This window comes from Dipodomys merriami, unplaced genomic scaffold (assembly GCF_024711535.1).
Source record: "Dipodomys merriami isolate MVZ:Mamm:240054 unplaced genomic scaffold, mDipMer1.0.p SCAF_3, whole genome shotgun sequence".
In the NCBI taxonomy this organism is placed as follows: domain Eukaryota; kingdom Metazoa; phylum Chordata; class Mammalia; order Rodentia; family Heteromyidae; genus Dipodomys; species Dipodomys merriami.
In genome coordinates this window covers 36,957,795-37,029,517 of record NW_027204492.1, presented here as the reverse complement: position 1 = coordinate 37,029,517, position 71,723 = coordinate 36,957,795, and the positions used below count along the sequence as shown (strand labels likewise).

Below are 71,723 nucleotides of genomic sequence, written 5' to 3'. Positions count from 1 at the left end.
GCCTCCATTCCCTCCCTTCCTCCATCCCCCCCTCACTCACTCTATCTCTCTCTCATCGAGAGCATTCTTTCCTTCTCCTATGGAACAAAGAGCTGAGAGAGAAGTTCACTTCCCTCTTACCTCCTTTGGGTCCTATTTTTCTCTATTTGGTTCACTGTGCACATTTCCATTGCAGAGCAAGCCCCAGAGGACTCAGGTCCCTCCCTTTCCACTCACTACTTTCTACTGTTTCCCTCCCCTTCCCCACCATCACAGAGCACACAGAAAGGCTTATGAGACCATTTCGATGTATGTTATTTCATCATCTTTTGTCCCCATAGCAATAATATGTGCTGGGACAAGACAAACCACATGCCAGTAGCCAGGGCAGTGGAGACCTTGGAGATGGCCCACAGGATTGCCCTGGCCTGGCTCTCACATTAGTGGCTGCCTAAATGGAGTCTAAGTGGATGGATCATTCTTGACCTTCTTGTCCCTTGACGTCTTGCATTTACACGGATGCTTATTAAGAAGGGGACCACTGGTTGGTACTGGTTCTGGCTCCCTCCTGGACTTGGGTAGATCCGGTCGGTTGGTGACCATTATTCTCCACCTCGCACCCCGGCGGCGGCGCCTGAGACGACCCACCACAGCAGGTGTTATCGGGGCCTGGAAGGACCACAGGCAGTCCTCAGCAAGGCATTGATGGAGAGGAGAGCGTGGAGGAGACATAGGAACAGGGCATTCACAGGAAACGGTGAGGGCTGAGAACATTCTGTGCCAGGGAAGGCCAGAGAGGAGCCTCTTTTGCGAAAGGGGTCAAGGGGAACAAGGGTCAGACCTTGTGTGGATCACCTCACCTTTCCTTTCAATCCACGCGGACACGCTCTCTTCTTCTTGTTCTTCCTGAGTTTGTTGGGTGGCGCTCGCTGGAGTGAGGTTCCCTGTTGGACAGCGGCGGCAGCAGCCATGCCCCGTGGCATCATGGTCCTGGCCATCTTCCCTCCTTCCCTGCCTGCAGTCTTCTCATCTCCAGGCACCAGAACACTCCTATATATGCCCCCCACCCCAGGCGACCACACCCCTCATCATTATTAGGTCAGCCAGCTATTCCTAGCCAGCCAATCACTGACCAGGGTGGGGTTTCCACATCACAAAGCACCATCTTGAATCCTGTGGTGATGATGTGAGGGGCTCTAGTGGGGAAAGAGGGGGAAGGATCTGGAATAAGAGGCCAAGAATTTCTAGGTGGAGAAACGGACATTTGCTTAAACACAATTATCACCTTTCTACTAGCGATTCTTACTTCTTCTCGGGAGAAGTCTCTCTCTGTAAGTCTTTAGCCCATTTATTGTGTTGTTTATATTATTTATAGCGTCTAGCCCATTTATAGTGCTGTTTCTTGGAAGATTTCCTTTAGCGGCGGGGTGGGAGGGTGGGGGTGGGATTCATTTGTTTGAGCTCTAAGTATATTTTAGATCTGAGGCCTTGTCTGATGCACAGCCAGCCAATATCTTCTCCCATTCTGTGGGCTTTTTATATTCTTGCTCTCTCTGTTCTTTGGCATGGAGGAATTCTTCAATTGGATACTATTTCAATTATCCCGTCTTTCTGTCATTTGTTGTCATTGTGGGTTTCGATTAAGGAAGTTTCAAGTCTTGCCAAGGAGCCCTGGTGTCTTCTCTATCCTTTCTTGTAATATTTTTAGGGTATCTTGTCTTAGATTAAGGTCTTTGATCCATTTGTAATTGATTCTGGAGCAAGGTGACAGGTAAGGATGTAGATTCAGTTTTCTGCATGTGGATAGCCAATTCTGCCAGCACCATTTGGTGGAGGGGCTGTCTTTCTTCCATCCTGTGTTTTCAACTATTATCAAATATTAGGCAGGTTTAGGTCTGTGGGTTCCTTTCTGGGTCTTCTATTCTGTTGGTCCTCGGGCCTCTTCTTATGCCAGTACCAAGCTGTTTCTCTTTCTATAGCTTTGTAATAGCGTTTGAAGCTTAGTGTTGACATTCCTCCAGTGTTGTTCTTCCTGCTATGGAGTTTTTGCTATTCAGAGTCTTCTGTGGTTGCATGTGAGTTTTTAGATTGCTTCTTCTATGTTATTGCCGAATGTTGCTGAGACTATCATTGCTATTGCATGGAATTTGGAGATCGCTTTGGGTAGCATGGCCATTTTCACTATGTGAATCTTTCCAATCCAAGAGCATGGAAGGTTTTTCCATTTCCTTACATCTTCCTTACATTCCTTTTTCATATTTCCAAAGTTTTCATCTTACAGATCCTACACATCTAAGGATAAGTTAATTCCTAGGTATTTTTTTTGGTGTTTCTAATGGAGATGCTTTTCTTGTTTCAGGGTTGTTCTCCCCTTGTTGGCATGAAGAGAAGCTAGTGAATTTTGTGGATTCATTTTATACCCTGCTACATGCCAAAGCTTTGGATCAGCTCAAGTAACTTAGGATCATGTTACAGGATCCTGTTATGTGCAAACAGGAATACTTTTATTCCTTCCTTCCCTATTTGGATCCCGTTTGGTTTTCCTGTTACCTGATTGCTCTTGCGAGGAGTTTCACCACTCTCCTGAGAAGGAGTGGAAAGAGTAGACATCCTTTTCTTTGTCCTCAATTTAGAGGAAATGGTTTTAACTTTTCACCAAATTAACTATCATGCTAGTTGTAGGTTTGTCATGAACATCCTTTCTTTTGTTGAGGAATCTTCCATGGATTTGAGATTCTCCAGAGCTTTTATCATAAAGGGATGCTGGATCTTGTCAAATGCTTCTCTTGTATCTTTTGAGATGATCATATGGTTCTTGTCCTTGCTCCTGTCGGGGTGTGTGGAATTACATTCATTGACTTGGGTATATTGAACCCTGGAATGAATCCCATTTGATAATGGCGTATGATTCTTTGGGATTATTTGTGGAATTCAGTTGGCCAGAATTTTATAGAGAAGTGTTGCCTCAATATTCACCAAAGAGCTGGATGCATAGTTCCCTTATTTAATGAGTCCCTGTATGGTTTGGGGTAAAGGGTTCTATTGTCTTCATAGAATAACTTTGTTAGTGATCTTTCCCTTTGAATTTCATGGAAGACATTGAGAAATTATGAGAGATTTATTGGAGTGAGTTCTCCTTTGAAGTCCTTATACAATTTGACTGTGAATCCATCTGGCCCTTGGTTTTTCTTGGATGGCAGATCTTATATTGCCATTTCAATTTCATTCCTTGTTATGCATCTATTTAGTTGGGTTAAATCTTGGTTTAGTTTGGATATATCGATATTCACTAGGAATTCTTCCATTTCTCAGTCTCCAATTTGTTATCATACAGGTATGCAAAATATTCCCTTGTAATGTTCTCAATCTTGATTGTTTCTGTCATGACGTTCCTGGTTCCATCTCTAATTGTATCTATTTGGGCCGATTGGCTTCTGTCTCTCTGTCTCTGTCTCTCTCACTGTCTCTCACTCTGTCTCTCTGTCTGTCTGACTCTCTCTCTCTCTGTCTCTCTCTCACACAGTCACATTTGCTTAGTATCTGTCAATTTGGTAAATTTTTTCAAAGAACCAACTGGTTGCGTCTTTCTATGGTTTTCTTAGTCTCTATTTCATTTATTTCTGATAGAATCTTGATTGTTTCCATCTCCTAGTTTGGAGGTTGGATTGTTTCTCTTTTTCATGGAGCTTAAGGTGCATCAGTAAAGTGCTGATTTGAGATTTCTCCAGTTCATTGATGTAGGCACTCAGAGCTATAAATTTTCCTCTGAGTACTGCCTTTGCTATGTCCCAGAGGAGCTGGTATTTTGTGTTTGTTTTGGTTAAATTCCATAAACATTTGAATTTCAGTTCTGAGCTCTTCACGAGATGCTCAGCATCTCTAGCCAGAAAAGAAATGCAAATCAAAACCACATTGAGATTCCAGCTCACCACAATTAGAATGGCCATCCTCAAGAGCAGTAACAATAACAGATGCTTGCAAAGGATGTCACCGAAAGGGAATGATACCGACTTATTGCTGGGAGTGGAAGCTTCTGCAACCAGTCTGGAAGCTGTATGGAGGTTCTTCAAACTACTAAACAGAGAGGTTCCCCATGACCCAGCAATCCTACTCCTAGGCATTTTTCCAACTGCCCCCAAAACAAGCCAGACAAAAGCCACCAGCACAGTCATGTCCATTGCAGGTGGTTTACCATCGCTAACATAGGCAATCGACTCAGCTGCCACTCAGAGGACAAATGGATCAAGATTATATGGTAACACTATGTTGAAAACAGTCTTTAGAGCTCTTGGGGGGGAGGCAGCAGGTGAGGAGGTGGGGAGTGAAACCATGACGGGGGGAAAAACAAAGGAGGAGGTAGGAAATGTATTCATTACCTTCCTCATCTGTCGGCTTTCTGTACAGTATTTTTACAATAAAACTATATTTTAAAAAAGAAACTATGCTATATTTACACAATGGATGTTTTACTCATCAGTTAGAAAGAATGACACTGTCCCACCAAGACCTGGGGAAAATTATATTAAGCAAAGTAAGCCAGACGAAAGAAACAGGTTGCATGGTTTCTCTGATTTGTAATCATCAGAATTTGCCTATAAATCTACAAGTAAACTCAATGGACACTAAAAGATCAAAATTACACATGGACATGTCAAATTTAAGAGGACTCTGAATGTTCACACAATTAAGACCAAAGGATGACATTCTTAGGAGAGGATCACAAGGGCACAATAGCTAGGTGCATATAATAATAGAAAATTATGCTTACCATAATAAACTTCAGGAAGTGGAAACAAGAGGTTTTTCTTTTGAAAATTGTTGTTTTCAGTCCTTTTTTGCTTTCTGTGTTCTGGTTTTCATTTTGTCGCTGTTTTCCATTTGTGTAACCTTTGTCTTCTACATAGGTTTATTTGATTTGAGGAGGGAAGGGGGAGCACAGAAATGGTGGGACAAAGGGTCAACTAATTCAGCAGTGTATTGTTACTAGGAACTATATTGGAAATTAGCGGTATTCCTTGGAGAAGGTGTCATGAAAGGAAAAAAACTGGGGAAAAATGAGGTAGGGGCAACACTGTTCAGAAAGAAATGTACAGTACTCATTACATTCTGTACATGACCTTTTCAATAAAAAACTTAAAAATATATCAAACAACATATCCTAAAATAGTGGCCAAGAAGTGCTTTCAATTCAATGTCAATTTGAGGTTGAAATGTGTTATGGTCAATGTCATCCCTTCCATCATTCTCTCACGTATTTCCCAACCTCGTTCATACTCTCAAGATGCATGGCTGAACATCATAAGTGTATTTACCCACCCTTCCTCTCTATACATCAATCCTCCTTCTCTTTAACATGACTTACCCTGGAACAAGACAATCCCAAGCCTTGCGAGAGCCTTATTTGCTCCTCACTGAGGCAGAGGTGAGAAATAATGCTATGAGGATGGTATCCTAGGGGCAATTATTTTGTGTAGTTTTGTGGAGAGCTACTACTACATGCCCCCTCACCTACTCACCACCCACATACCACCACCACCACACAAAACCTTCCCTCCTCATTGGGACATGTTCATATATGCAGACAATGTACCTCTATCTGCATTATCACTTCTCCAACAACATTCTTCTCCCTAACCAAACCAATTTCACCAGGTTTCATTGTTCCATTCTCACACACAGACATAAAGTATTCAGATGGTTGGTCACCCTTCTTTTCCATTTGTGCTCTTCCTCACACATCCCACTAAGGCCCACATCTCAGAGGAGCCTGTTTCATCTTTCTAGGTTTCCCCATTGTATTTCACACCCATATATAGAAGTTTAATCAGATTTTCCCCATTTGGGAAAGAACACTATTACCAACACCTCTAACAGCTCTGCTCACCTGGATCTCACTCCGTACACACTGTTTCTCTTTCTCTTTTTCTCTCTCTCACCTTCTCTCTCTCTGCCTCCATTCCCTCCCTTCCTCCGTCCCCCCCTCACTCACTCTATCTCTCTCTCATAGAGAGCATTCTTTCCTTCTCCTATGGAACAAAGAGCTGAGAGAGAAGTTCACTTCCCTCTTACCTCCTTTGGGTCCTACTTTTCTCTATTTGGTTCACTGTGCACATTTCCATTGCAGAGCAAGCCCCAAGGACTCAGGTCCCTCCCTTTCCACTCACTGCATTCTACTGTTTCCCTCCCATTCCCCACCATCACAGAGCACACAGAAAGGCTTATGAGACCATTTCGATGTATGTTATTTCATCATCTTTTGTCCCCATAGCAATAATATGTGCTGGGACAAGACAAACCACATGCCAGTAGCCAGGGCAGTGGAGACCTTGGAGATGGCCCACAGGATTGCCCTGGCCTGGCTCTCACATTAGTGGCTGCCTAAATGGAGTCTAAGTGGATGGATCATTCTTGACCTTCTTGTCCCTTGACGTCTTGCATTTACACGGATGCTTATTAAGAAGGGGACCACTGGTTGGTACTGGTTCTGGCTCCCTCCTGGACTTGGGTAGATCCGGTCGGTTGGTGACCATTATTCTCCACCTCGCACCCCGGCGGCGGCGCCTGAGACGACCCACCACAGCAGGTGTTATCGGGGCCTGGAAGGACCACAGGCAGTCCTCAGCAAGGCATTGATGGAGAGGAGAGCGTGGAGGAGACATAGGAACAGGGCATTCACAGGAAACGGTGAGGGCTGAGAACATTCTGTGCCAGGGAAGGCCAGAGAGGAGCCTCTTTTGCGAAAGGGGTCAAGGGGAACAAGGGTCAGACCTTGTGTGGATCACCTCACCTTTCCTTTCAATCCACGCGGACACGCTCTCTTCTTCTTGTTCTTCCTGAGTTTGTTGGGTGGCGCTCGCTGGAGTGAGGTTCCCTGTTGGACAGAGGCGGCAGCAGCCATGCCCCGTGGCATCATGGTCCTGGCCATCTTCCCTCCTTCCCTGCCTGCAGTCTTCTGATCTGCAGGCGCCAGAACACTCCTATATATGCCCCCCACCCCAGGCGACCACACCCCTCATCATTATTAGGTCAGCCAGCTATTCCTAGCCAGCCAATCACTGACCAGGGTGGGGTTTCCACATCACAAAGCACCATCTTGAATCCTGTGGTGATGATGTGAGGGGCTCTAGTGGGGAAAGAGGGGGAAGGAACTGGAATAAGAGGCCAAGAATTTCTAGGTGGAGAAACGGACATTTGCTTAAACACAATTATCACCTTTCTACTAGCGATTCTTACTTCTTCTCGGGAGAAGTCTCTCTCTGTAAGTCTTTAGCCCATTTATTGTGTTGTTTATATTATTTATAGCGTCTAGCCCATTTATTGTGCTGTTTCTTGGAAGATTTCCTTTAGCGACTGGGTGGGAGGGTGGGGGTGGGATTCATTTGTTTGAGCTCTAAGTATATTTTAGATCTGAGGCCTTGTCTGATGCACAGCCAGCCAATATCTTCTCCCATTCTGTGGGCTTTTTATATTTTGCTCTCTCTGTTCTTTGGCATGGAGGAATTCTTCAATTTGATACTATTTCAATTATCCCGTCTTTCTGTCATTTGTTGTCATTGTGGGTTTCGATTAAGGAAGTTTCAAGTCTTGCCAAGGAGCCCTGGTGTCTTCTCTATCCTTTCTTGTAATATTTTTAGGGTATCTTGTCTTAGATTAAGGTCTTTGATCCATTTGTAATTGATTCTGGAGCAAGGTGACAGGTAAGGATCTAGATTCAGTTTTCTGCATGTGGATGGATAGCCAATTCTGCCAGCACCATTTGGTGGAGGGGCTGTCTTTCTTCCATCCTGTGTTTTCAACTATTATCAAATATTAGGCAGGTTTAGGTCTGTGGGTTCATTTCTGGGTCTTCTATTCTGTTGGTCCTCGGGCCTCTTCTTATGCCAGTACCAAGCCGTATCTCTTTCTATGGCTTTGTAAGAGCGTTTGAAGCTTAGTGTTGACATTCCTCCAGTGTTGTTCTTCCTGCTATGGAGTTTTTGCTATTCAGAGTCTTCTGTGGTTGCATGTGAGTTTTTAGATTGCTTCTTCTATGTTATTGCCGAATGTTGCTGAGACTATCATTGCTATTGCATGGAATTTGGAGATCGCTTTGGGTAGCATCGCCATTTTCACTCTGTGAATCTTTCCAATCCAAGAGCATGGAAGGTTTTTCCATTTCCTTACATCTTCCTTACATTCCTTTTTCATATTTCCAAAGTTTTCATCTTACAGATCCTACACATCTAAGGATAAGTTAATTCCTAGGTATTTTTTTTTTTTGCTGTTTCTAATGGAGATGCTTTTCTTGTTTCAGGGTTGTTCTCCCCTTGTTGGCATGAAGAGAAGCTAGTGAATTTTGTGGATTCATTTTATACCCTGCTACATGCCAAAGCTTTGGATCAGCTCAAGTAACTTAGGATCATGTTACAGGATCCTGTTATGTGCAAACAGGAATACTTTTATTCCTTCCTTCCCTATTTGGATCCCGTTTGGTTTTCCTGTTACCTGATTGCTCTTGCTAGGAGTTTCACCACTCTCCTGAGAAGGAGTGGAAAGAGTAGACATCCTTTTCTTTGTCCTCAATTTAGAGGAAATGGTTTTAACTTTTCACCAAATTAAGTATCATGCTAGCTGTAGGTTTGTCATGTACATCCTTTCTTTTGTTGAGGAATCTTCCATGGATTTGAGATTCTCCAGATCTTTTATCATAAAGGGATGCTGGATCTTGTCAAATGCTTCTCTTGTATCTTTTGAGACGATCATATGGTTCTTGTCCTTGCTCCTGTCGGGGTTTGTGGAATGACATTCATTGACTTGGGTATATTGAACCCTGGAATGAATCCCATTTGATAATGGTGTATGATTCTTTGGGATTATTTGTGGAATTCAGTTGGCCAGAATTTTATAGAGAAGTGTTGCCTCAATATTCACCAAAGAGCTGGATGCATAGTTCCCTTATTTAATGAGTCCCTGTATGGTTTGGGGTAAAGGGTTCTATTGTCTTCATAGAATAACTTTGTTAGTGATCTTTCCCTTTGAATTTCATGGAAGACATTGAGAAATTATGAGAGATTTATTGGAGTGAGTTCTCCTTTGAAGTCCTTATACAATTTCACTGTGAATCCATCTGGCCCTTGGTTTTTCTTGGATGGCAGATCTTATATTGCCATTTCAATTTCATTCCTTGTTATGCATCTATTTAGTTGGGTTAAATCTTGGTTTAGTTTGGATATATCGATATTCACTAGGAATTCTTCCATTTCTCAGTCTCCAATTTGTTATCATACAGGTATGCAAAATATTCCCTTGTAATGTTCTCAATCTTGATTGTTTCTGTCATGACGTTCCTGGTTCCATCTCTAATTGTATCTATTTGGGCCAATTGGCTTCTCTCTCTCTGTCTCTGTCTCTCTCACTGTCTCTCACTCTGTCTCTCTGTCTGTCTGACTCTCTCTCTCTCTGTCTCTCTCGCTCTGTCTCTCTCTCACACAGTCAGATTTGCTTAGTATCTGTCAATTTGGTAAATTTTTTCAAAGAACCAACTGGTTGCGTCTTTCTATGTTTTTCTTAGTCTCTATTTCATTTATTTCTGATAGAATCTTGATTGTTTCCATCTCCTAGTTTGGAGGTTGGATTGTTTCTCTTTTTCATGGAGCTTAAGGTGCATCAGTAAAGTGCTGATTTGAGATTTCTCCAGTTCATTGATGTAGGCACTCAGAGCTATAAATTTTCCTCTGAGTACTGCCTTTGCTATGTCCCAGAGGAGCTGGTATTTTGTGTTTGTTTTGGTTAAATTCCATAAACATTTGAATTTCAGTTCTGAGCTCTTCACGAGATGCTCAGCATCTCTAGCCAGAAAAGAAATGCAAATCAAAACCACATTGAGATTCCAGCTCACCACAATTAGAATGGCCATCCTCAAGAGCAGTAACAATAACAGATGCTTGCAAAGGATGTCACCGAAAGGGAATGATACCAACTTATTGCTGGGAGTGGAAGCTTCTGCAACCAGTCTGGAAGCTGTATGGAGGTTCTTCAAACTACTAAACAGAGAGGTTCCCCATGACCCAGCAATCCTACTCCTAGGCATTTTTCCAACTGCCCCCAAAACAAGCCAGACAAAAGCCACCAGCACAGTCATGTCCATTGCAGGTGGTTTACCATCGCTAACATAGGCAATCGACTCAGCTGCCACTCAGAGGACAAATGGATCAAGATTATATGGTAACACTATGTTGAAAACAATCTTTACAGCTCTTGGGGGGGAGGCAGCAGGTGAGGAGGTGGGGAGTGAAACCATGACGGGGGGAAAAACAAAGGAGGAGGTAGGAAATGTATTCATTACCTTCCTCATCTGTCGGCTTTCTGTACAGTATTTTTACAATAAAACTATATTTTAAAAAAGAAACTATGCTATATTTACACAATGGATGTTTTACTCATCAGTTAGAAAGTATGACACTGTCCCATTCACAAGGAAATACCAAGACCTGGGGAAAATTATATTAAGCAAAGTAAGCCAGACGAAAGAAACAGGTTGCTTGGTTTCTCTGATTTGTAATCATCAGAATTTGCCTATAAATCTACAAGTAAACTCAATGGACACTAAAAGATCAAAATTACACATGGACATGTCAAATTTAAGGGGACTTTGAATGTTCACACAATTAAGACCAAAGGATGACATTCTTAGGAGAGGATCACAAGGGCACAATAGCTAGGTGCATATAATAGAAAATTATGCTTACCATAATAAACTTCAGGAAGTGGAAACAAGAGGTTTTTCTTTTGAAAATTGTTGTTTTCAGTCCTTTTTTGCTTTCTGTGTTCTGGTTTTCATTTTGTCGCTGTTTTCCATTTGTGTAACCTTTGTCTTCTACATAGGTTTATTTGATTTGAGGAGGGAAGTGGGAGCACAGAAATGGTGGGACAAAGGGTCAACTAATTCAGCAGTGTATTGATACTAGGAACTATATTGGAAATTAGCGGTATTCCTTGGAGAAGGTGTCATGAAAGGAAAAAAACTGGGGAAAAATGAGGTAGGGGCAACACTGTTCAGAAAGAAATGTACAGTACTCATTACATTCTGTACATGACCTTTTCAATAAAAAACTTAAAAATATATCAAACAACATATCCTAAAATAGTGGCCAAGAAGTGCTTTCAATTCAATGTCAATTTGAGGTTGAAATGTGTTAGGGTCAATGTCATCCCTTCCATCATTCTCTCACGTATTTCCCAACCTCGTTCATACTCTCAAGATGCATGGCTGAACATCATAAGTGTATTTACCTCTCTATTCATCAATCCTCCTTCTCTTTAAAATGACTTACCCTGGAACAAGACAATCCCAAGCCTTGCGAGAGCCTTATTTGCTCCTCACTGAGGCAGAGGTGAGAAATATTGCTATGAGGATGGTATCGTAGGGGCAATTATTTTGTGTGGTTTTGTGGAGAGCTACTACTACATGCCCCCTCACCTACTCACCACCCACATACCACCACCACCACACAAATCCTTCCCTCCTCATTGGGACATGTTCATATATGCAGACTATGTACCTCCATCCGCATTATCACTTCTCCAACAACACTCTTCTCCCCTACCCAAACCAATTTCACCAGGTTTCATTGTTCCATTCTCACACACAGACAAAGTATTCAGATAGTGGTCACCATTCTTTTCCATTTGTGCTCTTCCTCACACATCCCACTAAGGCCCACATCTCAGAGGAGCCTGTTTCATCTTTCTAGGTTTCCCCATTGTATTTCACACCCATATATAGAAGTTTAATCAGATTTTCCCCATTTGGGAAAGAACACTATCACCACAACTCTAACAGCTCTGCTCACCTGGATCTCACTCCGTACACACTGTTTCTCTTTCTCTTTTTCTCTCTCTCACCTTCTCTCTCTCTGCCTCCATTCCCACCCTTCCTCCATCCCCCCCTCACTCACTCTATCTCTCTCTCATAGAGAGCATTCTTTCCTTCTCCTATGGAACAAAGAGCTGAGAGAGTAGTTGACTTCCCTCTTACCTCCTTTGGGTCCTACTTTTCTATATTGGGTTCACTGTGCACATTTCCATTGCAGAGCAAGCCCCAGAGGACTCAGGTCCCTCCCTTTCCACTCACTGCTTTCTACTGTTTCCCTCCCCTTCCCCACCATCACAGAGCACACAGAAAGGCTTATGAGACCATTTCGATGTATGTTATTTCATCATCTTTTGTCCCCATAGCAATAATATGTGCTGGGACAAGACAAACCACATGCCAGTAGCCAGGGCAGTGGAGACCTTGGTGATGGCCCACAGGATTGCCCTGGCCTGGCTCTCACATTAGTGGCTGCCTAAATGGAGTCTAAGTGGATGGATCATTCTTGACCTTCTTGTCCCTTGACGTCTTGCATTTACACGGATGCTTATTAAGAAGGGGACCACTGGTTGGTACTGGTTCTGGCTCCCTCCTGGACTTGGGTAGATCCGGTCGGTTGGTGACCATTATTCTCCACCTCGCACCCCGGCGGCAGCGCCTGAGATGACCCACCACAGCAGGTGTTATCGGGGCCTGAAAGGACCACAGGCAGTCCTTAGAAAAGCATTGATGGAGAGGAGAGCGTGGAGGAGACATAGGAACAGGGCATTCACAGGAAACGGTGAGGGCTGAGAACATTCTGTGCCAGGGAAGGCCAGAGAGGAGCCTCTTTTGTGAAAGGGGTCAAAGTGAACAAGGGTCAGACCTTGTGTGGATCATCACCTTTCCTTTCAATCCACGCGGACACGATCTCTTCTTCTTGTTCTTCCTGAGTTTGTTGGGTGGCGCTCGCTGGAGTGAGGTTCCCTGTTGGACAGCAGCGGCAGCAGCCCTGCCCCGTGGCATCATGGTCCTGGCCATCTTCCCTCCTTCCCTGCCTGCAGTCTTCTGATCTCCAGGCGCCAGAACACTCCTATATATGCCCCCCACCCCAGGCGACCACACCCCTCATCATTATTAGGTCAGCCAGCTATTCCTAGCCAGCCAATCACTGACCTGGGTGGGGTTTCCACATCACAAAGCACCATCTTGTATCCTGTGGTGATGATGTGAGGGGCTCTAGTGTGGAAAGAGGGAGAAGGATCTGGAATAAGAGGCCAAGAATTTCTAGGTGGAGAAACGGACATTTGCTTAAACACAATTATCACCTTTCTACTAGCGATTCTTACTTCTTCTCGGGAGAAGTCTCTCTCTGTAAGTCTTTAGCCCATTTATTGTGTTGTTTATATTATTTATAGCGTCTAGCCCATTTATAGTGCTGTTTCTTGGAAGATTTCCTTTAGCGACGGGGTGGGAGGGTGGGGGTGGGATTCATTTGTTTGAGCTCTATGTATACTTTAGATCTGAGGCCTTGTCTGATGCACAGCCAGCCAATATCTTCTCCCATTCTGTGGGCTTTTTATATTCTTGCTCTCTCTGTCCTTTGGCATGGAGGAACTCTTCAATTTGATACTATTGCAATTATCCCGTCTTTCTGTCATTTGTTGTCATTGTGGGTTTCGATTTAGGAAGTTTCAAGTCTTGCCAAGGAGCCCTGGTGTCTTCTCTATCCTTTCTTGTAATATTTTTAGGGTATCTTGTCTTAGATTAAGGTCTTTGATCCATTTGTAATTGATTCTGGAACAAGGTGACAGGTAAGGATCTAGATTCAGTTTTCTGCATGTGGATAGCCAATTCTGCCAGCATCATTTGGTGGAGAGGCGGTCTTTCTTCCATCCTGTGATTTCAACTATTATCAAATATTAGGCAGGTTTAGGTCTGTAGGTTCATTTCTGGGTCTTCTATTCTGTTGGTCCTCGGGCCTCTTCTTATGCCAGTACCAAACTGTTTCTCTTTCTATGGCTTTGTAAGAGAGTTTGAAGCTTAGTATTGACATTCCTCCAGTGTTGTTCTTCCTGCTATGGAGTTTTTGCTATTCAGAGTCTTCTGTTGTTGCATGTGAGTTTTTAGATTGCTTCTTCTATGTTATTGCCAAATGTTGAGACTACCATTGGTATTGCATGGAATTTGGAGATCGCTTTGGGTAGCATCACCATTTTCTCTATGTGAATCCTTCCAATCCAAGAGCATGGAAGGTTTTTCCATTTCCTTACATCTTCCTTACATTCCTTTTTCATATTTCCAAAGTTTTCATCTTACAGATCCTACACATCTAAGGATAAGTTAATTCCTAGGTATTTTTTTTGGCTGTTTCTAATGGAGATGCTTTTCTTGTTTCAGGGTTGTTCTTCCCCTTGTTGGCATGAAGAGAAGCTAGTGAATTTTGTGGATTCATTTTATACCCTGCTACATGCCAAAGCTTTGAATCAGCTCAAGTAACTTAGGATCGTGTTACAGGATCCTGTTATGTGCAAACAGGAATACTTTTATTCCTTCCTTCCCTATTTGGATCCCGTTTGGTTTTCCTGTTACCTGATTGCTCTTGCTAGGAGTTTCACCACTCTCCTGAGAAGGAGTGGAAAGAGTAGACATCCTTTTCTTTGTCCTCAATTTAGAGGAAATGGTTTTAACTTTTCACCAAATTAAGTATCATGCTAGCTGTAGGTTTGTCATGTACATCCTTTCTTTTGTTGAGGAATCTTCCATGGATTTGAGATTCTCCAGAGCTTTTATCATAAAGGGATGCTGGATCTTGTCAAATGCTTCTCTTGTACCTTTTGAGACGATCATATGCTTCTTGTCCTTGCTCCTGTCGGGGTGTGTGGAATTACATTCATTGACTTGGGTATATTGAACCTTGGAATGAATCCCATTTGATAATGGTGTATGATTCTTTGGGATTATTTGTGGAATTCAGTTGACCAGAATTTTATAGAGAAGTGTTGCCTCAATATTCACCAAAGAGCTGGATGCATAGTTCCCTTATTTAATGAGTCCCTGTATGGTTTGGGGGAAAGGGTTCTATTGTCTTCATAGAATAACTTTGTTAGTGATCTTTCCCTTTGAATTTCATGGAAGACATTGAGAAATTATGAGAGATTTATTAGAGTGAGTTCTTTGAAGTCCTTATAGAATTTGACCGTGAATCCATCTGGCCCTTGGTTTTTCTTGGATGGCAGATCTTATATTGCCATTTCAATTTCATTCCTTGTTATGCATCTATTTAGTTGGGTTACATCTTTGTTAAGTTTGGATATATCGATATTCACTAGGAATTCTTCCATTTCTCAGTCTCCAAATTGTTATCATAAAGGTATGCAAAATATTTCCCTTGTAATGTTTTCAATCTTGATTGTTTCTGTCATGACGTTCCTGGTTCCATCTCTAATTGTATCTATTTGGGCTGATTGGCTTCTCTCTCTCTGTCTCTGTCTCTCTCACTGTCTCTCACTCTGTCTCTCTGTCTGTCTGACTCTCTCTCTCTCTGTCTCTGTCTCTCTCTCTCTCTCTCTCTATCTCTCTCTCACACACACACACACACAGACACACACACAGTCACATTTGCTTAGTATCTGTCAATTTGGTAAATTTTTTCAAAGAACCAACTGGTTGCGTCTTTCTATGGTTTTCTTAGTCTCTATTTCATTTATTTCTGATAGAATCTTGATTGTTTCCCTCTCCTAGTTTGGAGGTTGGATTGTTTCTCTTTTTCATGGAGCTTAAGTTGCATCAGTAAAGTGCTGATTTGAGATTTCTCCAGTTCATTGATGTAGGCACTCAGAGCTATAAATTTTCCTCTGAGTACTGCCTTTGCTATGTCCCAGAGGAGCTGGTATTTTGTGTTTGTTTTGGTTAAATTCCATAAACATTTGAATTTCAGTTCTGAGCTCTTCACGAGGTGCTCAGCATCTCTAGCCAGAAAAGAAATGCAAATCAAAACCACATTGAGATTCCAGCTCACCACAATTAGAATGGCCATCCTCAAGAGCAGTAACAATAACAGATGCTTGCAAAGGATGTCACCGAAAGGGAATGATACCGACTTATTGCTGGGAGTGGAAGCTTCTGCAACCAGTCTGGAAGCTGTATGGAGGTTCTTCAAACTACTAAACAGAGAGGTTCCCCATGACCCAGCAATCCTACTCCTAGGCATTTTTCCAACTGCCCCCAAAACAAGCCAGACAAAAGCCACCAGCACAGTCATGTCCATTGCAGGTGGTTTACCATCGCTAACATAGGCAATCGACTCAGCTGCCACTCAGAGGACAAATGGATCAAGATTATATGGTAACACTATGTTGAAAACAATCTTTACAGCTCTTGGGGGGGAGGCAGCAGGTGAGGAGGTGGGGAGTGAAACCATGACGGGGGGAAAAACAAAGGAGGAGGTAGGAAATGTATTCATTACCTTCCTCATCTGTCGGCTTTCTGTACAGTATTTTTACAATAAAACTATATTTTAAAAAAGAAACTATGCTATATTTACACAATGGATGTTTTACTCATCAGTTAGAAAGAATGACACTGTCCCACCAAGACCTGGGGAAAATTATATTAAGCAAAGTAAGCCAGACGAAAGAAACAGGTTGCATGGTTTCTCTGATTTGTAATCATCAGAATTTGCCTATAAATCTACAAGTAAACTCAATGGACACTAAAAGATCAAAATTACACATGGACATGTTAAATTTAAGGGGACTCTGAATGTTCACACAATTAAGACCAAAGGATGGCATTCTTAGGAGAGGATCACAAGGGCACAATAGCTAGGTGCATATAATAATAGAAAATTATGCTTACCATAATAAACTTCAGGAAGTGGAAACAAGAGGTTTTTCTTTTGAAAATTGTTGTTTTCAGTCCTTTTTTGCTTTCTGTGTTCTGGTTTTCATTTTGTCGCTGTTTTCCATTTGTGTAACCTTTGTCTTCTACATAGGTTTATTTGATTTGAGGAGGGAAGGGGGAGCACAGAAATGGTGGGACAAAGGGTCAACTAATTCAGCAGTGTATTGTTACTAGGAACTATATTGGAAATTAGCGGTATTCCTTGGAGAAGGTGTCATGAAAGGAAAAAAACTGGGGAAAAATGAGGTAGGGGCAACACTGTTCAGAAAGAAATGTACAGTACTCATTACATTCTGTACATGACCTTTACAATAAAAAACTTAAAAATATATCAAACAACATATCCTAAAATAGTGGCCAAGAAGTGCTTTCAATTCAATGTCAATTTGAGGTTGAAATGTGTTATGGTCAATGTCATCCCTTCCATCATTCTCTCACGTATTTCCCAACCTCGTTCATACTCTCAAGATGCATGGCTGAACATCATAAGTGTATTTACCCACCCTTCCTCTCTATACATCAATCCTCCTTCTCTTTAACATGACTTACCCTGGAACAAGACAATCCCAAGCCTTGCGAGAGCCTTATTTGCTCCTCACTGAGGCAGAGGTGAGAAATAATGCTATGAGGAAGGTATCCTAGGGGCAATTATTTTGTGTAGTTTTGTGGAGAGCTACTACTACATGCCCCCTCACCTACTCACCACCCACATACCACCACCACCACACAAAACCTTCCCTCCTCATTGGGACATGTTCATATATGCAGACAATGTACCTCTATCTGCATTATCACTTCTCCAACAACATTCTTCTCCCTAACCAAACCAATTTCACCAGGTTTCATTGTTCCATTCTCACACACAGACATAAAGTATTCAGATGGTTGGTCACCCTTCTTTTCCATTTGTGCTCTTCCTCACACATCCCACTAAGGCCCACATCTCAGAGGAGCCTGTTTCATCTTTCTAGGTTTCCCCATTGTATTTCACACCCATATATAGAAGTTTAATCAGATTTTCCCCATTTGGGAAAGAACACTATTACCAACACCTCTAACAGCTCTGCTCACCTGGATCTCACTCCGTACACACTGTTTCTCTTTCTCTTTTTCTCTCTCTCACCTTCTCTCTCTCTGCCTCCATTCCCTCCCTTCCTCCGTCCCCCCCTCACTCACTCTATCTCTCTCTCATAGAGAGCATTCTTTCCTTCTCCTATGGAACAAAGAGCTGAGAGAGAAGTTCACTTCCCTCTTACCTCCTTTGGGTCCTACTTTTCTCTATTTGGTTCACTGTGCACATTTCCATTGCAGAGCAAGCCCCAGAGGACTCAGGTCCCTCCCTTTCCACTCACTGCATTCTACTGTTTCCCTCCCCTTCCCCACCATCACAGAGCACACAGAAAGGCTTATGAGACCATTTCGATGTATGTTATTTCATCATCTTTTGTCCCCATAGCAATAATATGTGCTGGGACAAGACAAACCACATGCCAGTAGCCAGGGCAGTGGAGACCTTGGAGATGGCCCACAGGATTGCCCTGGCCTGGCTCTCACATTAGTGGCTGCCTAAATGGAGTCTAAGTGGATGGATCATTCTTGACCTTCTTGTCCCTTGACGTCTTGCATTTACACGGATGCTTATTAAGAAGGGGACCACTGGTTGGTACTGGTTCTGGCTCCCTCCTGGACTTCGGTAGATCCGGTCGGTTGGTGACCATTATTCTCCACCTCGCACCCCGGCGGCGGCGCCTGAGATGACCCACCACAGCAGGTGTTACCGGGGCCTAGAAGGACCACAGGCAGTCCTTAGAAAAGCATTGATGGAGAGGAGAGCGTGGAGGAGACATAGGAACAGGGCATTCACAGGAAACGGTGAGGGCTGAGAACATTCTGTGCCAGGGAAGGCCAGAGAGGAGCCTCTTTTGCGAAAGGGGTCAAGGGGAACAAGGGTCAGACCTTGTGTGGATCACCTCACCTTTCCTTTCAATCCACGCGGACACGCTCTCTTCTTCTTGTTCTTCCTGAGTTTGTTGGGTGGCGCTCGCTGGAGTGAGGTTCCCTGTTGGACAGCGGCGGCAGCAGCCATGCCCCGTGGCATCATGGTCCTGGCCATCTTCCCTCCTTCCCTGCCTGCAGTCTTCTGATCTGCAGGCGCCAGAACACTCCTATATATGCCCCCCACCCCAGGCGACCACACCCCTCATCATTATTAGGTCAGCCAGCTATTCCTAGCCAGCCAATCACTGACCAGGGTGGGGTTTCCACATCACAAAGCACCATCTTGAATCCTGTGGTGATGATGTGAGGGGCTCTAGTGGGGAAAGAGGGGAAAGGAACTGGAATAAGAGGCCGAGAATTTCTAGGTGGAGAAACGGACATTTGCTTAAACACAATTATCACCTTTCTACTAGCGATTCTTACTTCTTCTCGGGAGAAGTCTCTCTCTGTAAGTCTTTAGCCTATTTATTGTGTTGTTTATATTATTTATAGCGTCTAGCCCATTTATAGTGCTGTTTCTTGGAAGATTTCCTTTAGCGACTGGGTGGGAGGGTGGGGGTGGGATTCATTTGTTTGAGCTCTAAGTATATTTTAGATCTGAGGCCTTGTCTGATGCACAGCCAGCCAATATCTTCTCCCATTCTGTGGGCTTTTTATATTTTGCTCTCTCTGTTCTTTGGCATGGAGGAATTCTTCAATTTGATACTATTTCAATTATCCCGTCTTTCTGTCATTTGTTGTCATTGTGGGTTTCGATTAAGGAAGTTTCAAGTCTTGCCAAGGAGCCCTGGTGTCTTCTCTATCCTTTCTTGTAATATTTTTAGGGTATCTTGTCTTAGATTAAGGTCTTTGATCCATTTGTAATTGATTCTGGAGCAAGGTGACAGGTAAGGATGTAGCTTCAGTTTTCTGCATGTGGATAGCCAATTCTGCCAGCACCATTTGGTGGAGGGGCTGTCTTTCTTCCATCCTGTGTTTTCAACTATTATCAAATATTAGGCAGGTTTAGGTCTGTGGGTTCCTTTCTGGGTCTTCTATTCTGTTGGTCCTCGGGCCTCTTCTTATGCCAGTACCAAGCCGTTTCTCTTTCTATGGCTTTGTAAGAGCGTTTGAAGCTTAGTGTTGACATTCCTCCAGTGTTGTTCTTCCTGCTATGGAGTTTTTGCTATTCAGAGTCTTCTGTGGTTGCATGTGAGTTTTTAGATTGCTTCTTCTATGTTATTGCCGAATGTTGCTGAGACTATCATTGCTATTGCATGGAATTTGGAGATCGCTTTGGGTAGCATCGCCATTTTCACTCTGTGAATCTTTCCAATCCAAGAGCATGGAAGGTTTTTCCATTTCCTTACATCTTCCTTACATTCCTTTTTCATATTTCCAAAGTTTTCATCTTACAGATCCTACACATCTAAGGATAAGTTAATTCCTAGGTATTTTTTTTTTTTTGCTGTTTCTAATGGAGATGCTTTTCTTGTTTCAGGGTTGTTCTCCCCTTGTTGGCATGAAGAGAAGCTAGTGAATTTTGTGGATTCATTTTATACCCTGCTACATGCCAAAGCTTTGGATCAGCTCAAGTAACTTAGGATCATGTTACAGGATCCTGTTATGTGCAAACAGGAATACTTTTATTCCTTCCTTCCCTATTTGGATCCCGTTTGGTTTTCCTGTTACCTGATTGCTCTTGCTAGGAGTTTCACCACTCTCCTGAGAAGGAGTGGAAAGAGTAGACATCCTTTTCTTTGTCCTCAATTTAGAGGAAATGGTTTTAACTTTTCACCAAATTAAGTATCATGCTAGCTGTAGGTTTGTCATGTACATCCTTTCTTTTGTTGAGGAATCTTCCATGGATTTGAGATTCTCCAGAGCTTTTATCATAAAGGGATGCTGGATCTTGTCAAATGCTTCTCTTGTATCTTTTGAGACGATCATATGGTTCTTGTCCTTGCTCCTGTCGGGGTTTGTGGAATGACATTCATTGACTTGGGTATATTGAACCCTGGAATGAATCCCATTTGATAATGGTGTATGATTCTTTGGGATTATTTGTGGAATTCAGTTGGCCAGAATTTTATAGAGAAGTGTTGCCTCAATATTCACCAAAGAGCTGGATGCATAGTTCCCTTATTTAATGAGTCCCTGTATGGTTTGGGGGAAAGGGTTCTATTGTCTTCATAGAATAACTTTGTTAGTGATCTTTCCCTTTGAATTTCATGGAAGACATTGAGAAATTATGAGAGATTTATTGGAGTGAGTTCTCCTTTGAAGTCCTTATACAATTTCACTGTGAATCCATCTGGCCCTTGGTTTTTCTTGGATGGCAGACCTTATATTGCCATTTCAATTTCATTCCTTGTTATGCATCTATTTAGTTGGGTTAAATCTTGGTTTAGTTTGGATATATCGATATTCACTAGGAATTCTTCCATTTCTCAGTCTCCAATTTGTTATCATACAGGTATGCAAAATATTCCCTTGTAATGTTCTCAATCTTGATTGTTTCTGTCATGACGTTCCTGGTTCCATCTCTAATTGTATCTATTTGGGCCGATTGGCTTCTCTCTCTCTGTCTCTGTCTCTCTCACTGTCTCTCACTCTGTCTCTCTGTCTGTCTGACTCTCTCTCTCTCTGTCTCTCTCGCTCTGTCTCTCTCTCACACAGTCACATTTGCTTAGTATCTGTCAATTTGGTAAATTTTTTCAAAGAACCAACTGGTTGCGTCTTTCTATGGTTTTCTTAGTCTCTATTTCATTTATTTCTGATAGAATCTTGATTGTTTCCATCTCCTAGTTTGGAGGTTGGATTGTTTCTCTTTTTCATGGAGCTTAAGGTGCATCAGTAAAGTGCTGATTTGAGATTTGTCCAGTTCATTGATGTAGGCACTCAGAGCTATAAATTTTCCTCTGAGTACTGCCTTTGCTATGTCCCAGAGGAGCTGGTATTTTGTGTTTGTTTTGGTTAAATTCCATAAACATTTGAATTTCAGTTCTGAGCTCTTCACGAGATGCTCAGCATCTCTAGCCAGAAAAGAAATGCAAATCAAAACCACATTGAGATTCCAGCTCACCACAATTAGAATGGCCATCCTCAAGAGCAGTAACAATAACAGATGCTTGCAAAGGATGTCACCGAAAGGGAATGATACCGACTTATTGCTGGGAGTGGAAGCTTCTGCAACCAGTCTGGAAGCTGTATGGAGGTTCTTCAAACTACTAAATAGAGAGGTTCCCCATGACCCAGCAATCCTACTCCTAGGTATTTTTCCAACTGACCCCAAACCAAGCCAGACTAAAGCCACCAGCACAGTCATGTCCATGCAGGTGGTTTACCATCGCTAAGATTGGCAATCGACTCAGCTGCCACTCAGAGGACAAATGGATCAAGAATATATGGTAACACTATGTTGAAAACAATCTTTACAGCTCTTGGGGGGGAGGCAGCAGGTGAGGAGGTTGGGAATGAAACGATGATGGGGGAAAAACAAAGGAGGAGGTAGGAAATGCATTCATTACCTTCCTCATCTGTCAGCTTTCTGTACAGTATTTTTACAATAAAACTATATTTTAAAAAAGAAACTATGCTATATTTACACAATGGATGTTTTACTCATCAGTTAGAAAGAATGACACTGTCCCATTCACAAGGAAATACCAAGACCTGGGGAAAATTATATTAAGCAAAGTAAGCCAGACGAAAGAAACAGGTTGCATGGTTTCTCTGATTTGTAATCATCAGAATTTGCCTATAAATCTACAAGTAAACTCAATGGACACTAAAAGATCAAAATTGGAGTTCCGGAAAGATGGCGGAGGAGAAGATGGAATCTGAACAAGCTCTCGCATAGAAAGCAATTTTAGAGTTCTAGTGAACAGTCCTAAGCCAGAGAATCACACCAAGTGTGCCATCACAGGACAGAGAGTTAGACAAGAGTGGGGAAGCCAAGGATACACATCAGCTGCCACTATGGCGGCAGGGTTGCGGCGGCGACCACCACCGCGGGGTCATCCCTGAGACACAGAGAGTCCGGGACAAAGGAGCCAGACGCAGCAGACAAGCGGATTCTACTCAACACCAACAAGAACCGACAAGGAGCCGACATCTTCATCCTGCTGTTTCCAGACCAGAGACAACCCAGGATCCAAGACTCGGCGTGAGTACAAGCCCGACATCCTCACTCCTTCTCAGGAAGCAGAGGAGGGAAGGCTACCCCTCCCCCCCCCAGCACCGGTGATCTCCATCTTGGATACCGACAAAGCTCGGAGGAGCTGCTAGCTCCAGCTCAGGCCTTGGAATAAAACGAGCATTTAGCAGGTCACAAGAACTTAACGGCGAAGTGAACTGCCAGACTCAGCACCATCCAGGGAAAAGTCACCCAGCTCAGGCGCCAGCCATCGGAGTGCCTTGCCTCACTGGGTAACCAGAGCCAGAGGCTGCCCCTCCCTCTAGCAGCCACCACAATCAATTGAAAAACAGAAACCCTGAGAATGGCTCCAGGCTGGGCGCTGTGAGCTTTATCACAAAATAGCCCCAGGGAAAAGCTACTGTTTGTTGAAAGGCCTCAACTCTACCCAGAACCTAGCCCCATCACCACATCCCCCTCTTTTGTGACTCTCAAAGCAGATCACCCTCCCAGAAAACTAACCTGGGAGGGGGATCTCAAAATCTTGGGTAAAGCAGAGCATTTTTCTGCCTCTTCCAACCAACCGACTTAAGAAACCAATCAAGCCACAGGACCTCAAGCTGACCAGAGACTCCAACAAGAGACTGGTTAGACACAAAAGGGAGATACAGGATTCTTCCCACTCCTCCCCCCCCAAAAAAAAAATCAAAAGACTTTTTTTTCTTTTTTCTTTTTTTTTCTTCTTCTTTTCTTTTTTGCTTGTTTTTTTGTTTTTTGCTACCTTATATATATATTTTTTTTCTCTTCTAAAACTTTTATTAATCTTTAATTTTTGCCTCTTCTGAAAAAATAATTGTTTTCCAGTAACTTTTTTTTTTCTTTCTCATCTTATAATTTTTATTTTAGGAATATGTGAATGAGCGTTTTCCTTTCTTTTCTTGTCTTCTTTCTCTTTTTCTTTCTTTCTTAATTATCTTTTTGTTTTTTGTCTAGCTCTACTGAACTTCTGATCTTTTCTTCTCCCTTTCCCATCCTTAAAGTTTTTCACATCTCCTCTATGTCCCTCCCCTTCTCTGAACATATTCACATTCCTCTCTAAATAGACGGTCTTTTAACTTCTATAATAACATGAATTTTTACGTTTCTATTTTTTTTCTGGTCTCTCTCTCTCTCTACTTGCATCCTACCCAACCCATTTCCTGCATTGTGATCAGGACATAGTTAACTCTCCCTGTGCCTCCCCACACCAATCTATTCCTATTTTTTACCCACATCTCTCCCTAATCCTAATAATTTCTGGTTTTCCAAATTCTTTTCTGCGGTTCGAAGTACTTTAACATATAGTTGTTTGATGTTGAATAGATGTATCTGTTGAACTAGATTGTATCTGTAGACTATTGACTGTACAAACGCAAACTTTGGTTGATGGTTGCCTTAAGATAGTGTTCTAGCATAAAACTGGTGCAATCTTCATCTCAAATGGGCCGAGTAAGCCGGAAAAACACAAGAAAAATGGTAAATTCGGGTATCTCAATTCCCAATCTTGATAATCAGGGATTAGAACAGATAAAGAATAATCCAGAGGAGAGTTCCCAAATAGCTCTACAAACACTAATAGCAAACATGATAAATGAGAAGTTTGACAATGTACAAAGGACTCTGTATGAGCGTGATAAGGAGAGAGAGGAGGCATCCCAGAAGTTTATACAGGAATATCATAAGCGTGAGGAAGCTACTCAAAAACTGATACAGGATTTGCGTGAACAACTTGAGAATACTCAAAGAGAAAGGGAGGAATGGTGTGAGCAGGCAGAGAACACTCAAAGAGAACTGCAGGAATCCCACGAACGGGAAGAAAGAGAACTGCAGGAATCCCACAGACGGGAGGAAGCTAATCAAAGAGTAATTCAGGAATTGAGAGACCAGGTAGAGAATACACAAAGATCACTAAAGGCATTCATGGAATCCATTAACAAAGAGCTGAAGGAAGTCAGAGAGACCACAAAGGGAATGCTGAATGGAACCCAACAGAAGGAATGGGAGTCCAAAGAAACCATAACCAATCAACTAAGTGATTTGAGAACAAACACTGAACACCAAATTAAGGAAGTAAAGAAATTCATACAAGACCTAAAACAGAGCTTCAACAAAGAACTTGAAGCCATCAAAGCTGACCAGTTAGAAGGAAAAGAGATAAAAAACAAAGTAGAGAGTCTTGACAGCAGGTTAGACCATGCAGAAGATCGAATCTCAGGGATTGAAGACAGCCTAGATATTATAGAGAAAGAATATACAACCATCCAAGACAAGTCCAAGAAATATGATAGGTCTATCCAACACCTGGAAGACACCATCAGAAGGCCCAATCTAAGGATAATGGGTGTAGAGGAGCACCTAGAAACAGAAGTTAATGGTCTAGGAAATTTGTTTAACAGGATCCTAGCAGAGAACTTCCCAAACATACAAAAAGATAGGCCTATTCAGATACAAGAAGCTTTTAGAACCCCAAATAGACCAGACCAGAATAGGACATCCCACCGTCACATTATAATCCACACAGGATCAACCCAGACCAAGGACAAGATCCTTAAAGCTGTCAGGGAGAAAAGGGTAATCACCTACAAAGGGAAACCAATTAGAATCACCTCAGATTTCTCAGCAGAGACAATCAAAGCAAGAAGAGCCTGGAATGACGTATGCCATGCCCTAAAAACTAATAATTATCAACCAAGAATACTGTACCCAGCTAAACTCTCCTTCATAACTGAAGGCCAAATAAAAACCTTCCATAGCAAAGAAAAATTGAAACAATACATCTTCACCAAACCAGCCCTGCAAAAGATTCTTAAAGATGTCCTACACATAGAAAACCAACAAGAACGCAACAAAGGCCAAGAAACTGCACCCAAACTGAGAATCCAAGAACCTTAGGAAGAACCCAGTTTTCGCAGCCCCCAAGAAGGTGGATAACATGGCAGGAACTCCCAAATACCTCTCAGTCCTATCTCTTAACGTTAACGGACTGAACTCTCCAATTAAGCGACATAGACTGTCTAGTTGGATTAAAAAACAAGACCTTTCTATCTGCTGCCTGCAGGAGTCACATCTTGCCCGTAAAAACAAACACATCTTCAATGTTAAAGGCTGGAACAAAATCTACCAAGCAAACGGCCCTCATAAACAGGCGGGAGTTGCAATCCTAATATCAGATAAAATAGACTTCAAACTAAAATTCTTGAGAAGAGATAAAGAAGGTCGCTACATACTAATTAAAGGATCTCTCCTTCAGGAGGATATTACAATTCTAAATATCTATTCGCCAAACAATGGAGCACCCAAATTTATCAAAGAAACACTACTTTCCCTCAAATCGCATATAGATCCAAAGACATTAATTGTTGGGGATTTTAACACACCACTCTCCCCACTAGATAGATCAACTCGGCAAAAACTCAACAGAGAAACCGCAGATCTAAACAGCTGCATAGATCAACTAGACTTAACAGACATTTACCGAACATTTCATCCAGCAGCATCAGAATACATGTTCTTCTCAGCAGCACATGGAACGTTTTCTAAAATAGACCACATTTTAGGCCACAAAGCAAACTTGTCTAAATTCAGAAACATTGAAGTTATACCTTGCATTCTCTCTGACCACAAGAGAATAAAATTAGAACTCAACACCAAAAGCCACCAAAGAAAGTCCGGTATCACATGGAGGCTGAACAACACACTGCTGAATCATGAGTGGGTCATGGAAGAGATTAGAAAGGAAATTCAAATGTTCATGCTATTCAACAAAAATGAACACACAAATTACCAGCTCCTCTGGGACACAGCAAAGGCAGTACTAAGAGGCAAGTTTATAGCTCTGAGCTCCTACATCAACAAATTGGAGAGATCGGAAACTAACAATTTAATGACACATCTAAACCTCCTTGAAAAAGAGCAGCAAGATAAACCCCAATCCAGTAGACGGAAAGAAATAATCAAAATTAAATCAGAATTAAATGAATTAGAATCCAAAAAAACTATAGAAAGAATCAACAAAACAAAGAGTTGGTTCTTCGAAAAACTTAACAAAATTGACAGACCCTTAGCAAATCTAATCAGAAAAAGGAGAGAACACACCCAAATTAATAAACTCAGAGATGAGAATGGAAACATCACCACAGAAACAACCAAGATTCAGAACATTATAAGGGAATACTTCTCAAAACTTTATGCTAATAAGTTTGAAAACTTGACAGAAATGGACCTTTTCCTAGCAAATATTGACATGCCAAAACTAAACCAAGATGAGTTAAACCAGCTTAACAGGCCCATATCAAGCATTGAAATAGAAACAGCAATAAGAGACCTCCCAGCTAAGAAAAGTCCAGGACCAGATGGTTTTACAGCGGAATTTTACAAGGCCTTCAAAGCAGAGCTCACACCAATACTCCTCCAACTCTTCAATGAAATTGAAAGAGAAAGCTCACTACCGAACACATTCTATGAAGCCATCATAACCCTCATCCCAAAACCAGGCAAGGACTCATCAAAGAAAGAGAACTATAGACCCATTTCTTTGATGAACATTGATGCAAAACTTCTCAACAAAATTTTGGCCAATCGACTTCAACAATTCATCCAAAAAATCATACACCATGATCAAACAGGATTCATTTCAGGGATGCAAAGCTGGTTCAATATACGCAAATCAATTAATATTATTCATCACATCAACAGGAGCAAGAATAAGAACCACATGGTTATCTCAATAGATGCAGAAAAAGCATTTGACAAGATCCAACACCCCTTTATGATGAAGGTTCTGGAAAAATTAGGAATCCATGGAACATTCCTCAATACAATAAAGGCTGTATATGACAAAACTACAGCCAGCATTATACTCAATGGTGAAATACTAAAGCCATTTCCTCTTAACTCAGGAACGAGACAAGGATGCCCACTCTCTCCACTTCTCTTCAACCTAGTATTAGAATGCTTAGCTACAGCAATAAGACAAGATGCAGACATAAAGGGGATCCAAATAGGGAAAGAAGAAATAAAATTCTCCCTCTTTGCAGATGACATGATCTTGTATTTAAAGAATCCCATGGACTCCACTCCCAAATTACTCAAGCTGATTCAAAACTTTGTCAAAGTAGCAGGTTATAAAATAAACCCCCAGAAATCAATGGCTTTTCTATATGCTAACAATGAGAAAAGTGTGGCTGAAATTAGGAAAGCAATTCCATTTGTAATAGCCCCACAAAAAATAAAATACCCAGGAATTAACTTAACCAAAGAAGTGAAGGACCTCTATGATGAAAACTTTAAAATCTTGAAAAAGGAAATCAACACAGAACTTAAAAAATGGCAAAACCTCCCATGCTCCTGGATTGGAAAGATTAACATCGTGAAAATGGCAATACTTCCCAAGGCTATCTACAAATTCAACGCGATACCTATCAAAATTCCACCCTCATTCTTCAAGGAAATAGAGGAGGCAATCCAAAAATTCATATGGAACAATAAAAGACCCCGAATAGCAAAAACGAGCCTCAACGGAAAGAACACTGCAAGAGGAATATCAATACCAAATTTCAAACTCTGCTATAAAGCCATAGTAATCAAAACAGCTTGGTATTGGCGTAAGAACAGACCTCAGGACCAATGGAATAGAATTGAAAACCCAGAAATGAACCTACAGACCTATAGCCATCTAATCTTCGATAAGGAAGCTAAAACAATAGAATGGAAGAAAGACAGCCTCTTCAGTAAATGGTGCTGGCAAAATTGGTTAACTACATGTAGAAAACTAAAGCTAGATCCTTATATATCACCCTGCACCAGAATCAACTCCAAATGGATCAAAGACCTTGAACTCAAAGCAGACACTCTGAAAACATTACAGGATGGAATAGGAGAAACCTTAGGTCTCCTTGGCTCAGGCCGAAATTTTCTGAATAGAGACCCGGAAGCACAACAAATCAAAGAAAGGTTGGACAAATGGGATTGCATAAGGTTGCAGAGCTTCTGCAGGGCAAATGACATAGCTAGCAAGATCAATAGAAAGCCCACCGATTGGGAGAAGATCTTTACTAGCCATACAACGGACAAGGGTCTCATATCTAAAATATACTTGGAACTGGAAAAATTAAACCACCCAACAACAAATCCTCAAAGAAACAACTGCCCAATAAATAAGTGGGCGAAAGACTTAAAGAGAAGCTTCTCTGAAGAAGAAAGAAGGATGGCCAATAGACACATGAAGAAATGTTCAACATCCCTAGCCATAAAAGAAATGCAAATCAAAACAACATTGAGATATCACCTCACTCCAGTTAGAACAGCAAAAATCAAGAACTCTAACAACAACAGATGCTGGAGGGGATGTGGACAGAAAGGAACCTTACTTCATTGTTGGTGGGAATGTAAACTTGTTCAACCACTTTGGAAAGCAGTATGGAGGTTCCTCAAAAGACTTCACATAGATCTCCCCTATGATCCAGCAATCCCACTTTTGGGCATTTACCCAAATGTTTACAAACAAGACCACACTAAAGCTACCAGCACAACTATGTTTATTGCAGCATTATTTACCATAGCTAAGAAATGGAACCAACCCAGATGCCCCTCAGTAGATGAATGGATCAAGAAAATGTGGTATATATACACAATGGAATTCTATGCCTCCATCAGAAAGAATGACATTTCCCCATTTGTTAGGAAATGGAAAGGCTTGGAAAAAATTATATTAAGTGAAGTAAGCCAGGCCCAAAGAAGCATAGGTCCCATGGTTTCCCTTATTTGCAATATCTAGTGTAGGTATGAGTCAAGCGGAAAAGGTCAGATAATGTGATGTTAGGAAAATGAACCCTTAAATATGTATTTTAATGTTTTCATTTCTTTCATGCATATGTTTCTAACGCATTTATAAGATTATTTTTTGTTGCTTTGTACGTCCCTCCCCTAGAGTGTAACCCCCGCTTTCACTATATTTAATGTCAGTATAACATGTGGAGGAGATGGGGGCAAACAAGTCGTTTTAGGATTCAGGTGGACCTGTTGCAACAATGAGAAGTACAAAATGTCATGTCAAACCAGCTTTACAATGTCAGTGGGGGAGGGAGGGGGGTATAATTGGGTGGGGGGAGGGGGGAGGCTGGGAAGGAAGGTGAAGGGTAAACAAAGAAGGAGGCTGCAATGCTTGGTAAGAAATGTATGCATTGTCCTGCCCATGTAATTGTAGCCCCTCTGTACAGTATGTTCTCAAATAAAATAAAATAATATTAAAAAAAAAGATCAAAATTACACATGGACATGTTAAATTTAAGGGGACTCTGAATGTTCACACAATTAAGACCAAAGGATGATATTCTTAGAAGAGGATCACAAGGGCAAAATAGCTAGGTGCATATAATAATAGAAAATTATGCTTACCACAATAAACTCCAGGAAGTGGAAACAAGAGGTTTTTCTTTTGAAAATTGTTGTTTTCAGTCCTTTTTTCTGCTTTCTGTGTTCTGGTTTTCATTTTGTCGCTGTTTTCCATTTGTGTAACCTTTGTCTTCTACATAGGTTTATTTGATTTGAGGAGGGAAGGGGGAGCAACGAAATGGTGGGACAAAGGGTCAACTAATTCAGCAGTGTATTGATACTAGGAACTATATTGGAAATTAGCGGTATTCTTTGGAGAAGGTGTCATGAAAGGAAAAAAACTGGGGAAAAATGAGGTAGGGGCAACACTGTTCAGAAAGAAATGTACAGTACTCATTACATTCTGTACATGACCTTTACAATAAAAAAATTAAAAATATATCAAACAACATATCCAAAAATGGTGGCCAAGAAGTGCTTTCAATTCAATGTCAATTTGAGGTTGAAATGTGTTATGGTCAATGTCAACCCTTCCATCATTCTCTCACGTATTTCCCAACCTCGTTCATACTCTCAAGATGCATGGCTGAACATCATAAGTGTATTTACCCACCCTTCCTCTCTATTCATCAATCCTCCTTCTCTTTAACATGACTTACCCTGGAACAAGACAATCCCAAGCCTTGCGAGAGCCTTATTTACTCCTCACTGAGGCAGAGGTGAGAAATAATGCTATGAGGAAGGTATCCTAGGGGCAATTATTTTGTGTGGTTTTGTGGAGAGCTACTACTACCACACACACCACATGCCCCCTCACCTACTCACAACCCACATACCACCACCACCACACAAAACCTTCCCTCCTCATTGAGACATGTTCATAAATGCAGACAATGTACCTCCATCCGCATTATTACTTCTCCAACAACACTCTTCTCCCCTACCCAAACCAATTTCACCAGGTTTCATTGTTCCATTCTCACACACAGACATGAAGTATTCACATCTTGGTCACCATTCTTTTCCATTTGTGCTCTTCCTCACACATCCCACTAAGGCCCACATCTCAGAGGAGCCTGTTTCATCTTTCTAGGTTTCCCCATTGTATTTCACACCCATATATAGAAGTTTAATCAGATTTTCCCCATTTGGGAAAGAACACTATCACCACACCTCTAACAGCTCTGCTCACCTGGATCTCACTCCGTACACACTGTTTCTCTTTCTCTTTTTCTCTCTCTCCCACCTTCTCTCTCTCTGCCTCCATTCCCACCCTTCCTCCGTCCCCCCCTCACTCACTCTATCTCTCTCTCATAGAGAGCATTCTTTCCTTCTCCTATGGAACAAAGCGCTGAGAGAGAAGTTGACTTCCCTCTTACCTCCTTTGGGTCCTACTTTTCTCTATTTGGTTCACTGTGCACATTTCCATTGCAGAGCAAGCCCCAGAGGACTCAGGTCCCTCCCTTTCCACTCACTACTTTCTACTGTTTCCCTCCCATTCCCCACCATCACAGAGCACACAGAAAGGCTTATGAGACCATTTTGATGTATGTTATTTCATCATCTTTTGTCCCCATAGCAATAATATATGCTGGGACAAGACAAACCACATGCCAGTAGCCAGGGCAGTGGAAACCTTGGAGATGGCCCACAGGATTGCCCTGGCCTGGCTCTCACATTAGTGGAATTCCTAAATGGAGTCTAAGTGGATGGATAATTCTTGACCTTCTTGTCCCTTGTTGTCTTGCATTTACACGGATGCTTATTAAGAAGGGGACCACTGGTTGGTACTGGTTCTGGCTCCCTCCTGGACTTGGGTAGATCCGGTCGGTTGGTGACCATTATTCTCCACCTCGCACCCCGGCGGCGGCGCCTGAGACAACCCAAGACAGCAGGTGTTATCGGGGCCTGGAAGGACCTCAGACAGTCCTTAGAAAGGCATTGATGGAGAGGAGAGCTTGGAGGAGACATAGGAACAGGGCATTCACAGGAAAGGGTGAGGACTGACAACATTCTGTGCCAGGGAAGGCCAGAGAGGAGCCTCTTTTGCGAAAGGGTTCAAGGGGAACAAGGGTAAGATATTGTGTGGATCACCTCACCTTTCCTTTCAATCCACGCAAGAGAGGAGCATCTTTTGCGAAAGGGTTCAAAGGGAATAAGGGTCAGACCTTGTGTGGATCACCTCACCTTTCCTTTCAATCCACGCGGACACGCTCTCTTCTTCTTGTTCTTCCTGAGTCTGTTGGATGGCCCTCGCTGGAGTGAGGTTCCCTGTTTGACAGCGGCAGCAGCATTCATGCCCCGTGGCATCATGGTCCTGGCCATCTTCCCTCCTTCCCTGCCTGCAGTCTTCTGATCTGCAGGCGCCAGAACACTCCTATATATGCCCCCCACCCCAGGCGACCACACCCCTCATCATTATTAGGTCAGCCAGCTATTCCTAGCCAGCCAATCACTGACCAGGGTGGGGTTTCCACATCACAAAGCACCATCTTGAATCCTGTGGTGATGATGTGAGGGGCTCTAGTGGGGAAAGAGGGAGAAGGATCTGGAATAAGAGGCCAAGAATTTCTAGGTGGAGAAACGGACATTTGCTTAAACACAATTATCACCTTTCTACTAGCGATTCTTACTTCTTCTCGGGAGAAGATTCTCTCTGTAAGTCCTTAGCCAATTTATTGTATTGTTTATATTGTTTATAGCGTCTAGCCCATTTATAGTGCTGTTTCTTGGAAGATTTCCTATAGCGACGGGGTGGGAGGGTGGGGGAGGGATTCATTTGTTTGAGCTCTAAGTATATTTTAGATCTGAGGCCTTGTCTGATGCACAGCCAGCCAATATCTTCTCCCATTCTGTGGGCTTTTTATATTCTTGCTCTCTCTGTCCTTTGGCATGGAGGAACTCTTCAATTTGATACTATTGCAATTATCCCGTCTTTCTGTCATTTGTTGTCATTGTGGGTTTCGATTTAGGAAGTTTCAAGTCTTGCCAAGGAGCCCTGGTGTCTTCCCTATACTTTCTTGTAATATTTTTAGGGTATCTTGTCTTAGATTAAGGTCTTTGATCCATTTGTAATTGATTCTGGAGCAAGGTGACAGGTAAGGATCTAGATTCAGTTTTCTGCATGTGGATACCCAATTCTGCCAGCATCATTTGGTGGAGAGGCGGTCTTTCTTCCATCCTGTGTTTTCAACTATTATCAAATATTAGGCAGGTTTAGGTCTGTGGGTTCCTTTCTGGGTCTTCTATTCTGTTGGTCCTCAGGCCTCTTCTTATGCCAGTACCAAGATGTTTCTCTTTCTATGGCTTTATAAGAGAGTTTGAAGCTTAGTATTGACATTCCTCCAGTGTTGTTCTTCCTAATATGGAGTTTTTGCTATTCAGAGTCTTCTGTTGTTGCATGTGAGTTTTTAGATTGCTTCTTCTATGTTATTGCCAAATGGTGAGACTACAATTCGTATTGCATGGAATTTGGAGATCGCTTTGGGTAGCATCACCATTTTCTCTATGTGAATCCTTCCAATCCAAGAGCATGGAAGGTTTTTACATTTCCTTACATCTTCCTTACATTCCTTTTTCATATTTCCAAAGTTTTCATCTTACAGGTCCTACACATCTAAGGATAAGTTAATTCCTAGGTATTTTTTTGGCTGTTTCTAATGGAGATTCTTTTCTTGTTTCAGAGTTGTTCTTCCCCTTGTTGGCATGAAGAGAAGCTACTGAATTTTGTGGATTCATTTTATACCCTGCTACATGCCAAAGCTTTGGATCAGCTCAAGTAACTTAGGATCGTGTTACAGGATCCTGTTATGTGCAAACAGGAATACTTTTATTCCTTCCTTCCCTATTTGGATCCCGTTTGGTTTTCCTGTTACCTGATTGCTCTTGCTAGGAGTTTCACCACTCTCCTGAGAAGGAGTGGAAAGAGTAGACATCCTTTTCTTTGTCCTCAATTTAGAGGAAATGGTTTTAACTTTTCACCAAATTATCTATCATGCTAGCTGTAGGTTTGTCATGTACATCCTTTCTTTTGTTGAGGAATCTTCCATGGATTTGAGATTCTCCAGAGCTTTTATCATAAAGGGATGCTGGATCTTGTCAAATGCTTCTCTTGTATCTTTTGAGACGATCATATGGTTCTTGTCCTTGCTCCTGTCGGGGTGTGTGGAATTACATTCACTGACTTGGGTATATTGAACCCTGGAATGAATCCCATTTGATAATGGTGTATGATTCTTTGGGATTATTTGTGGAATTCAGTTGGCCAGAATTTTATAGAGAAGTGTTGCCTCAATATTCACCAAAGAGCTGGATGCATAGTTCCCTTATTTAATGAGTCCCTGTATGGTTTGGGGGAAAGGGTTCTATTGTCTTCATAGAATAACTTTGTTAGTGATCTTTCCCTTTGAATTTCATGGAAGACATTGAGAAATTATGAGAGATTTATTAGAGTGAGTTCTCCTTTGAAGTCCTTATACAATTTCACTGTGAATCCATCTGGCCCTTGGTTTTTCTTGGATGGCAGATCTTATATTGCCATTTCAATTTCATTCCTTGTTATGCATCTATTTAGTTGGGTTAAATCTTGGTTTAGTTAGGATATATCGATATTCACTAGGAATTCTTCCATTTCTCAGTCTCCAATTTGTTATCATACAGGTATGCAAAATATTCCCTTGTAATGTTCTCAATCTTGATTGTTTCTGTCATGACGTTCCTGGTTCCATCTCTAATTGTATCTATTTGGGCCGATTGGCTTCTGTCTCTCTGTCTCTGTCTCTCTCACTGTCTCTCACTCTGTCTCTCTGTCTGTCTGACTCTATCTCTCTCTGTCTCTCTCTCACACAGTCACATTTGCTTAGTATCTGTCAATTTGGTAAATTTTTTCAAAGAACCAACTGGTTGCATCTTTCTATGTTTTTCTTAGTCTCTATTTCATTTATTTCTGATAGAATCTTGATTGTTTCCATCTCCTAGTTTGGAGGTTGCATTGTTTCTCTTTTTCATGGAGCTTAAGGTGCATCAGTAAAGTGCTGATTTGAGATTTCTCCAGTTCATTGATGTAGGCACTCAGAGCTATAAATTTTCCTCTGAGTACTGCCTTTGCTATGTCCCAGAGGAGCTGGTATTTTGTGTTTGTTTTGGTTAAATTCCATAAACATTTGAATTTCAGTTCTGAGCTCTTCACGAGATGCTCAGCATCTCTAGCCAGAAAAGAAATGCAAATCAAAACCACATTGAGATTCCAGCTCACCACAATTAGAATGGCCATCCTCAAGAGCAGTAACAATAACAGATGCTTGCAAAGGTTGTCACCGAAAGGGAATGATACCGAATTATTGCTGGGAGTGGAAGCTTCTGCAACCAGTCTGGAAGCTGTATGGAGGTTCTTCAAACTACTAAACAGAGAGGTTCCCCATGACCCAGCAATCCTACTCCTAGGCATTTTTCCAACTGCCCCCAAAACAAGCCAGACAAAAGCCACCAGCACAGTCATGTCCATTGCAGGTGGTTTACCATCGCTAACATAGGCAATCGACTCAGCTGCCACTCAGAGGACAAATGGATCAAGATTATATGGTAACACTATGTTGAAAACAGTCTTTAGAGCTCTTGGGGGGGAGGCAGCAGGTGAGGAGGTGGGGAGTGAAACCATGACGGGGGAAAAACAAAGGAGGAGGTAGGAAATGTATTCATTACCTTCCTCATCTGTCGGCTTTCTGTACAGTATTTTTACAATAAAACTATATTTTAAAAAAGAAACTATGCTATATTTACACAATGGATGTTTTACTCATCAGTTAGAAAGAATGACACTGTCCCACTCACAAGGAAATACCAAGACCTGGGGAAATTTATATTAAGCAAAGTAAGCCAGACGAAAGAAACAGGTTGCTTGGTTTCTCTGATTTGTAATCATCAGAATTTGCCTATAAATCTACAAGTAAACTCAATGGACACTAAAAGATCAAAATTACACATGGACATGTTAAATTTAAGGGGACTCTGAATGTTCACACAATTAAGACCAAAGGATGACATTCTTAGGAGAGGATCACAAGGGCACAATAGCTAGGTGCATATAATAATAGAAAATTATGCTTACCATAATAAACTTCAGGAAGTGGAAACAAGAGGTTTTTCTTTTGAAAATTGTTGTTTTCAGTCCTTTTTTTGCTTTCTGTGTTCTGGTTTTCATTTTGTCGCTGTTTTCCATTTGTGTAACCTTTGTCTTCTACATAGGTTTATTTGATTTGAGGAGAGAAGGGGGAGCACAGAAATGGTGGGACAAAGGGACAACTAATTCAGCAGTGTATTGATACTAGGAACTATATTGGAAATTAGCGGTATTCCTTGGAGAAGGAGTCATGAAAGGAAAAAAACTGGGGAAAAATGAGGTAGGGGCAACACTGTTCAGAAAGAAATGTACAGTACTCATTACATTCTGTACATGACCTTTTCAATAAAAAACTTAAAAATATATCAAACAACATATCCTAAAATAGTGGCCAAGAAGTGCTTTCAATTCAATGTCAATTTGAGGTTGAAATGTGTTATGGTCAATGTCATCCCTTCCATCATTCTCTCACGTATTTCCCAACCTCGTTCATACTCTCAAGATGCATGGCTGAACATCATAAGTGTATTTACCCACCCTTCCTCTCTATACATCAATCCTCCTTCTCTTTAACATGACTTACCCTGGAACAAGACAATCCCAAGCCTTGCGAGAGCCTTATTTACTCCTCACTGAGGCAGAGGTGAGAAATAATGCTATGAGGAAGGTATCCTAGGGGCAATTATTTTGTGTAGTTTTGTGGAGAGCTACTACTACATGCCCCCTCACCTACTCACCACCCACATACAACCACCACCACACAAAACCTTCCCTCCTCATTGGGACATGTTCATATATGCAGACAATGTACCTCCATCCACATTATCACTTCTCCATCCACATTCTTCACCCCTACCCAAACCAATTTCACCAGGTTTCATTTTTCCATTCTCACACACAGACATAAAGTATTCAGATGGTTGGTCACCATTCTTTTCCATTTGTGCTCTTCCTCACACATCCCACTAAGGCCCACATCTCAGAGAAGCCTGTTTCATCTTTCTAGGTTTCCCCATTGTATTTCACACCCATATATAGAAGTTTAATCAGATTTTCCCCATTTGGGAAAGAACACTATCACCACACCTCTAACAGCTCTGCTCACCTGGATCTCACTCCGTACACACTGTTTCTCTTTCTCTTTTTCTCTCTCTCACCTTCTCTCTCTCTGCCTCCATTCCCTCCCTTCCTCCGTCCCCCCCTCACTCACTCTATCTCTCTCTCATCGAGAGCATTCTTTCCTTCTCCTATGGAACAAAGAGCTGAGAGAGAAGTTCACTTCCCTCTTACCTCCTTTGGGTCCTATTTTTCTCTATTTGGTTCACTGTGCACATTTCCATTGCAGAGCAAGCCCCAGAGGACTCAGGTCCCTCCCTTTCCACTCACTACTTTCTACTGTTTCCCTCCCCTTCCCCACCATCACAGAGCACACAGAAAGGCTTATGAGACCATTTCGATGTATGTTATTTCATCATCTTTTGTCCCCATAGCAATAATATGTGCTGGGACAAGACAAACCACATGCCAGTAGCCAGGGCAGTGGAGACCTTGGAGATGGCCCACAGGATTGCCCTGGCCTAGCTCTCACATTAGTGGCTGCCTAAATGGAGTCTAAGTGGATGGATCATTCTTGACCTTCTTGTCCCTTGACGTCTTGCATTTACACGGATGCTTATTAAGAAGGGGACCACTGGTTGGTACTGGTTCTGGCTCCCTCCTGGACTTGGGTAGATCCGGTCGGTTGGTGACCATTATTCTCCACCTCGCACCCAGGCGGCGGCGCCTGAGACGACCCACCACAGCAGGTGTTATCGGGGCCTGGAAGGACCACAGGCAGTCCTCAGCAAGGCATTGATGGAGAGGAGAGCGTGGAGGAGACATAGGAACAGGGCATTCACAGGAAACGGTGAGGGCTGAGAACATTCTGTGCCAGGGAAGGCCAGAGAGGAGCCTCTTTTGCGAAAGGGGTCAAGGGGAACAAGGGTCAGACCTTGTGTGGATCACCTCACCTTTCCTTTCAATCCACGCGGACACGCTCTCTTCTTCTTGTTCTTCCTGAGTTTGTTGGGTGGCGCTCGCTGGAGTGAGGTTCCCTGTTGGAAAGCGGCGGCAGCAGCCATGCCCCGTGGCATCATGGTCCTGGCCATCTTCCCTCCTTCCCTGCCTGCAGTCTTCTCATCTCCAGGCACCAGAACACTCCTATATATGCCCCCCACCCCAGGCGACCACACCCCTCATCATTATTAGGTCAGCCAGCTATTCCTAGCCAGCCAATCACTGACCAGGGTGGGGTTTCCACATCACAAAGCACCATCTTGAATCCTGTGGTGATGATGTGAGGGGCTCTAGTGGGGAAAGAGGGGGAAGGATCTGGAATAAGAGGCCGAGAATTTCTAGGTGGAGAAACGGACATTTGCTTAAACACAATTATCACCTTTCTACTAGCAATTCTTACTTCTTCTCGGGAGAAGTCTCTCTCTGTAAGTCTTTAGCCCATTTATTGTGTTGTTTATATTATTTATAGCGTCTAGCCCATTTATAGTGCTGTTTCTTGGAAGATTTCCTTTAGCGACGGGGTGGGAGGGTGAGGGTGGGATTCATTTGTTTGAGCTCTAAGTATATTTTAGATCTGAGGCCTTGTCTGATGCACAGCCAGCCAATATCTTCTCCCATTCTGTGGGCTTTTTATATTCTTGCTCTCTCTGTCCTTTGGCATGGAGAAACTCTTCAATTTGATACTATTGCAATTATCCCGTCTTTCTGTCATTTGTTGTCATTGTGGGTTTCGATTTAGGAAGTTTCAACTCTTGCCAAGGAGCCCTGGTGTCTTCTCTATCCTTTCTTGTAATATTTTTAGGGTATCTTGTCTTAGATTAAGGTCTTTGATCCATTTGTAATTGATTCTGGAGCAAGGTGACAGGTAAGGATCTAGATTCAGTTTTTTGCATGTGGATGGATAGCCAATTCTGCCAGCACCATTTGGTGGAGAGGCTGTCTTTCTTCCATCCTGTGTTTTCAACTATTATCAAATATTAGGCAGGTTTAGGTCTGTGGGTTCCTTTCTGGGTCTTCTATTCTGTTGGTCCTCAGGCCTCTTCTTATACCAGTACCAAGCCGTTTCTCTTTCTATGGCTTTGTAAGATCGTTTGAAGCTTAGTGTTGACATTCCTCCAGTGTTGTTCTTCCTGCTATGGAGTTTTTGCTATTCAGAGTCTTCTGTGGTTGCATGTGAGTTTTTAGATTGCTTCTTCTATGTTATTGCCGAATGTTGTTGAGACTATCATTGGTATTGCATGGAATTTGGAGATCGCTTTGGGTAGCATCGCCATTTTCACTATGTGAATCCTTCCAATCCAAGAGCATGGAAGGTTTTTCCATTTCCTTACATCTTTCTTACATTCCTTTTTCATATTTCCAAAGTTTTCATCTTACAGGTCCTACACATCTAAGGATAAGTTAATTCCTAGGTATTTTTTTTGGCTGTTTCTAATGGAGATGCTTTTCTTGTTTCAGGGTTGTTGTCCCCTTGTTGGCATGAAGAGAAGCTAGTGAATTTTGTGGATTCATTTTATACCCTGCTACATGCCAAACCCTTGGATCAGCTCAAGTAACTTAGGATCATGTTACAGGATTCTGTTATGTGCAAACAGGAATACTTTTATTCCTTCCTTCCCTATTTGGATCCCGTTTGGTTTTCCTGTTACCTGATTGCTCTTGCTAGGAGTTTCACAACTCTCCTGAGAAGGAGTGGAAAGAGTAGGCATCCTTTTCTTTGTTCTCAATTTAGAGGAAATGGTTTTAACTTTTCACCAAATTATCTATCATGCTAGCTGTAGGTTTGTCATGTACATCCTTTCTTTTGTTGAGGAATCTTCCATGGATTTGAGATTCTCCAGAGCTTTTATCATAAAGGGATGCTGGATCTTGTCAAATGCTTCTCTTGTATCTTTTGAGACGATCATATGGTTCTTGTCCTTGCTCCTGTCGGGGTGTGTGGAATGACATTCATTGACTTGGGTATATTGAACCCTGGAATGAATCCCATTTGATAATGGTGTATGATTCTTTGGGATTATTTGTGGAATTCAGTTGGCCAGAATTTTATAGAGAAGTGTTGCCTCAATATTCACCAAAGAGCTGGATGCATAGTTCCCTTATTTAATGAGTCCCTGTATGGTTTGGGGGAAAGGGTTCTATTGTCTTCATAGAATAACTTTGTTAGTGATCTTTCCCTTTGAATTTCATGGAAGACATTGAGAAATTATGAGAGATTTATTAGAGTGAGTTCTCCTTTGAAGTCCTTATACAATTTCACTGTGAATCCATCTGGCCCTTGGTTTTTCTTGGATGGCAGATCTTATATTGCCATTTCAATTTCATTCCTTGTTATGCATCTATTTAGTTGGGTTAAATCTTGGTTTAGTTAGGATATATCGATATTCACTAGGAATTCTTCCATTTCTCAGTCTCCAATTTGTTATCATACAGGTATGCAAAATATTCCCTTGTAATGTTCTCAATCTTGATTGTTTCTGTCATGACGTTCCTGGTTCCATCTCTAATTGTATCTATTTGGGCCGATTGGCTTCTCTCTCAATGTCTCTGTCTCTCTCACTGTCTCTCACTCTGTCTCTCTGTCTGTCTGACTCTCACTCTCTCTGTCTCTCTCGCTCTGTCTCTCTCTCACACAGTCACATTTGCTTAATATCTGTCAATTTGGTAAATTTTTTCAAAGAACCAACTGGTTGCGTCTTTCTATGTTTTTCTTAGTCTCTATTTCATTTATTTCTGATAGAATCTTGATTGTTTCCATCTCCTAGTTTGGAGGTTGCATTGTTTCTCTTTTTCATGGAGCTTAAGGTGCATCAGTAAAGTGCTGATTTGAGATTTCTCCAGTTCATTGATGTAGGCACTCAGAGCTATAAATTTTCCTCTGAGTACTGCCTTTGCTATGTCCCAGAGGAGCTGGTATTTTGTGTTTGTTTTGGTTAAATTCCATAAACATTTGAATTTCAGTTCTGAGCTCTTCACAAGATGCTCAGCATCTCTAGCCAGAAAATAAATGCAAATCAAAACCACATTGAGATTCCAGCTCACCACAATTAGAATGGCCATCCTCAAGAGCAGTAACAATAACAGATGCTTGCAAAGGATGTCACCGAAAGGGAATGATACTGACTTATTGCTGGGAGTGGAAGCTTCTGCAACCAGTCTGGAAGCTGTATGGAGGTTCTTCAAACTACTAAACAGAGAGGTTCCCCATGACCCAGCAATCCTACTCCTAGGCATTTTTCCAACTGCCCCCAAAACAAGCCAGACAAAAGCCACCAGCACAGTCATGTCCATTGCAGGTGGTTTACCATCGCTAACATAGGCAATCGACTCAGCTGCCACTCAGAGGACAAATGGATCAAGATTATATGGTAACACTATGTTGAAAACAATCTTTAGAGCTCTTGGGGGGGAGGCAGCAGGTGAGGAGGTGGGGAGTGAAACCATGACAGGGGGAAAAACAAAGGAGGAAGTAGGAAATGTATTCATTACCTTCCTCATCTGTCGGTTTTCTGTACAGTATTTTTACAATAAAACTATATTTTAAAAAAGAAACTATGCTATATTTACACAATGGATGTTTTACTCATCAGTTAGAAAGTATGACACTGTCCCATTCACAAGGAAATACCAAGACCTGGGGAAAATTATATTAAGCAATGTAAGCCAGACGAAAGAAACAGGTTGCTTGGTTTCTCTGATTTGTAATCATCAGAATTTGCCTATAAATCTACAAGTAAACTCAATGGACACTAAAAGATCAAAATTACACATGGACATATCAAATTTAAGGGGACTCTGAATGTTCACACAATTAAGACCAAAGGATGACATTCTTAGGAGAGGATCACAAGGGCACAATAGCTAGGTGCATATAATAATAGAAAATTATGCTTACCATAATAAACTTCAGGAAGTGGAAACAAGAGGTTTTTCTTTTGAAAATTGTTGTTTTCAGTCCTTTTTTGCTTTCTGTGTTCTGGTTTTCATTTTGTCGCTGTTTTCCATTTGTGTAACCTTTGTCTTCTACATAGGTTTATTTGATTTGAGGAGGGAAGGGGGAGCACAGAAATGGTGGGACAAAGGGTCAACTAATTCAGCAGTGTATTTATACTAGGAACTATATTGGAAATTAGCGGTATTCCTTGGAGAAGGTGTCATGAAAGGAAAAAAACTGGGGAAAAATGAGGTAGGGGCAACACTGTTCAGAAAGAAATGTACAGTACTCATTACATTCTGTACATGACCTTTACAATAAAAAACTTAAAAATATATCAAACAACATATCCTAAAATAGTGGCCAAGAAGTGCTTTCAATTCAATGTCAATTTGAGGTTGAAATGTGTTATGGTCAATGTCATCCCTTCCATCATTCTCTCACGTATTTCCCAACCTCGTTCATACTCTCAAGATGCATGGCTGAACATCATAAGTGTATTTACCTCTCTATTTATCAATCCTCCTTCTCTTTAAAATGACTTACCCTGGAACAAGACAATCCCAAGCCTTGCGAGAGCCTTATTTGCTCCTCACAGAGGCAGAGGTGAGAAATAATGCTATGAGGATGGTTTCGTAGGGGCAATTATTTTGTGTGGTTTTGTGGAGAGCTACTACTACATGCCCCCTCACCTACTCACCACCCACATACCACCAAAACCACACAAAACCTTCCCTCCTCATTGGGACATGTTCATATATGCAGACTATGTACCCCCATCCGCATTATCACTTCTCCAACAACACTCTTCTCCCCTACCCAAACCATTTTCACCAGGTTTCATTGTTCCATTCTCACACACAGACAAAGTATTCAGATCGTGGTCACCATTCTTTTCCATTTGTGCTCTTCCTCACACATCCCACTAAGGCCCACATCTCAGAGGAGCCTGTTTCATCTTTCTAGGTTTCACCATTGTATTTCACACCCATATATAGAAGTTTAATCAGATTTTCCCCATTTGGGAAAGAACACTATCACCACAACTCTAACAGCTCTGCTCACCTGGATCTCACTCCGTACACACTGTTTCTCTTTCTCTTTTTCTCTCTCTCACCTTCTCTCTCTCTGCCTCCATTCCCACCCTTCCTCCATCCCCCCCTCACTCACTCTATCTCTCTCTCATAGAGAGCATTCTTTCCTTCTCCTATGGAACAAAGAGCTGAGAGAGTAGTTGACTTCCCTCTTACCTCCTTTGGGTCCTACTTTTCTCTATTTGGTTCACACTGCACATTTCCATTGCAGAGCAAGCCCCAGAGGACTCAGGTCCCTCCCTTTCCACTCACTGCTTTCTACTGTTTCCCTCCCCTTCCCCACCATCACAGAGCACACAGAAAGGCTTATGAGACTATTTCCATGTATGTTATTTCATCATCTTTTGTCCGCATAGGAATAATATGTGCTGGGACAAGACAAACCACATGCCAGTAGCCAGGGCAGTGGAGACCTTGGAGATGGCCCACAGGATTGCCCTGGCCTGGCTCTCACATTAGTGGCTGCCTAAATGGAGTCTAAGTGGATGGATCATTCTTGACCTTCTTGTCCCTTGACGTCTTGCATTTACACGGATGCTTATTAAGAAGGGGACCACTGGTTGGTACTGGTTCTGGCTCCCTCCTGGACTTGGGTAGATCCGGTCGGTTGGTGACCATTATTCTCCACCTCGCACCCCGGCGGCGGCGCCTGAGACGACCCACCACAGCAGGTGTTATCCGGGCCTGAAAAGAACACAGGCAGTCCTTAGAAAAGCATTGATGGAGAGGAGAGCGTGGAGGAGACATAGGAACAGGGCATTCACAGGAAACGGTGAGGGCTGAGAACATTCTGTGCCAGGGAAGGCCAGAGAGGAGCCTCTTTTGCGAAAGGGGTCAAAGGGAACAAGGGTCAGACCTTGTGTTGATCACCTCACCTTTCCTTTCAATCCACGCGGACTCGCTCTCTTCTTCTTGTTCTTCCTGAGTTTGTTGGGTGGCGCTCGCTGGAGTGAGGTTCCCCGTTGGACAGCAGCGGCAGCAGGCCTGCCCCGTGGCATCATGGTCCTGCCCATCTTCCCTCCTTCCCTGCCTGCAGTCTTCTGATCTCCAGGCGCCAGAACACTCCTATATATGCCCCCCACCCCAGGCGACCACAAACCTCATCATTATTAGGTCAGCCAGCTATTCCTAGCCAGCCAATCACTGACCTGGGTGGGGTTTCCACATCACAAAGCACCATCTTGTATCCTGTGGTGATGATGTGAGGGGCTCTAGTGGGGAAAGAGGATGAAGGATCTGGAATAAGAGGCCAAGAATTTCTAGGTGGAGAAACGGACATTTGCTTAAACACAATTATCACCTTTCTACTAGCGATTCTTACTTCTTCTCGGGAGAAGTCTCTCTCTGTAAGTCTTTAGCCCATTTATTGTGTTGTTTATATTGTTTATAGCGTCTAGCCCATTTATAGTGCTGTTTCTTGGAAGATTTCCTTTAGCGACGGGGTGGGAGGGTGGGGGTGAGATTCATTTGTTTGAGCTCTATGTATACTTTAGATCTGAGGCCTTGTCTGATGCACAGCCAGCCAATAACTTCTCCCATTCTGTGGGCTTTTTATATTCTTGCTCTCTCTGTCCTTTGGCATGGAGAAACTCTTCAATTTGATACTATTGCAATTATCCCGTCTTTCTGTCATTTGTTGTCATTGTGGGTTTCGATTTAGGAAGTTTCAAGTCTTGCCAAGTAGCCCTGGTGTCTTCCCTATACTTACTTGTAATATTTTTAGGGTATCTTGTCTTAGATTAAGGTCTTTGATCCATTTATAATTGATTCTGGAGCAAGGTGACAGGTAAGGATCTAGATTCAGTTTTCTGCATGTGGATACCCAATTCTGCCAGCATCATTTGGTGGAGAGGTGGTCTTTCTTCCATCCTGTGTTTTCAACTATTATCAAATATTAGGCAGGTTTAGGTCTGTGGGTTCATTTCTGGGTCTTCTATTCTGTTGGTCCTCGGGCCTCTTCTTATGCCAGTACCAAGCCGTTTCTCTTTCTATGGCTTTGTAAGAGCGTTTGAAGCTTAGTGTTGACATTCCTCCAGTGTTGTTCTTCCTGCTATGGAGTTTTTGCTATTCAGAGTCTTCTGTGGTTGCATGTGAGTTTTTAGATTGCTTCTTCTATGTTATTGCCGAATGTTGTTGAGACTATCATTGGTATTGCATGGAATTTGGAGATCGCTTTGGGTAGCATCGCCATTTTCACTATGTGAATCCTTCCAATCCAAGAGCATGGAAGGTTTTTCCATTTCCTTACATCTTCCTTACATTCCTTTTTCATATTTCCAAAGTTTTCATCTTACAGATCCTACACATCTGAGGATAAGTTAATTCCTAGGTATTTTTTTTGGCTGTTTCTAATGGAGATGCTTTTCTTGTTTCAGGGTTGTTGTCCCCTTGTTGGCATGAAGAGAAGCTACTGAATTTTGTGGATTCATTTTATACCCTGCTACATGCCAAAGCTTTGGATCAGCTCAAGTAACTTAGGATCATGTTACAGGATCCTGTTATGTGCAAACAGGAATACTTTTATTCCTTCCTTCCCTATTTGGATCCCGTTTGGTTTTCCTGTTACCTGATTGCTCTTGCTAGGAGTTTCACCACTCTCCTGAGAAGGAGTGGAAAGAGTAGACATCCTTTTCTTTGTCCTCAATTTAGAGGAAATAGTTTTAACTTTTCACCAAATTATCTATCATGCTAGCTGTAGGTTTGTCATGTACATTCTTTCTTTTGTTGAGGAATCTACCATGGATTTGACATTCTCCAGAGCTTTTATCATAAAGGGATGCTGGATCTTGTCAAATGCTTCTCTTGTATCTTTTGAGACGATCATATGGTTCTTGTCCTTGCTCCTGTCGGGGTGTTTGGAATTACATTCACTGACTTGGGTATATTGAACCCTGGAATGAATCCCATTTGATAATGGTGTATGATTCTTTGGGATTATTTGTGGAATTCAGTTGGCCAGAATTTTATAGAGAAGTGTTGCCTCAATATTCACCAAAGAGCTGGATGCATAGTTCCCTTATTTAATGAGTCCCTGTATGGTTTGGGGGAAAGGGTTCTATTGTCTTCATAGAATAACTTTGTTAGTGATCTTTCCCTTTGAATTTCATGGAAGACATTGAGAAATTATGAGAGATTTATTAGAGTGAGTTCTCCTTTGAAGTCCTTATACAATTTCACTGTGAATCCATCTGGCCCTTGGTTTTTCTTAGATGGCAGATCTTATATTGCCATTTCAATTTCATTCCTTGTTATGCATCTATTTAGTTGGGTTAAATCTTGGTTTAGTTAGGATATATCGATATTCACTAGGAATTCTTCCATTTCTCAGTCTCCAATTTGTTATCATACAGGTATGCAAAATATTCCCTTGTAATGTTCTCAATCTTGATTGTTTCTGTCATGACGTTCCTGGTTCCATCTCTAATTGTATCTATTTGGGCCGATTGGCTTCTGTCTCTCTGTCTCTGTCTCTCTCACTGTCTCTCACTCTGTCTCTCTGTCTGTCTGACTCTATCTCTCTCTGTCTCTCTCTCACACAGTCACATTTGCTTAGTATCTGTCAATTTGGTAAATTTTTTCAAAGAACCAACTGGTTGCGTCTTTCTATGGTTTTCTTAGTCTCTATTTCATTTATTTCTGATAGAATCTTGATTGTTTCCATCTCCTAGTTTGGAGGTTGCATTGTTTCTCTTTTTCATGGAGCTTAAGGTGCATCAGTAAAGTGCTGATTTGAGATTTCTCCAGTTCATTGATGTAGGCACTCAGAGCTATAAATTTTCCTCTGAGTACTGCCTTTGCTATGTCCCAGAGGAGCTGGTATTTTGTGTTTGTTTTGGTTAAATTCCATAAACATTTGAATTTCAGTTCTGAGCTCTTCACGAGATGCTCAGCATCTCTAGCCAGAAAAGAAATGCAAATCAAAACCACATTGAGATTCCAGCTCACCACAATTAGAATGGCCATCCTCAAGAGCAGTAACAATAACAGATGCTTGCAAAGGATGTCACCGAAAGGGAATGATACCGACTTATTGCTGGGAGTGGAAGCTTCTGCAACCAGTCTGGAAGCTGTATGGAGGTTCTTCAAACTACTAAACAGAGAGGTTCCCCATGACCCAGCAATCCTACTCCTAGGCATTTTTCCAACTGCCCCCAAAACAAGCCAGACAAAAGCCACCAGCACAGTCATGTCCATTGCAGGTGGTTTACCATCGCTAACATAGGCAATCGACTCAGCTGCCACTCAGAGGACAAATGGATCAAGATTATATGGTAACACTATGTTGAAAACAGTCTTTAGAGCTCTTGGGGGGGAGGCAGCAGGTGAGGAGGTGGGGAGTGAATCCATGACGGGGGGAAAAACAAAGGAGGAGGTAGGAAATGTATTCATTACCTTCCTCATCTGTCGGCTTTCTGTACAGTATTTTTACAATAAAACTATATTTTAAAAAAGAAACTATGCTATATTTACACAATGGATGTTTTACTCATCAGTTAGAAAGAATGACACTGTCCCACTCACAAGGAAATACCAAGACCTGGGGAAATTTATATTAAGCAAAGTAAGCCAGACGAAAGAAACAGGTTGCTTGGTTTCTCTGATTTGTAATCATCAGAATTTGCCTATAAACCTACAAGTAAACTCAATGGACACTAAAAGATCAAAATTACACATGGACATGTTAAATTTAAGGGGACTCTGAATGTTCACACAATTAAGACCAAAGGATGACATTCTTAGGAGAGGATCACAAGGGCACAATAGCTAGGTGCATATAATAATAGAAAATTATGCTTACCATAATAAACTTCAGGAAGTGGAAACAAGAGGTTTTTCTTTTGAAAATTGTTGTTTTCAGTCCTTTTTTTGCTTTCTGTGTTCTGGTTTTCATTTTGTCGCTGTTTTCCATTTGTGTAACCTTTGTCTTCTACATAGGTTTATTTGATTTGAGGAGGGAAGGGGGAGCACAGAAATGGTGGGACAAAGGGACAACTAATTCAGCAGTGTATTGATACTAGGAACTATATTGGAAATTAGCGGTATTCCTTGGAGAAGGTGTCATGAAAGGAAAAAAACTGGGGAAAAATGAGGTAGGGGCAACACTGTTCAGAAAGAAATGTACAGTACTCATTACATTCTGTACATGACCTTTTCAATAAAAAACTTAAAAATATATCAAACAACATATCCTAAAATAGTGGCCAAGAAGTGCTTTCAATTCAATGTCAATTTGAGGTTGAAATGTGTTATGGTCAATGTCATCCCTTCCATCATTCTCTCACGTATTTCCCAACCTCATTCATACTCTCAAGATGCATGGCTGAACTTCATAAGTGTATTTACCCACCCTTCCTCTCTATACATCAATCCTCCTTCTCTTTAACATGACTTACCCTGGAACAAGACAATCCCAAGCCTTGCGAGAGCCTTATTTACTCCTCACTGAGGCAGAGGTGAGAAATAATGCTATGAGGAAGGTATCCTAGGGGCAATTATTTTGTGTAGTTTTGTGGAGAGCTACTACTACATGCCCCCTCACCTACTCACCACCCACATACCACCACCACCACACAAAACCTTCCCTCCTCATTGGGACATGTTCATATATGCAGACAATGTACCTCCATCCACATTATCACTTCTCCAACCACATTCTTCTCCCCTACCCAAACCAATTTCACCAGGTTTCATTGTTCCATTCTCACACACAGACATAAAGTATTCAGATGGTTGGTCACCATTCTTTTCCATTTGTTCCCTTCCTCACACATCCCACTAAGGCCCACATCTCAGAGAAGCCTGTTTCATCTTTCTAGGTTTCCCCATTGTATTTCACACCCATATATAGAAGTTTAATCAGATTTTCCCCATTTGGGAAAGAACACTATCACCACACCTCTAACAGCTCTGCTCACCTGGATCTCACTCCGTACACACTGTTTCTCTTTCTCTTTTTCTCTCTCTCACCTTCTCTCTCTCTGCCTCCATTCCCTCCCTTCCTCCGTCCCCCCCTCACTCACTCTATCTCTCTCTCATCGAGAGCATTCTTTCCTTCTCCTATGGAACAAAGAGCTGAGAGAGAAGTTCACTTCCCTCTTACCTCCTTTGGGTCGTATTTTTCTCTATTTGGTTCACTGTGCACATTTCCATTGCAGAGCAAGCCCCAGAGGACTCAGGTCCCTCCCTTTCCACTCACTGCATTCTACTGTTTCCCTCCCCTTCCCCACCATCACAGAGCACACAGAAAGGCTTATGAGACCATTTCGATGTATGTTATTTCATCATCTTTTGTCCCCATAGCAATAATATGTGCTGGGACAAGACAAACCACATGCCAGTAGCCAGGGCAGTGGAGACCTTGGAGATGGCCCACAGGATTGCCCTGGCCTGGCTCTCACATTAGTGGCTGCCTAAATGGAGTCTAAGTGGATGGATCATTCTTGACCTTCTTGTCCCTTGACGTCTTGCATTTACACGGATGCTTATTAAGAAGGGGACCACTGGTTGGTACTGGTTCTGGCTCCCTCCTGGACTTGGGTAGATCCGGTCGGTTGGTGACCATTATTCTCCACCTCGCACCCCGGCGGCGGCGCCTGAGACGACCCAAGACAGCAGGTGTTATCGGGGCCTGGAAGGACCACAGGCAGTCCTCAGCAAGGCATTGATGGAGAGGAGAGCGTGGAGGAGACATAGGAACAGGGCATTCACAGGAAACGGTGAGGGCTGAGAACATTCTGTGCCAGGGAAGGCCAGAGAGGAGCCTCTTTTGCGAAAGGGGTCAAGGGGAACAAGGGTCAGACCTTGTGTGGATCACCTCACCTTTCCTTTCAATCCACGCGGACACGCTCTCTTCTTCTTGTTCTTCCTGAGTTTGTTGGGTGGCGCTCGCTGGAGTGAGGTTCCCTGTTGGACAGCGGCGGCAGCAGCCATGCCCCGTGGCATCATGGTCCTGGCCATCTTCCCTCCTTCCCTGCCTGCAGTCTTCTCATCTCCAGGCACCAGAACACTCCTATATATGCCCCCCACCCCAGGCGACCACACCCCTCATCATTATTAGGTCAGCCAGCTATTCCTAGCCAGCCAATCACTGACCAGGGTGGGGTTTCCACATCACAACGCACCATCTTGAATCCTGTGGTGATGATGTGAGGGGCTCTAGTGGGGAAAGAGGGGGAAGGATCTGGAATAAGATGCCGAGAATTTCTAGGTGGAGAAACGGACATTTGCTTAAACACAATTATCACCTTTCTACTAGCGATTCTTACTTCTTCTCGGGAGAAGTCTCTCTCTGTAAGTCTTTAGCCCATTTATTGTGTTGTTTATATTATTTATAGCATCTAGCCCATTTAGAGTGCTGTTTCTTGGAAGATTTCCTTTAGCGACGGGGTGGGAGGGTGGGGGTGGGATTCATTTGTTTGAGCTCTAAGTATATTTTAGATCTGAGGCCTTGTCTGATGCACAGCCAGCCAATATCTTCTCCCATTCTGTGGGCTTTTTATATTCTTGCTCTCTCTGTTCTTTGGCATGGAGGAATTCTTCAATTGGATACTATTTCAATTATCCCGTCTTTCTGTCATTTGTTGTCATTGTGGGTTTCGATTAAGGAAGTTTCAAGTCTTGCCAAAGAGCCCTGGTGTCTTCTCTATCCTTTCTTGTAATATTTTTAGGGTATCTTGTCTTAGATTAAGGTCTTTGATCCATTTGTAATTGATTCTGGAGCAAGGTGACAGGTAAGGATGTAGATTCAGTTTTCTGCATGTGGATAGCCAATTCTGCCAGCACCATTTGGTGGAGGGGCTGTCTTTCTTCCATCCTGTGTTTTCAACTATTATCAAATATTAGGCAGGTTTAGGTCTGTGTGTTCCTTTCTGGGTCTTCTATTCTGTTGGTCCTCGGGCCTCTTCTTATGCCAGTACCAAGCCGTTTCTCTTTCTATGGCTTTGTAAGAGCGTTTGAAGCTTAGTGTTGACATTCCTCCAGTGTTGTTCTTCCTGCTATGGAGTTTTTGCTATTCAGAGTCTTCTGTGGTTGCATGTGAGTTTTTAGATTGCTTCTTCTATGTTATTGCCGAATGTTGCTGATACTATCATTGCTATTGCATGGAATTTAGAGATCGCTTTGGGTAGCATCGCCATTTTCACTATGTGAATCTTTCCAATCCAAGAGCATGGAAGGTTTTTCCATTTCCTTACATCTTCCTTACATTCCTTTTTCATATTTCCAAAGTTTTCATCTTACAGATCCTACACATCTAAGGATAAGTTAATTCCTAGGTATTTTTTTTGGTGTTTCTAATGGAGATGCTTTTCTTGTTTCAGGGTTGTTCTCCCCTTGTTGGCATGAAGAGAAGCTAGTGAATTTTGTGGAATCATTTTATACCCTGCTACATGCCAAAGCTTTGGATCAGCTCAAGTAACTTAGGATCATGTTACAGGATCCTGTTATGTGCAAACAGGAATACTTTTATTCCTTCCTTCCCTATTTGGATCCCGTTTGGTTTTCCTGTTACCTGATTGCTCTTGCGAGGAGTTTCACCACTCTCCTGAGAAGGAGTGGAAAGAGTAGACATCCTTTTCTTTGTCCTCAATTTAGAGGAAATGGTTTTAACTTTTCACCAAATTAACTATCATGCTAGCTGTAGGTTTGTCATGTACATCCTTTCTTTTGTTGAAGAATCTTCCATGGATTTGAGATTCTCCAGAGCTTTTATCATAAAGGGATGCTGGATCTTGTCAAATGCTTCTCTTGTATCTTTTGAGACGATCATATGGTTCTTGTCCTTGCTCCTGTCGGGGTGTGTGGAATTACATTCATTGACTTGGGTATATTGAACCCTGGAATGAATCCCATTTGATAATGGCGTATGATTCTTTGGGATTATTTGTGGAATTCAGTTGGCCAGAATTTTATAGAGAAGTGTTGCCTCAATATTCACCAAAGAGCTGGATGCATAGTTCCCTTATTTAATGAGTCCATGTATGGTTTGGGGGAAAGGGTTCTATTGTCTTCATAGAATAACTTTGTTAGTGATCTTTCCCTTTGAATTTCATGGAAGACATTGAGAAATTATGAGAGATTTATTAGAGTGAGTTCTCCTTTGAAGTCCTTATACAATTTGACTGTGAATCCATCTGGCCCTTGGTTTTTCTTGGATGGCAGATCTTATATTGCCATTTCAATTTCATTCCTTGTTATGCATCTATTTAGTTGGGTTAAATCTTGGTTTAGTTAGGATATATCGATATTCACTAGGAATTCTTCCATTTCTCAGTCTCCAATTTGTTATCATACAGGTATGCAAAATATTCCCTTGTAATGTTCTCAATCTTGATTGTTTCTGTCATGACGTTCCTGGTTCCATCTCTAATTGTATCTATTTGGGCCGATTGGCTTCTGTCTCTCTGTCTCTGTCTCTCTCACTGTCTCTCACTCTGTCTCTCTGTCTGTCTGACTCTATCTCTCTCTGTCTCTCTCTCACACAGTCACATTTGCTTAGTATCTGTCAATTTGGTAAATTTTTTCAAAGAACCAACTGGTTGCGTCTTTCTATGTTTTTCTTAGTCTCTATTTCATTTATTTCTGATAGAATCTTGATTGTTTCCATCTCCTAGTTTGGAGGTTGGATTGTTTCTCTTTTTCATGGAGCTTAAGGTGCATCAGTAAAGTGCTGATTTGAGATTTCTCCAGTTCATTGATGTAGGCACTCAGAGCTATAAATTTTCCTCTGAGTACTGCCTTTGCTATGTCCCAGAGGAGCTGGTATTTTGTGTTTGTTTTGGTTAAATTCCATAAACATTTGAATTTCAGTTCTGAGCTCTTCACGAGATGCTCAGCATCTCTAGCCAGAAAAGAAATGCAAATCAAAACCACATTGAGATTCCAGCTCACCACAATTAGAATGGCCATCCTCAAGAGCAGTAACAATAACAGATGCTTGCAAAGGATGTCACCGAAAGGGAATGATACCGACTTATTGCTGGGAGTGGAAGCTTCTGCAACCAGTCTGGAAGCTGTATGGAGGTTCTTCAAACTACTAAACAGAGAGGTTCCCCATGACCCAGCAATCCTACTCCTAGGCATTTTTCCAACTGCCCCCAAACCAAGCCAGACAAAAGCCACCAGCACAGTCATGTCCATTGCAGGTGGTTTACCATCGCTAACATAGGCAATCGACTCAGCTGCCACTCAGAGGACAAATGGATCAAGATTATATGGTAACACTATGTTGAAAACAGTCTTTAGAGCTCTTGGGGGGGAGGCAGCAGGTGAGGAGGTGGGGAGTGAAACCATGACGGGGGGAAAAACAAAGGAGGAGGTAGGAAATGTATTCATTACCTTCCTCATCTGTCGGCTTTCTGTACAGTATTTTTACAATAAAACTATATTTTAAAAAAGAAACTATGCTATATTTACACAATGGATGTTTTACTCATCAGTTAGAAAGAATGACACTGTCCCACTCACAAGGAAATACCAAGACCTGGGGAAATTTATATTAAGCAAAGTAAGCCAGACGAAAGAAACAGGTTGCTTGGTTTCTCTGATTTGTAATCATCAGAATTTGCCTATAAATCTACAAGTAAACTCAATGGACACTAAAAGATCAAAATTACACATGGACATGTTAAATTTAAGGGGACTCTGAATGTTCACACAATTAAGACCAAAGGATGACATTCTTAGGAGAGGATCACAAGGGCACAATAGCTAGGTGCATATAATAATAGAAAATTATGCTTACCATAATAAACTTCAGGAAGTGGAAACAAGAGGTTTTTCTTTTGAAAATTGTTGTTTTCAGTCCTTTTTTTGCTTTCTGTGTTCTGGTTTTCATTTTGTCGCTGTTTTCCATTTGTGTAACCTTTGTCTTCTACATAGGTTTATTTGATTTGAGGAGGGAAGGGGGAGCACAGAAATGGTGGGACAAAGGGACAACTAATTCAGCAGTGTATTGATACTAGGAACTATATTGGAAATTAGCGGTATTCCTTGGAGAAGGTGTCATGAAAGGAAAAAAACTGGGGAAAAATGAGGTAGGGGCAACACTGTTCAGAAAGAAATGTACAGTACTCATTACATTCTGTACATGACCTTTTCAATAAAAAACTTAAAAATATATCAAACAACATATCCTAAAATAGTGGCCAAGAAGTGCTTTCAATTCAATGTCAATTTGAGGTTGAAATGTGTTATGGTCAATGTCATCCCTTCCATCATTCTCTCACGTATTTCCCAACCTCGTTCATACTCTCAAGATGCATGGCTGAACATCATAAGTGTATTTACCCACCCTTCCTCTCTATACATCAATCCTCCTTCTCTTTAACATGACTTACCCTGGAACAAGACAATCCCAAGCCTTGCGAGAGCCTTATTTACTCCTCACTGAGGCAGAGGTGAGAAATAATGCTATGAGGAAGGTATCCTAGGGGCAATTATTTTGTGTAGTTTTGTGGAGAGCTACTACTACATGCCCCCTCACCTACTCACCACCCACATACCACCACCACCACACAAAACCTTCCCTCCTCATTGGGACATGTTCATATATGCAGACAATGTACCTCCATCCACATTATCACTTCTCCAACCACATTCTTCTCCCCTACCCAAACCAATTTCACCAGGTTTCATTGTTCCATTCTCACACACAGACATAAAGTATTCAGATGGTTGGTCACCATTCTTTTCCATTTGTGCCCTTCCTCACACATCCCACTAAGGCCCACATCTCAGAGAAGCCTGTTTCATCTTTCTAGGTTTCCCCATTGTATTTCACACCCATATATAGAAGTTTAATCAGATTTTCCCCATTTGGGAAAGAACACTATCACCACACCTCTAACAGCTCTGCTCACCTGGATCTCACTCCGTACACACTGTTTCTCTTTCTCTTTTTCTCTCTCTCACCTTCTCTCTCTCTGCCTCCATTCCCTCCCTTCCTCCATCCCCCCCTCACTCACTCTATCTCTCTCTCATCGAGAGCATTCTTTCCTTCTCCTATGGAACAAAGAGCTGAGAGAGAAGTTCACTTCCCTCTTACCTCCTTTGGGTCCTATTTTTCTCTATTTGGTTCACTGTGCACATTTCCATTGCAGAGCAAGCCCCAGAGGACTCAGGTCCCTCCCTTTCCACTCACTACTTTCTACTGTTTCCCTCCCCTTCCCCACCATCACAGAGCACACAGAAAGGCTTATGAGACCATTTCGATGTATGTTATTTCATCATCTTTTGTCCCCATAGCAATAATATGTGCTGGGACAAGACAAACCACATGCCAGTAGCCAGGGCAGTGGAGACCTTGGAGATGGCCCACAGGATTGCCCTGGCCTGGCTCTCACATTAGTGGCTGCCTAAATGGAGTCTAAGTGGATGGATCATTCTTGACCTTCTTGTCCCTTGACGTCTTGCATTTACACGGATGCTTATTAAGAAGGGGACCACTGGTTGGTACTGGTTCTGGCTCCCTCCTGGACTTGGGTAGATCCGGTCGGTTGGTGACCATTATTCTCCACCTCGCACCCCGGCGGCGGCGCCTGAGACGACCCACCACAGCAGGTGTTATCGGGGCCTGGAAGGACCACAGGCAGTCCTCAGCAAGGCATTGATGGAGAGGAGAGCGTGGAGGAGACATAGGAACAGGGCATTCACAGGAAACGGTGAGGGCTGAGAACATTCTGTGCCAGGGAAGGCCAGAGAGGAGCCTCTTTTGCGAAAGGGGTCAAGGGGAACAAGGGTCAGACCTTGTGTGGATCACCTCACCTTTCCTTTCAATCCACGCGGACACGCTCTCTTCTTCTTGTTCTTCCTGAGTTTGTTGGGTGGCGCTCGCTGGAGTGAGGTTCCCTGTTGGACAGCGGCGGCAGCAGCCATGCCCCGTGGCATCATGGTCCTGGCCATCTTCCCTCCTTCCCTGCCTGCAGTCTTCTCATCTCCAGGCACCAGAACACTCCTATATATGCCCCCCACCCCAGGCGACCACACCCCTCATCATTATTAGGTCAGCCAGCTATTCCTAGCCAGCCAATCACTGACCAGGGTGGGGTTTCCACATCACAAAGCACCATCTTGAATCCTGTGGTGATGATGTGAGGGGCTCTAGTGGGGAAAGAGGGGGAAGGATCTGGAATAAGAGGCCGAGAATTTCTAGGTGGAGAAACGGACATTTGCTTAAACACAATTATCACCTTTCTACTAGCGATTCTTACTTCTTCTCGGGAGAAGTCTCTCTCTGTAAGTCTTTAGCCCATTTATTGTGTTGTTTATATTATTTATAGCGTCTAGCCCATTTATAGTGCTGTTTCTTGGAAGATTTCCTTTAGCGGCGGGGTGGGAGGGTGGGGGTGGGATTCATTTGTTTGAGCTCTAAGTATATTTTAGATCTGAGGCCTTGTCTGATGCACAGCCAGCCAATATCTTCTCCCATTCTGTGGGCTTTTTATATTCTTGCTCTCTCTGTTCTTTGGCATGGAGGAATTCTTCAATTGGATACTATTTCAATTATCCCGTCTTTCTGTCATTTGTTGTCATTGTGGGTTTCGATTAAGGAAGTTTCAAGTCTTGCCAAGGAGCCCTGGTGTCTTCTCTATCCTTTCTTGTAATATTTTTAGGGTATCTTGTCTTAGATTAAGGTCTTTGATCCATTTGTAATTGATTCTGGAGCAAGGTGACAGGTAAGGATGTAGATTCAGTTTTCTGCATGTGGATAGCCAATTCTGCCAGCACCATTTGGTGGAGGGGCTGTCTTTCTTCCATCCTGTGTTTTCAACTATTATCAAATATTAGGCAGGTTTAGGTCTGTGGGTTCCTTTCTGGGTCTTCTATTCTGTTGGTCCTCGGGCCTCTTCTTATGCCAGTACCAAGCTGTTTCTCTTTCTATAGCTTTGTAATAGCGTTTGAAGCTTAGTGTTGACATTCCTCCAGTGTTGTTCTTCCTGCTATGGAGTTTTTGCTATTCAGAGTCTTCTGTGGTTGCATGTGAGTTTTTAGATTGCTTCTTCTATGTTATTGCCGAATGTTGCTGAGACTATCATTGCTATTGCATGGAATTTGGAGATCGCTTTGGGTAGCATGGCCATTTTCACTATGTGAATCTTTCCAATCCAAGAGCATGGAAGGTTTTTCCATTTCCTTACATCTTCCTTACATTCCTTTTTCATATTTCCAAAGTTTTCATCTTACAGATCCTACACATCTAAGGATAAGTTAATTCCTAGGTATTTTTTTTTTTGCTGTTTCTAATGGAGATGCTTTTCTTGTTTCAGGGTTGTTCTCCCCTTGTTGGCATGAAGAGAAGCTAGTGAATTTTGTGGATTCATTTTATACCCTGCTACATGCCAAAGCTTTGGATCAGCTCAAGTAACTTAGGATCATGTTACAGGATCCTGTTATGTGCAAACAGGAATACTTTTATTCCTTCCTTCCCTATTTGGATCCCGTTTGGTTTTCCTGTTACCTGATTGCTCTTGCTAGGAGTTTCACCACTCTCCTGAGAAGGAGTGGAAAGAGTAGACATCCTTTTCTTTGTCCTCAATTTAGAGGAAATGGTTTTAACTTTTCACCAAATTAACTATCATGCTAGCTGTAGGTTTGTCATGTACATCCTTTCTTTTGTTGAAGAATCTTCCATGGATTTGAGATTCTCCAGAGCTTTTATCATAAAGGGATGCTGGATCTTGTCAAATGCTTCTCTTGTATCTTTTGAGACGATCATATGGTTCTTGTCCTTGCTCCTGTCGGGGTGTGTATAATTACATTCATTGACTTGGATATATTGAACCCTGGAATGAATCCCATTTGATAATGGTGTATGATTCTTTGGGATTATTTGTGGAATTCAGTTGGCCAGAATTTTATAGAGAAGTGTTGCCTCAATATTCACCAAAGAGCTGGATGCATAGTTCCCTTATTTAATGAGTCCCTGTATGGTTTGGGGTAAAGGGTTCTATTGTCTTCATAGAATAACTTTGTTAGTGATCTTTCCCTTTGAATTTCATGGAAGACATTGAGAAATTATGAGAGATTTATTGGAGTGAGTTCTCCTTTGAAGTCCTTATACAATTTGACTGTGAATCCATCTGGCCCTTGGTTTTTCTTGGATGGCAGATCTTATATTGCCATTTCAATTTCATTCCTTGTTATGCATCTATTTAGTTGGGTTAAATCTTGGTTTAGTTTGGATATATCGATATTCACTAGGAATTCTTCCATTTCTCAGTCTCCAATTTGTTATCATACAGGTATGCAAAATATTCCCTTGTAATGTTCTCAATCTTGATTGTTTCTGTCATGACGTTCCTGGTTCCATCTCTAATTGTATCTATTTGGGCCAATTGGCTTCTCTCTCTCTGTCTCTGTCTCTCTCACTGTCTCTCACTCTGTCTCTCTGTCTGTCTGACTCTCTCTCTCTCTGTCTCTCTCGCTCTGTCTCTCTCTCACACAGATTTGCTTAGTATCTGTCAATTTGGTAAATTTTTTCAAAGAACCAACTGGTTGCGTCTTTCTATGGTTTTCTTAGTCTCTATTTCATTTATTTCTGATAGAATCTTGATTGTTTCCATCTCCTAGTTTGGAGGTTGGATTGTTTCTCTTTTTCATGGAGCTTAAGGTGCATCAGTAAAGTGCTGATTTGAGATTTCTCCAGTTCATTGATGTAGGCACTCAGAGCTATAAATTTTCCTCTGAGTACTGCCTTTGCTATGTCCCAGAGGAGCTGGTATTTTGTGTTTGTTTTGGTTAAATTCCATAAACATTTGAATTTCAGTTCTGAGCTCTTCACGAGATGCTCAGCATCTCTAGCCAGAAAAGAAATGCAAATCAAAACCACATTGAGATTCCAGCTCACCACAATTAGAATGGCCATCCTCAAGAGCAGTAACAATAACAGATGCTTGCAAAGGATGTCACCAAAAGGGAATGATACCGACTTATTGCTGGGAGTGGAAGCTTCTGCAACCAGTCTGGAAGCTGTATGGAGGTTCTTCAAACTACTAAACAGAGAGGTTCCCCATGACCCAGCAATCCTACTCCTAGGCATTTTTCCAACTGCCCCCAAAACAAGCCAGACAAAAGCCACCAGCACAGTCATGTCCATTGCAGGTGGTTTACCATCGCTAACATAGGCAATCGACTCAGCTGCCACTCAGAGGACAAATGGATCAAGATTATATGGTAACACTATGTTGAAAACAGTCTTTAGAGCTCTTGGGGGGGAGGCAGCAGGTGAGGAGGTGGGGAGTGAAACCATGACGGGGGGAAAAACAAAGGAGGAGGTAGGAAATGTATTCATTACCTTCCTCATCTGTCGGCTTTCTGTACAGTATTTTTACAATAAAACTATATTTTAAAAAAGAAACTATGCTATATTTACACAATGGATGTTTTACTCATCAGTTAGAAAGAATGACACTGTCCCACCAAGACCTGGGGAAAATTATATTAAGCAAAGTAAGCCAGACGAAAGAAACAGGTTGCATGGTTTCTCTGATTTGTAATCATCAGAATTTGCCTATAAATCTACAAGTAAACTCAATGGACACTAAAAGATCAAAATTACACATGGACATGTCAAATTTAAGAGGACTCTGAATGTTCACACAATTAAGACCAAAGGATGACATTCTTAGGAGAGGATCACAAGGGCACAATAGCTAGGTGCATATAATAATAGAAAATTATGCTTACCATAATAAACTTCAGGAAGTGGAAACAAGAGGTTTTTCTTTTGAAAATTGTTGTTTTCAGTCCTTTTTTGCTTTCTGTGTTCTGGTTTTCATTTTGTCGCTGTTTTCCATTTGTGTAACCTTTGTCTTCTACATAGGTTTATTTGATTTGAGGAGGGAAGGGGGAGCACAGAAATGGTGGGACAAAGGGTCAACTAATTCAGCAGTGTATTTATACTAGGAACTATATTGGAAATTAGCGGTATTCCTTGGAGAAGGTGTCATGAAAGGAAAAAAACTGGGGAAAAATGAGGTAGGGGCAACACTGTTCAGAAAGAAATGTACAGTACTCATTACATTCTGTACATGACCTTTACAATAAAAAACTTAAAAATATATCAAACAACATATCCTAAAATAGTGGCCAAGAAGTGCTTTCAATTCAATGTCAATTTGAGGTTGAAATGTGTTATGGTCAATGTCATCCCTTCCATCATTCTCTCACGTATTTCCCAACCTCGTTCATACTCTCAAGATGCATGGCTGAACATCATAAGTGTATTTACCCACCCTTCCTCTCTATACATCAATCCTCCTTCTCTTTAACATGACTTACCCTGGAACAAGACAATCCCAAGCCTTGCGAGAGCCTTATTTGCTCCTCACTGAGGCAGAGGTGAGAAATAATGCTATGAGGAAGGTATCCTAGGGGCAATTATTTTGTGTAGTTTTGTGGAGAGCTACTACTACATGCCCCCTCACCTACTCACCACCCACATACCACCACCACCACACAAAACCTTCCCTCCTCATTGGGACATGTTCATATATGCAGACAATGTACCTCTATCTGCATTATCACTTCTCCAACAACATTCTTCTCCCTAACCAAACCAATTTCACCAGGTTTCATTGTTCCATTCTCACACACAGACATAAAGTATTCAGATGGTTGGTCACCCTTCTTTTCCATTTGTGCTCTTCCTCACACATCCCACTAAGGCCCACATCTCAGAGGAGCCTGTTTCATCTTTCTAGGTTTCCCCATTGTATTTCACACCCATATATAGAAGTTTAATCAGATTTTCCCCATTTGGGAAAGAACACTATTACCAACACCTCTAACAGCTCTGCTCACCTGGATCTCACTCCGTACACACTGTTTCTCTTTCTCTTTTTCTCTCTCTCACCTTCTCTCTCTCTGCCTCCATTCCCTCCCTTCCTCCGTCCCCCCCTCACTCACTCTATCTCTCTCTCATAGAGAGCATTCTTTCCTTCTCCTATGGAACAAAGAGCTGAGAGAGAAGTTCACTTCCCTCTTACCTCCTTTGGGTCCTACTTTTCTCTATTTGGTTCACTGTGCACATTTCCATTGCAGAGCAAGCCCCAGAGGACTCAGGTCCCTCCCTTTCCACTCACTGCATTCTACTGTTTCCCTCCCATTCCCCACCATCACAGAGCACACAGAAAGGCTTATGAGACCATTTCGATGTATGTTATTTCATCATCTTTTGTCCCCATAGCAATAATATGTGCTGGGACAAGACAAACCACATGCCAGTAGCCAGGGCAGTGGAGACCTTGGAGATGGCCCACAGGATTGCCCTGGCCTGGCTCTCACATTAGTGGCTGCCTAAATGGAGTCTAAGTGGATGGATCATTCTTGACCTTCTTGTCCCTTGACGTCTTGCATTTACACGGATGCTTATTAAGAAGGGGACCACTGGTTGGTACTGGTTCTGGCTCCCTCCTGGACTTGGGTAGATCCGGTCGGTTGGTGACCATTATTCTCCACCTCGCACCCCGGCGGCGGCGCCTGAGACGACCCACCACAGCAGGTGTTATCGGGGCCTGGAAGGATCACAGGCAGTCCTCAGCAAGGCATTGATGGAGAGGAGAGCGTGGAGGAGACATAGGAACAGGGCATTCACAGGAAACGGTGAGGGCTGAGAACATTCTGTGCCAGGGAAGGCCAGAGAGGAGCCTCTTTTGCGAAAGGGGTCAAGGGGAACAAGGGTCAGACCTTGTGTGGATCACCTCACCTTTCCTTTCAATCCACGCGGACACGCTCTCTTCTTCTTGTTCTTCCTGAGTTTGTTGGGTGGCGCTCGCTGGAGTGAGGTTCCCTGTTGGACAGAGGCGGCAGCAGCCATGCCCCGTGGCATCATGGTCCTGGCCATCTTCCCTCCTTCCCTGCCTGCAGTCTTCTGATCTGCAGGCGCCAGAACACTCCTATATATGCCCCCCACCCCAGGCGACCACACCCCTCATCATTATTAGGTCAGCCAGCTATTCCTAGCCAGCCAATCACTGACCAGGGTGGGGTTTCCACATCACAAAGCACCATCTTGAATCCTGTGGTGATGATGTGAGGGGCTCTAGTGGGGAAAGAGGGGGAAGGAACTGGAATAAGAGGCCAAGAATTTCTAGGTGGAGAAACGGACATTTGCTTAAACACAATTATCACCTTTCTACTAGCGATTCTTACTTCTTCTCGGGAGAAGTCTCTCTCTGTAAGTCTTTAGCCCATTTATTGTGTTGTTTATATTATTTATAGCGTCTAGCCCATTTATTGTGCTGTTTCTTGGAAGATTTCCTTTAGCGACTGGGTGGGAGGGTGGGGGTGGGATTCATTTGTTTGAGCTCTAAGTATATTTTAGATCTGAGGCCTTGTCTGATGCACAGCCAGCCAATATCTTCTCTCATTCTGTGGGCTTTTTATATTTTGCTCTCTCTGTTCTTTGGCATGGAGGAATTCTTCAATTTGATACTATTTCAATTATCCCGTCTTTCTGTCATTTGTTGTCATTGTGGGTTTCGATTAAGGAAGTTTCAAGTCTTGCCAAGGAGCCCTGGTGTCTTCTCTATCCTTTCTTGTAATATTTTTAGGGTATCTTGTCTTAGATTAAGGTCTTTGATCCATTTGTAATTGATTCTGGAGCAAGGTGACAGGTAAGGATCTAGATTCAGTTTTCTGCATGTGGATGGATAGCCAATTCTGCCAGCACCATTTGGTGGAGGGGCTGTCTTTCTTCCATCCTGTGTTTTCAACTATTATCAAATATTAGGCAGGTTTAGGTCTGTGGGTTCATTTCTGGGTCTTCTATTCTGTTGGTCCTCGGGCCTCTTCTTATGCCAGTACCAAGCCGTTTCTCTTTCTATGGCTTTGTAAGAGCGTTTGAAGCTTAGTGTTGACATTCCTCCAGTGTTGTTCTTCCTGCTATGGAGTTTTTGCTATTCAGAGTCTTCTGTGGTTGCATGTGAGTTTTTAGATTGCTTCTTCTATGTTATTGCCGAATGTTGCTGAGACTATCATTGCTATTGCATGGAATTTGGAGATCGCTTTGGGTAGCATCGCCATTTTCACTCTGTGAATCTTTCCAATCCAAGAGCATGGAAGGTTTTTCCATTTCCTTACATCTTCCTTACATTCCTTTTTCATATTTCCAAAGTTTTCATCTTACAGATCCTACACATCTAAGGATAAGTTAATTCCTAGGTATTTTTTTTTTTTTGCTGTTTCTAATGGAGATGCTTTTCTTGTTTCAGGGTTGTTCTCCCCTTGTTGGCATGAAGAGAAGCTAGTGAATTTTGTGGATTCATTTTATACCCTGCTACATGCCAAAGCTTTGGATCAGCTCAAGTAACTTAGGATCATGTTACAGGATCCTGTTATGTGCAAACAGGAATACTTTTATTCCTTCCTTCCCTATTTGGATCCCGTTTGGTTTTCCTGTTACCTGATTGCTCTTGCTAGGAGTTTCACCACTCTCCTGAGAAGGAGTGGAAAGAGTAGACATCCTTTTCTTTGTCCTCAATTTAGAGGAAATGGTTTTAACTTTTCACCAAATTAAGTATCATGCTAGCTGTAGGTTTGTCATGTACATCCTTTCTTTTGTTGAGGAATCTTCCATGGATTTGAGATTCTCCAGATCTTTTATCATAAAGGGATGCTGGATCTTGTCAAATGCTTCTCTTGTATCTTTTGAGACGATCATATGGTTCTTGTCCTTGCTCCTGTCGGGGTTTGTGGAATGACATTCATTGACTTGGGTATATTGAACCCTGGAATGAATCCCATTTGATAATGGTGTATGATTCTTTGGGATTATTTGTGGAATTCAGTTGGCCAGAATTTTATAGAGAAGTGTTGCCTCAATATTCACCAAAGAGCTGGATGCATAGTTCCCTTATTTAATGAGTCCCTGTATGGTTTGGGGTAAAGGGTTCTATTGTCTTCATAGAATAACTTTGTTAGTGATCTTTCCCTTTGAATTTCATGGAAGACATTGAGAAATTATGAGAGATTTATTGGAGTGAGTTCTCCTTTGAAGTCCTTATACAATTTCACTGTGAATCCATCTGGCCCTTGGTTTTTCTTGGATGGCACATCTTATATTGCCATTTCAATTTCATTCCTTGTTATGCATCTATTTAGTTGGGTTAAATCTTGGTTTAGTTAGGATATATCGATATTCACTAGGAATTCTTCCATTTCTCAGTCTCCAATTTGTTATCATACAGGTATGCAAAATATTCCCTTGTAATGTTCTCAATCTTGATTGTTTCTGTCATGACGTTCCTGGTTCCATCTCTAATTGTATCTATTTGGGCCGATTGGCTTCTGTCTCTCTGTCTCTGTCTCTCTCACTGTCTCTCACTCTGTCTCTCTGTCTGTCTGACTCTATCTCTCTCTGTCTCTCTCACTCTGTCTCTCTCTCACACAGTCACATTTGCTTAATATCTGTCAATTTGGTAAATTTTTTCAAAGAACCAACTGGTTGCGTCTTTCTATGGTTTTCTTAGTCTCTATTTCATTTATTTCTGATAGAATCTTGATTGTTTCCATCTCCTAGTTTGGAGGTTGGATTGTTTCTCTTTTTCATGGAGCTTAAGGTGCATCAGTAAAGTGCTGATTTGAGATTTCTCCAGTTCATTGATGTAGGCACTCAGAGCTATAAATTTTCCTCTGAGTACTGCCTTTGCTATGTCCCAGAGGAGCTGGTATTTTGTGTTTGTTTTGGTTAAATTCCATAAACATTTGAATTTCAGTTCTGAGCTCTTCACAAGATGCTCAGCATCTCTAGCCAGAAAAGAAATGCAAATCAAAACCACATTGAGATTCCAGCTCACCACAATTAGAATGGCCATCCTCAAGAGCAGTAACAATAACAGATGCTTGCAAAGGACGTCACCGAAAGGGAATGATACCGACTTATTGCTGGGAGTGGAAGCTTCTGCAACCAGTCTGGAAGCTGTATGGAGGTTCTTCAAACTACTAAACAGAGAGGTTCCCCATGACCCAGCAATCCTACTCCTAGGCATTTTTCCAACTGCCCCCAAACCAAGCCAGACAAAAGCCACCAGCACAGTCATGTCCATTGCAGGTGGTTTACCATCGCTAACATAGGCAATGGACTCAGCTGCCACTCAGAGGACAAATGGATCAAGATTATATGGTAACACTATGTTGAAAACAATCTTTAGAGCTCTTGGGGGGGAGGCAGCAGGTGAGGAGGTGGGGAGTGAAACCATGACAGGGGGAAAAACAAAGGAGGAGGTAGGAAATGTATTCATTACCTTCCTCATCTGTCGGCTTTCTGTACAGTATTTTTACAATAAAACTATATTTTAAAAAAGAAACTATGCTATATTTACACAATGGATGTTTTACTCATCAGTTAGAAAGTATGACACTGTCCCATTCACAAGGAAATACCAAGACCTGGGGAAATTTATATTAAGCAAAGTAAGCCAGACGAAAGAAACAGGTTGCTTGGTTTCTCTGATTTGTAATCATCAGAATTTGCCTATAAATCTACAAGTAAACTCAATGGACACTAAAAGATCAAAATTACACATGGACATGTCAAATTTAAGAGGACTCTGAATGTTCACACAATTAAGACCAAAGGATGACATTCTTAGGAGAGGATCACAAGGGCACAATAGCTAGGTGCATATAATAATAGAAAATTATGCTTACCATAATAAACTTCAGGAAGTGGAAACAAGAGGTTTTTCTTTTGAAAATTGTTTTCAGTCCTTTTTTGCTTTCTGTGTTCTGGTTTTCATTTTGTCGCTGTTTTCCATTTGTGTAACCTTTGTCTTCTACATAGGTTTATTTGATTTGAGGAGGGAAGTGGGAGCACAGAAATGGTGGGACAAAGGGTCAACTAATTCAGCAGTGTATTGATACTAGGAACTATATTGGAAATTAGCGGTATTCCTTGGAGAAGGTGTCATGAAAGGAAAAAAACTGGGGAAAAATGAGGTAGGGGCAACACTGTTCAGAAAGAAATGTACAGTACTCATTACATTCTGTACATGACCTTTACAATAAAAAACTTAAAAATATATCAAACAACATATCCTAAAATAGTGGCCAAGAAGTGCTTTCAATTCAATGTCAATTTGAGGTTGAAATGTGTTAGGGTCAATCTCATCCCTTCCATCATTCTCTCACGTATTTCCCAACCTCGTTCATACTCTCAAGATGCATGGCTGAACATCATAAGTGTATTTACCTCTCTATTCATCAATCCTCCTTCTCTTTAAAATGACTTACCCTGGAACAAGACAATCCCAAGCCTTGCGAGAGCCTTATTTGCTCCTCACTGAGGCAGAGGTGAGAAATAATGCTATGAGGATGGTATCGTAGGGGCAATTATTTTGTGTGGTTTTGTGGAGAGCTACTACTACATGCCCCCTCACCTACTCACCACCCACATACCACCACCACCACACAAATCCTTCCCTCCTCATTGGGACATGTTCATATATGCAGACTATGTACCTCCATCCGCATTATCACTTCTCCAACAACACTCTTCTCCCCTACCCAAACCAATTTCACCAGGTTTCATTGTTCCATTCTCACACACAGACAAAGTATTCAGATCGTGGTCACCATTCTTTTCCATTTGTGCTCTTCCTCACACATCCCACTAAGGCCCACATCTCAGAGGAGCCTGTTTCATCTTTCTAGGTTTCACCATTGTATTTCACACCCATATATAGAAGTTTAATCAGATTTTCCCCATTTGGGAAAGAACACTATCACCACAACTCTAACAGCTCTGCTCACCTGGATCTCACTCCGTACACACTGTTTCTCTTTCTCTTTTTCTCTCTCACCTTCTCTCTCTCTGCCTCCATTCCCACCCTTCCTCCATCCCCCCCTCACTCACTCTATCTCTCTCTCATAGAGAGCATTCTTTCCTTCTCCTATGGAACAAAGAGCTGAGAGAGTAGTTGACTTCCCTCTTACCTCCTTTGGGTCCTACTTTTCTCTATTTGGTTCACTGTGCACATTTCCATTGCAGAGCAAGCCCCAGAGGACTCAGGTCCCTCCCTTTCCACTCACTGCTTTCTACTGTTTCCCTCCCCTTCCCCACCATCACAGAGCACACAGAAAGGCTTATGAGACTATTTCCATGTATGTTATTTCATCATCTTTTGTCCCCATAGGAATAATATGTGCTGGGACAAGACAAACCACATGCCAGTAGCCAGGGCAGTGGAGACCTTGGAGATGGCCCACAGGATTGCCCTGGCCTGGCTCTCACATTAGTGGCTGCCTAAATGGAGTCTAAGTGGATGGATCATTCTTGACCTTCTTGTCCCTTGACGTCTTGCATTTACACGGATGCTTATTAAGAAGGGGACCACTGGTTGGTACTGGTTCTGGCTCCCTCCTGGACTTGGGTAGATCCGGTCGGTTGGTGACCATTATTCTCCACCTCGCACCCCGGCGGCGGCGCCTGAGACGACCCACCACAGCAGGTGTTATCGGGGCCTGAAAGGACCACAGGCAGTCCTTAGAAAAGCATTGATGGAGAGGAGAGCGTGGAGGAGACATAGGAACAGGGCATTCACAGGAAACGGTGAGGGCTGAGAACATTCTGTGCCAGGGAAGGCCAGAGAGGAGCCTCTTTTGCGAAAGGGGTCAAAGGGAACAAGGGTCAGACCTTGTGTGGATCACCTCACCTTTCCTTTCAATCCACGCGGACACGCTCTCTTCTTCTTGTTCTTCCTGAGTTTGTTGGGTGGCGCTCGCTGGAGTGAGGTTCCCTGTTGGACAGCAGCGGCAGCAGCCCTGCCCCGTGGCATCATGGTCCTGGCCATCTTCCCTCCTTCCCTGCCTGCGGTCTTCTGATCTCCAGGCGCCAGAACACTCCTATATATGCCCCCCACCCCAGGCGACCACACCCCTCATCATTATTAGGTCAGCCAGCTATTCCTAGCCAGCCAATCACTGACCTGGGTGGGGTTTCCACATCACAAAGCACCATCTTGTATCCTGTGGTGATGATGTGAGGGGCTCTAGTGTGGAAAGAGGGGGAAGGATCTGGAATAAGAGGCCAAGAATTTCTAGGTGGAGAAACGGACATTTGCTTAAACACAATTATCACCTTTCTACTAGCGATTTTAATTCTTCTCGGGAGAAGTCTCTCTCTGTAAGTCTTTAGCCCATTTATTGTGTTGTTTATATTGTTTATAGCGTCTAGCCCATTTATAGTGCTGTTTCTTGGAAGATTTCCTTTAGCGGCGGGGTGGGAGGGTGGGGGTGGAATTCATTTGTTTGAGCTCTATGTATACTTTAGATCTGAGGCCTTGTCTGATGCACAGCCAGCCAATATCTTCTCCCATTCTGTGGGCTTTTTATATTCTTGCTCTCTCTGTCCTTTGGCATGGAGAAACTCTTCAATTTGATACTATTGCAATTATCCCGTCTTTCTGTCATTTGTTGTCATTGTGGGTTTCGATTTAGGAAGTTTCAAGTCTTGCCAAGTAGCCCTGGAGTCTTCCCTATACTTACTTGTAATATTTTTAGGGTATCTTGTCTTAGATTAAGGTCTTTGATCCATTTATAATTGATTCTGGAGCAAGGTGACAGGTAAGGATCTAGATTCAGTTTTCTGCATGTGGATACCCAATTCTGCCAGCATCATTTGGTGGAGAGGCAGTCTTTCTTCCATCCTGTGTTTTCAACTATTATCAAATATTAGGCAGGTTTAGGTCTGTGGGTTCATTTCTGGGTCTTCTATTCTGTTGGTCCTCGGGCCTCTTCTTATGCCAGTACCAAGCTGTTTCTCTTTCTATGGCTTTGTAAGAGCGTTTGAAGCTTAGTGTTGACATTCCTCCAGTGTTGTTCTTCCTGCTATGGAGTTTTTGCTATTCAGAGTCTTCTGTGGTTGCATGTGAGTTTTTAGATTGCTTCTTCTATGTTATTGCCGAATGTTGTTGAGACTATCATTGGTATTGCATGGAATTTGGAGATCGCTTTGGGTAGCATCGCCATTTTCACTATGTGAATCCTTCCAATCCAAGAGCATGGAAGGTTTTTCCATTTCCTTACATCTTCCTTACATTCCTTTTTCATATTTCCAAAGTTTTCATCTTACAGATCCTACACATCTGAGGATAAGTTAATTCCTAGGTATTTTTTTTGGCTGTTTCTAATGGAGATGCTTTTCTTGTTTCAGGGTTGTTGTCCCCTTGTTGGCATGAAGAGAAGCTACTGAATTTTGTGGATTCATTTTATACCCTGCTACATGCCAAAGCTTTGGATCAGCTCAAGTAACTTAGGATCGTGTTACAGGATCCTGTTATGTGCAAACAGGAATACTTTTATTCCTTCCTTCCCTATTTGGATCCCGTTTGGTTTTCCTGTTACCTGATTGCTCTTGCTAGGAGTTTCACCACTCTCCTGAGAAGGAGTGGAAAGAGTAGACATCCTTTTCTTTGTCCTCAATTTAGAGGAAATGGTTTTAACTTTTCACCAAATTAAGTATCATGCTAGCTGTAGGTTTGTCATGTACATCCTTTCTTTTGTTGAGGAATCTTCCATGGATTTGAGATTCTCCAGAGCTTTTATCATAAAGGGATGCTGGATCTTGTCAAATGCTTCTCTTGTACCTTTTGAGACGATCATATGGTTCTTGTACTTGCTCCTGTCGGGGTGTGTGGAATTACATTCATTGACTTGGGTATATTGAACCCTGGAATGAATCCCATTTGATAATGGTGTATGATTCTTTGGGATTATTTGTGGAATTCAGTTGACCAGAATTTTATAGAGAAGTGTTGCCTCAATATTCACCAAAGAGCTGGATGCATAGTTCCCTTATTTAATGAGTCCCTGTATGGTTTGGGGGAAAGGGTTCTATTGTCTTCATAGAATAACTTTGTTAGTGATCTTTCCCTTTGAATTTCATGGAAGACATTGAGAAATTATTAGAGATTTATTAGAGTGAGTTCTTTGAAGTCCTTATAGAATTTGACCGTGAATCCATCTGGCCCTTGGTTTTTCTTGGATGTCAGATCTTATATTGCCATTTCAATTTCATTCCTTGTTATGCATCTATTTAGTTGGGTTAAATCTTGGTTAAGTTTGGATATGTCGATATTCTCTAGGAATTCTTCCATTTCTCAGTCTCCAAATTGTTATCATAAAGGTATGCAAAATATTTTCCTTGTAATGTTCTCAATCTTGATTGTTTCTGTCATGACGTTCCTGGTTCCATCTCTAATTGTATCTATTTTGGCTGATTGGCTTCTCTCTCTCTGTCTCTGTCTCTCTCACTGTCTCTCACTCTGTCTCTCTGTCTGTCTGACTATCTCTCTCTCTGTCTCTCTTGCTCTCTCTCTCTCACACACAGTCAGATTTGCTTAGTATCTGTCAATTTTGTAATTTTTTTCAAAGAACCAACTGTTTGGGTCTTTCTATGGTTTTCTTAGTCTCTATTTCATTTATTTCTGATAGAATCTTGATTGTTTCCATCTCCTAGTTTGGAGGTTGGATTGTTTCTCTTTTTCATGGAGCTTAAGGTGCATCAGTAAAGTGCTGATTTGAGATTTCTCCAGTTCATTGATGTAGGCACTCAGAGCTATAAATTTTCCTCTGAGTACTGCCTTTGCTATGTCCCAGAGGAGCTGGTATTTTGTGTTTGTTTTGGTTAAATTCCATAAACATTTGAATTTCAGTTCTGAGCTCTTCACGAGATGCTCAGCATCTCTAGCCAGAAAAGAAATGCAAATCAAAACCACATTGAGATTCCAGCTCACCACAATTAGAATGGCCATCCTCAAGAGCAGTAACAATAACAGATGCTTGCAAAGGATGTCACTGAAAGGGAATGATACCGACATTGCTGGGAGTGGAAGCTTCTGCAACCAGTCTGGAAGCTGTATGGAGGTTCTTCAAACTACTAAACAGAGAGGTTCCCCATGACCCAGCAATCCTACTCCTAGGTATTTTTCCAACTGACCCCAAACCAAGCCAGACTAAAGCCACCAGCACAGTCATGTCCATGCAGGTGGTTTACCATCGCTAAGATAGGCAATCGACTCAGCTGCCACTCAGAGGACAAATGGATCAAGAATATATGGTAACACTATGTTGAAAACAATCTTTACAGCTCTTGGGGGGGGAGGCAGGAGGTTTTGAGGTGGGAAGTCAAGCGATGATGGGGGAAAAACAAAGGAGGAGGTAGGAAATGCATTCATTACCTTTCTCATCTGTCAGCTTTCTGTACAGTATTTTTACAATAAAACTATATTTTAAAAGAGAAAATATGCTATATTTACACAATGGATGTTTTACTCATCAGGTAGAAAGAATGACACTGTCCCATTCACAAGGAAATACCAAGACCT

The 71,723-nt window shown here is 42.1% G+C and overlaps 8 long non-coding RNA genes across 8 annotated transcripts; all 8 read right to left on the bottom strand.

Annotated features, from left to right (window-relative positions):
- Window positions 1–276: 276 nt before the first annotated feature.
- On the bottom strand, window positions 277–991 carry LOC138839423 (uncharacterized). Its single transcript, XR_011375974.1, has 2 exons — window positions 840–991; window positions 277–648 (listed from the first exon to the last, which is right to left on the bottom strand). It is a non-coding gene; the product is annotated as an uncharacterized lncRNA (long non-coding RNA).
- Window positions 992–6,203: 5,212 nt separating this feature from the next.
- Window positions 6,204–6,914, bottom strand: LOC138839422 (uncharacterized). Its single transcript, XR_011375973.1, has 2 exons — window positions 6,767–6,914; window positions 6,204–6,575 (listed from the first exon to the last, which is right to left on the bottom strand). It is a non-coding gene; the product is annotated as an uncharacterized lncRNA (long non-coding RNA).
- Window positions 6,915–12,151: 5,237 nt separating this feature from the next.
- Window positions 12,152–12,858, bottom strand: LOC138839421 (uncharacterized). The gene is made up of 2 exons (XR_011375972.1): window positions 12,713–12,858; window positions 12,152–12,523 (listed from the first exon to the last, which is right to left on the bottom strand). It is a non-coding gene; the product is annotated as an uncharacterized lncRNA (long non-coding RNA).
- A 5,269-nt stretch (window positions 12,859–18,127) lies between these two features.
- Window positions 18,128–18,839, bottom strand: LOC138839420 (uncharacterized). Its single transcript, XR_011375971.1, has 2 exons — window positions 18,690–18,839; window positions 18,128–18,498 (listed from the first exon to the last, which is right to left on the bottom strand). It is a non-coding gene; the product is annotated as an uncharacterized lncRNA (long non-coding RNA).
- Window positions 18,840–37,764: 18,925 nt separating this feature from the next.
- LOC138839418 (uncharacterized) lies at window positions 37,765–38,467 on the bottom strand. The gene is made up of 2 exons (XR_011375970.1): window positions 38,328–38,467; window positions 37,765–38,136 (listed from the first exon to the last, which is right to left on the bottom strand). It is a non-coding gene; the product is annotated as an uncharacterized lncRNA (long non-coding RNA).
- An 11,190-nt stretch (window positions 38,468–49,657) lies between these two features.
- On the bottom strand, window positions 49,658–50,373 carry LOC138839417 (uncharacterized). The gene is made up of 2 exons (XR_011375969.1): window positions 50,221–50,373; window positions 49,658–50,029 (listed from the first exon to the last, which is right to left on the bottom strand). It is a non-coding gene; the product is annotated as an uncharacterized lncRNA (long non-coding RNA).
- Window positions 50,374–55,600: 5,227 nt separating this feature from the next.
- On the bottom strand, window positions 55,601–56,315 carry LOC138839416 (uncharacterized). Its single transcript, XR_011375968.1, has 2 exons — window positions 56,164–56,315; window positions 55,601–55,972 (listed from the first exon to the last, which is right to left on the bottom strand). It is a non-coding gene; the product is annotated as an uncharacterized lncRNA (long non-coding RNA).
- A 5,226-nt stretch (window positions 56,316–61,541) lies between these two features.
- LOC138839415 (uncharacterized) lies at window positions 61,542–62,252 on the bottom strand. The gene is made up of 2 exons (XR_011375967.1): window positions 62,105–62,252; window positions 61,542–61,913 (listed from the first exon to the last, which is right to left on the bottom strand). It is a non-coding gene; the product is annotated as an uncharacterized lncRNA (long non-coding RNA).
- Window positions 62,253–71,723: the final 9,471 nt, after the last annotated feature.